Source organism: Cucurbita pepo, chromosome LG04, assembly GCF_002806865.2.
Source record: "Cucurbita pepo subsp. pepo cultivar mu-cu-16 chromosome LG04, ASM280686v2, whole genome shotgun sequence".
In the NCBI taxonomy this organism is placed as follows: Eukaryota; Viridiplantae; Streptophyta; class Magnoliopsida; order Cucurbitales; family Cucurbitaceae; genus Cucurbita; species Cucurbita pepo.
The window spans coordinates 3741151-3810224 of NC_036641.1; the positions used below are offsets into that span (position 1 = coordinate 3741151).

At 36.5% G+C, this 69074-nt stretch overlaps 8 protein-coding genes across 14 annotated transcripts in view; 5 read left to right on the forward strand and 3 right to left on the reverse strand.

The window, feature by feature from the left end:
• Positions 1-1353, forward strand: part of LOC111793487 (phosphatidylinositol 3,4,5-trisphosphate 3-phosphatase and protein-tyrosine-phosphatase PTEN2A) — a 5423-nt gene extending 4070 nt beyond the window's left edge. Inside the window, exons 11-13 of the mRNA XM_023675392.1 lie at positions 1-122; positions 223-292; positions 461-1353. The exon at positions 1-122 is cut by the window's left edge and continues 9 nt beyond it. Coding sequence (XP_023531160.1) covers positions 1-122; positions 223-292; positions 461-979 — 711 coding nt within the window. The 3' untranslated portion in view covers positions 980-1353. The remainder of the gene's footprint in view (positions 123-222; positions 293-460) is intronic.
• Positions 1354-5124: 3771 nt separating this feature from the next.
• On the forward strand, positions 5125-8276 carry LOC111793619 (elicitor-responsive protein 3-like). 2 transcript variants are annotated; one of them, XM_023675577.1, is made up of 8 exons: positions 5125-5297; positions 5493-5597; positions 5708-5812; positions 5913-6039; positions 6129-6200; positions 7529-7574; positions 7670-7968; positions 8058-8276. In XM_023675577.1, the coding sequence occupies exons 2-8, from the start codon at positions 5555-5557 to the stop codon at positions 8128-8130; spliced, it is 765 nt and encodes a 254-aa protein (XP_023531345.1). In that variant the 5' UTR covers positions 5125-5297; positions 5493-5554; the 3' UTR covers positions 8131-8276. The 2 variants fall into 2 exon arrangements, with proteins under 2 accessions (XP_023531345.1, XP_023531347.1); XM_023675579.1 differs by having other exon boundaries at positions 5487-5597; positions 7668-7968; positions 8058-8234.
• Positions 8277-16659: 8383 nt separating this feature from the next.
• LOC111793661 (cyclin-D3-1-like) lies at positions 16660-18933 on the forward strand. Its single transcript, XM_023675647.1, has 4 exons — positions 16660-17270; positions 17353-17557; positions 17652-17794; positions 18361-18933. The coding sequence occupies exons 1-4, from the start codon at positions 16782-16784 to the stop codon at positions 18664-18666; spliced, it is 1143 nt and encodes a 380-aa protein (XP_023531415.1). The 5' UTR covers positions 16660-16781; the 3' UTR covers positions 18667-18933.
• Positions 18934-27138: 8205 nt separating this feature from the next.
• LOC111792809 (kynurenine formamidase-like) lies at positions 27139-44083 on the reverse strand. The gene is made up of 5 exons (XM_023674397.1): positions 43538-44083; positions 43333-43377; positions 42964-43036; positions 42226-42323; positions 27139-27245 (listed from the first exon to the last, which is right to left on the reverse strand). Exons 1-5 carry the CDS (start codon positions 43956-43958, stop codon positions 27139-27141), a joined length of 744 nt encoding a protein of 247 aa, XP_023530165.1. The 5' UTR covers positions 43959-44083.
• On the reverse strand, positions 30576-39555 carry LOC111792725 (DNA-directed RNA polymerases II, IV and V subunit 3-like). 2 transcript variants are annotated; one of them, XM_023674289.1, is made up of 4 exons: positions 39104-39555; positions 38152-38389; positions 33362-33669; positions 30576-30921 (listed from the first exon to the last, which is right to left on the reverse strand). In XM_023674289.1, exons 1-3 carry the CDS (start codon positions 39553-39555, stop codon positions 33397-33399), a joined length of 963 nt encoding a protein of 320 aa, XP_023530057.1. In that variant the 3' UTR covers positions 30576-30921; positions 33362-33396. The 2 variants fall into 2 exon arrangements, with proteins under 2 accessions (XP_023530057.1, XP_023530056.1); XM_023674288.1 differs by lacking the exon at positions 30576-30921 and having other exon boundaries at positions 33134-33669.
• A 3381-nt stretch (positions 44084-47464) lies between the features above and the next one.
• LOC111792179 (probable LRR receptor-like serine/threonine-protein kinase IRK) lies at positions 47465-48840 on the forward strand. The gene has a single exon (XM_023673518.1). The coding sequence runs from the start codon at positions 47560-47562 to the stop codon at positions 48724-48726; it is 1167 nt and encodes a 388-aa protein (XP_023529286.1). The 5' UTR covers positions 47465-47559; the 3' UTR covers positions 48727-48840.
• A 6348-nt stretch (positions 48841-55188) lies between these two features.
• On the reverse strand, positions 55189-59994 carry LOC111792305 (stress enhanced protein 1, chloroplastic). 5 transcript variants are annotated; one of them, XR_002814776.1, is made up of 6 exons: positions 59863-59994; positions 59657-59761; positions 58947-59125; positions 57763-57898; positions 57573-57630; positions 55189-55435 (listed from the first exon to the last, which is right to left on the reverse strand). XR_002814776.1 is itself a non-coding variant. In XM_023673682.1 (5 exons), the coding sequence occupies exons 1-4, from the start codon at positions 59906-59908 to the stop codon at positions 57794-57796; spliced, it is 435 nt and encodes a 144-aa protein (XP_023529450.1). In that variant the 5' UTR covers positions 59909-59994; the 3' UTR covers positions 57415-57630; positions 57763-57793. The 5 variants fall into 5 exon arrangements, 3 of the variants coding, with proteins under 3 accessions (XP_023529450.1, XP_023529449.1, XP_023529447.1); XR_002814775.1 differs by having other exon boundaries at positions 57758-57898; XM_023673682.1 differs by lacking the exon at positions 55189-55435 and having other exon boundaries at positions 57415-57630.
• A 3636-nt stretch (positions 59995-63630) lies between these two features.
• On the forward strand, positions 63631-68233 carry LOC111792209 (protein TIC 21, chloroplastic-like). Its single transcript, XM_023673552.1, has 4 exons — positions 63631-64025; positions 66618-66875; positions 67088-67291; positions 67914-68233. The coding sequence occupies exons 1-4, from the start codon at positions 63699-63701 to the stop codon at positions 68025-68027; spliced, it is 903 nt and encodes a 300-aa protein (XP_023529320.1). The 5' UTR covers positions 63631-63698; the 3' UTR covers positions 68028-68233.
• The last annotated feature ends 841 nt before the right edge of the window (positions 68234-69074 follow it).

The following is a 69074-nucleotide window of genomic DNA, read 5'->3' on the forward strand; positions in this document are numbered from 1 at the left end:
TTTTGGTTTACTGCACCAAAGAAGGGGATAATGGTATTCGCCTTACCCGGGGAGCCTGGTCTAGCTGAGTTGTGCGGGGACTTCAAGGTTCATTTCCATGATCGCCAAGGAGATTTCTATTGGTATATGATCTGAAACCCAATCCAATGCTCTGCTTCTTTGGTTTCATTTAGTAGTGTGCAAGGAAATCAGTTGATTTTACCTGGTCTGTTTTATTTTCAGTTGGCTAAACACAACCATGACCGAAAATCGGAAAATGCTCTACACTAATGATCTTGATGGGTTCGACAAGGTGAGTTCCGAAGATTATGTTGTCTCATGTAATATGATGATCAAGTGGAACTCTGCATTTAGAACCTTCTGTTTTCTTCTCCATTTCTGAACCTTCTTCCAATGCTACACTTCTTAGGAGTCGTTACTTGTTTAACATTCTGAAAGATCTCTATTTGGCTTTCTGTAGAGAAAACTGCCTTCCCCTGGATTTCAGGTGGAGGTTGTTCTAGTAGATATGTTGCCGAATGTGGACAATACGACCAAGAAATCAGATGAAAGCTCAGGCTCGAAATCTTCTGCAGTTGATGGGAGTGAGGTTTCTGATAACCAAAACAGAAAATCAGTAACTAATGAGAAAGATGATGTATTTTCTGACAGTGAATCAGAAGGTGGTTCTGCAAAGAGCAAGGATGCAGCATCAGGTTCAGGGTCTGAAGCGTCAGCTGTCAAGACGACATCTAAATCTCAAACGAGTGCGACTTCATCCGACGATGTTGCGAGTTTATCACATGCGACAAAGCAAGTTTCCCTGGGAGATGGTGGAGCTAAACAGGCTGCTCCAGCAGCCAGTGACCGAAAAGGCGATGGAGTCAAAAGATCTGATTCCCTCTCAGAAATTCCAAATTCAGAAAGTGAATTCAAGGCAATGGCTGCTGATGCTTCTGTTTTCACATTTGGGGACGATGAAGACTACGAGAGTGAGTAAACGAGAAGGTGTTGTTGTTGGGTATTGTTCGCCCTGAGCCACGGCCATCCTCTGTACATAAAGACCGTGCTGCAGGTGAAGCTTTAAGATTCATTCATTTGGGTTGTAAATTCGAAGTCTCTCAGTATCTGGTTTATTATTGAATTGATATAGCATGAAACTGGAAAGCATGTGAAAAAAAACAAAAGTTATTTTCTTTTGAAGATGATACTGTTCTATGAAGTTCAATAAAGCTCAGTGCAGAAGACTGCTTGACCTTGTTTGTTTCACTCTTCTTGGCTTGTAATTTGCTAAATCAGCTCGTCTTATCTTGTAGTGTGCTTTTGGCCATGTGGATCTCAGACAAACAAAATAAAGATTAACTGTTTTAGCTATTTGTTCTTTGCTAGGCAATTTTTATGGGTGATGTTCCATAAGGTATGTATACCAACTCTGTGGCTATTTTGGAGATCTGAACTGAGCCTAGGAAGTTGACAAATTATATACGAACCATTTGGATTTTTAAGAAAGAAATACTTAGTAGCAATCGAGTCAGATACGGGTATATGAACTATAACATGTTTCAAGGATTAATTATGCATGAGGAATGGGTTAGCTAAGCCTGAATTATGATGGTTTAGCCCAACGCATGTTTTAGGACTTTCCCTAGGTAAAATTTGACTTTGATTTATTTGAATGCTTTGTTAGGACTATGACATGTTAGGATTGACCACACTTTGCTCGGTTTGTATGTATGATGTGTGGATATGTATGATTTATAATTTAATACCAATTTTGGTCCTAGAAGGATGTTAGGAGGTTGGAATACCTATGTATGCCCCGATTAATGTATGGACTAGATACTATGTGCCCTAGAGAATATGTATGACTTGTTAGTGAGCCTTAGCCTAATTGTGAACACACCATGACTAGTGAGAGTCTACATAGCATATAAGAATGCGATAGCACCCACTTTGGATTGAGACACAGGGTACGATTGAGGGAACTCCAGTTGTGCCTAGTGTGGAGTCACCCTTGCACTATTCTAGCCTGGAATGGTTGAGACACAGGGTACGATTGAGGGAACTCCAGTTGTGCCTAGTGTGGAGTCACCCTTGCACTATTCTAGCCTGGAATGGTGGAATGGTGCCTAGTGTGGAGTCACCCTTGCACTATTCTAGCCTGGAATGGTGGAATGGTGTAAAAATAAGGAGCATTATTAGATGACAGTAGGGGAGTAGTAGGCACGTATGGAGGTATAAGTAGATTGAGAGGATAACAACTCCTCCTTACCTGTTAGATAACCCTTGGGTCCCAAACATATGAGGGCATCCCAACGTATGCGCAGGAACCACGATCACTTGATAAACCTTGGAAAGTAGGAAACTAGAGGCTAAGTGCATCTTGAAACCTGGGGGACTTGTACCCTTCGGGTAGGAGAAAGTATGACATATGAACCTTAAGAGCTTGAAAGGGCTAGATATAAATCTTAAGAGCCACGGGGCTAGATATAAATCTTAAGAGCCACGGGGCTAGATAACTTAAGAAACATTGAATAAGAAAAAGCGAACGGAAGTTCGAGCTTTTGGGAGTCCCGTAGATCTATCATTATAGATGTCTACAAGCCACGAGACTTCATGGAAGGGATCAGAGGGTCCAACAGAAAGCCAGAGGAGGAAAACGACAAGAGAGAACGTCGGAAACAACCGCAGGAAGGAGAGAGAGAGGTCAAAAATCATGTTGCAAGTCGGGTGAAGAAGAAAGGATCCAACAGATTGGATCCGGGTCGGACTCAACCCGTAACCCACTCACCAGTCGTTGGTCTCGGCCCAGTGTCACTCTGCCAGCCCAACACACGCCTCGGTCCAGGTCTGCAACCTTAGTCATCGACGAACCCTGTACGACCTGCAGTAGTCCAATAACCCGAGGCCCAGACTGAACATTCGACCCAATCCATCTGTAGCAGCCCATGCCTGCAGCGACTTCACCCGCGTGCCCGCGATCTGACCCGAAACCGCACCACGACCCGCGCCTTAACCCGAGAGTTAAGTTGTGACGTGCCGCACCCTGCTATGCCATGTGTCAACCTGCAGCAAAAAGAAGCCCTCGGCTTCACAGCTTGGCTCAGCTCGGCTCTAATTCGGCTTATTCGGCTCGGGTTCTCAAATTTTAGCTCAATTTCCGACCCTCCCAAACTTGTTTTTGATCCTAATTAAGGTAACCGGTCGTTTTAATGATGTATTTCACAAATGTCAATTGGAATTGTTACTAAATTGTGAAAAATTAACGAAAGGTGACAGACGATCTAATAGGAAACGAACTCTGACAACATTTGGAGTAGCTTTCAAGGAACGAGAGTTAGCGTTTATTAAATTAGAGAGAACGCAGTCTAAGGCCAACCAAGTAACTGACCTTCCTATAGGATAGGTTAGTTACTTGTTTGTTGTATGATGACACGTGTCCAGTGGCACCGACTATGGTGGATGTGTTCAGTATGCTTTATAATTATGACTTATGATGTATGAGTTACGACGTATGAGCTATATGATGATGTATGATGATGCTTTATGATGCTTCTAATGTATTTGACGATGTATGATGACAATGCATGACGATGACGTGTTCTGGTGATTATGATGTATTTGACGATGTATGATGACAATGCATGACGATGACGCATTATGGTAATTATGATGTATTTGACGATGTATAATGATGATGTATGACAATGACGAAGCATGATGATAATCCCTTAGTATGACGTTGTTTCCATATTAAGTTAAGATGCATATTATGAATGTCATATTGCATGCTGTCGAGAAATCGGCCTAGGGCATAACCCTATAAAAGATTAATGATGATGTTAAGATGGATAGTTAACGCGCATGCATTGCTAATAGTAATACAAAATGAAACTAGGGTTGTGTCATAAAGACGTTTCAAGAAGAGAAATTAGAGGGACCTCATGCATTTATGTATATAATTAAGCATCGGGACACTTTCCCTTTTATGATGATGAATACAGACGGGACACTTTCCCTTTTATGATGATGAATACAGACGCGTACACTATGATGATGATAGTGATCATGTTGAGCATGACACTCAGGGGTTTGCTGACCTCTAGACATCGCTACGGATAGCTAGATCGACGATGATGGGCCCAAGTGGGGTGTGAACTACCTGAGAATTCACACTTGCACATGTGGATCGTGTGAAGGGAAGTGCTATACATCCCAGTTATTTTGGACTGGAGGCCACTCTTAGGATGTTTTAAATGATAGGCCCTTAGAGCATTATTGCATGTATTTGCATTTTTACAATCCCTATAGTAGTTCACTTAGTAAGTATTCTTTGAAATACTCAAGTCGTGTGCTATTTCATTTTTTATGTAAAGGTAAGACACCTATGTACGGTTGACGGTGACATCACAAAGTAGAGACCATGGCGTGCATAGGATAGAAACATATTTAAACTCCTAGACTTAAGTTAGAATATGTTGTTTTACCTTTTATATTTTTAAATTCTTTCGGTGTTTCAATGACGAAGTTTATTTTATTTCTCAAAATTTATTACTTAAATGATGACATTTTAAGAGTTAGATTCCACATATGAGCTTAGACTAAGATGACAGTAACAACTTTAGGTAGCTGAGCTCTATATTATAGATCTTGTAAACTAGCTACGATATAGGCTTGACATATTCTATGGTCCTAATGTCGATGCCCCGTCACCGTCAAGTATGCCTTGCATAAGATTAAAAAAAAAAAAAAAAACTTTTAAAATCGCATGCATTTTACTTTACGACATTACTGAACATGATGTGATGTTTTATATATTCAATTCAAAATACGACGTTGATTGTAGCATCGAAGTATTACTAGCAATATCATACATTTTATCCTTAAATTTTTCGAAATTTTAACTTTATCTATTAATTATCGTCAGCCCAATATGTCATTTTTTAATAATTAATTAAAAACATAGCAATTTCTTACCAAAATAATAATAATAATAATAATAATAATAATAATAATAACAACAACAACAACAACGTATTCGTCCCAATATTTTAGATAAATTATAATAAAATTTTAAGATGACATTTAAATATAATTTAAGAAAATAAATATAAGAATAAGAACTTTCTAATTGAGAAAGAGAGATGCAGAGTGGGAAAGGTCCCTCGAATGGCGGCTATGTCGACACGAGAGGAGACTCAGGCAGGGCCGCAACTTCCTTCTTCGACGCCCAACGATTTCTTGGGTCTCTCCATCTCTGTTTCCTCCAAGAAACCAGCACGCGCCTCGAACGCCGTCTTCTATTTCTTATATTCAATGTAAAATCCTCTGTTTTCCTTTAATCACCGTCTTCTATATATCTCGATTATTTGTTGGTTTTGTGAAAAGGGACCTTCTGGAATAGGATTTGATTGTTCATTGTTTCGTAGGTTTCAAGAATCCTGTGAATATTCTATTCTTTTCTGTGAATTTGATTCGTTTTTTTGGTTTTGTTTCGTGGGTCGAAGAAACAGAACAATTTAGGGCGAAGTCGACTTTAGAAAACCCCGCTCCATTATCTTTTGTTGATTCTTCTATGTCGATATATTCTATTCAGGGTCAAGCTCTTGAAGTCATCGGTATGTCTGTTTAGTTCTGTTTTTGAAAATTGTGTATGATTATTGATCAATCTTTCCCTCCAAAATGAAATATGGAGTTGATTTCGTTTGTTTATGTGATGTTGGGTCAGTTATTGGATGCACAAAGTTGAAAGATACGGAATGGATTTCAAGGCAGGATCCGTATGTGTGCCTTGAATATGGTAGCACCAATTTCCGCACGACCACTTGTACAGGTTATGTTTTGGATTTTCCTTGTTGATTGTGTTTAATTTGGTTAGATCTAAGGAGATGAACATGAACTGAATGTGAATTTGATTGGCATTGTATGTATAGATGGTGGCAGAAATCCTATATTCCAAGAGAAATTTGTGTTCTCTCTAATTGAAGGGATTAGAGAGATTAATGTTGCTGTTTGGAATAGCAATACAGTTACTTATGATGACTTCATTGGCAATGGGAAGTAAGATTTATGTTTTTTCTTCCTTTTTGTTTGAACTTGTGTTCATGTTTTTCATTTGGGTATTGAGTTTTGAATGTTCTGTTTTGTAGAATTCAATTGGCTAAGGTTCTAGCAGAAGGTTATGATGATAGCACATGGTCACTTCAAACAAAAACTGGCAGGTATTATATGGCTTTGAATTTGTTTGATATAATCTTCCCTGAAGCTTTTACTTGCTAGCGAATTACTGTTCTTTCAGGGATTTTCCATGTTTTCAAGGTTAGGATGTTAGTATAGCTATTGAGTTTGGTTTAGCCATCACCCCTTCTTGTGACCTGCCTTCCCTATCTTACAGAGAAATTTCTCCGATATTAGCTTACTCAATAAATGTGAGATCCCACATTGGTTAGAGAGGGGAACGAGTTCGAGCGAGGATGCTGGGCCTTGGAGGGGGTGGGTTGTGAGATCCCACTTCGGTTGGAGAGGGGAACAAAACATTCTTTATAAGGGTGTGAAAACCTCTCCCTAGCAGACGTGTTTTAAAAACTTTGAGAGGAAGCTTGAAAGAGGACAATATCTGCTATTGGTGAGCTTGGGTTGTTACAAATGATATCAGAGGCAGACACTGGGCGATGTGCTAGCGAGGAGGCTGAGCCCTGAAGGAGGGTGGACACAAGGCGGTGTGCCAACAAGGATGTTGGGCTCCAAAGGGGGTGGATTGGGGGGTCCTATATCGATTGGAGAAGGGAATGAGTACTAGCGCGAACGCTGACCCTGAAAGGGGTGGATTGTGAGATCCCACATTGGTTGGAGAGGGGAACAAAGAGGTTTTTTATAAGTGTGTGGAGACCTCTCCCTAATAGACACGTTTTAAAAACCTTGAGGGGAAGTTCGAAAGGAAAAGCCCAAAGAGGACAATATCTGCTAACGGTGGGGTTGTGTGCTGTTACAAATAGTATCAGAGCTAGACACCGGGTGATGTGTCAGTGAGGAGGCTGAGTCTTGAAGGGGAGTGGATTGGGGGTTCCCACGTCGATTGGAAAATGGAACGAGTGTCAGCGAAGACGTTGGGCCTCGAAGGGGGGTGGATTGGGTTGGAGAGGGGAACAAAGCATTCTTTATAAGGGTGTGAAAATCTCTCCTTAGTAGACGTGTTTTAAAAACCGTGAGGGGAAGCTCGAAAAACCTTCATTTGACTATGAATCCGTGACGGTTTTGATTTCTTTTCATTTTTGTTTGTTTCGAATGAAAATTGACTTTCTTTATCAACTTGAAGAGTTGGCCTACACAGCACAGTGCTGACTTCTTTTCGAGATTCACATTGCATTTCTTCTATGTGCTTTTCGAACACAATTTGAACTAAAAGCGTTCGTTGTTATTCACGATTTGTCTGGATCATTTGTTCGTTTTCGTTATTATTCTTTTGATATCTCACCGAGCAGAACGAAAAACGTCATTTCCCATGAGTCCATAATCAAAAGCTTTAACATTCACTTTCACCTTATTGTAGACATGCTGGGGAAGTACGATTGATTCTTCATTTTGCAACAGCCGATGTAAGTGATATTTGTATTATGCCTTTTAGTTACTGGTCAAAAACAATCCATTCCTGATAGTATAAGATTCCCACCTATCTGTTTTGGTTGTAGAGACTACCAGCAAATTTTGCACCGTCGGCACCGCCCTTTCACGCGCCTCCGCCATCCCAACTTGCCATGTACGCCACGATGCCATCGGCACACCCTACAGCCTACCCTCATCCTCATACACCCTATGCATTTTCATCTCCCTTTCCTTCTTACCCACCCAACAATGGAGCATATCAAACATCCATGTATGCCTCCCCGTTTCCATCGGGGTATCCTCCATCGTCATACCCGCCGCCTTCCTCGGCTTATCCTCACGCTCCATACCCACCGCATCCACAAGCCTCACCCTTCTATCCTCCAGGTACGTTTACGTCTAATTCAACGTTTTAAATGGAATCATAATGCAACTAAAACTTGCTTCTGTGTGTGTGTGTGTTGTTGTCGTCTCAGGCCCTTATCCTGGAGTTTATCCTCCACCACAGTATTGAAATCTCAAGGTTGGGTCTCAGTGATCTTTCCATAAGTTGTATAGAAACTTTTGCTAATATATTTATATATATTTGTAGATTTTTTTGGCACTTATTGGTGTAAACACAGTGATTTCACAGTAATATGTTGAGTTTTGTATTTATATGGTCAATGAAAAGGTAGGAGAGTGATTGTTTAACCTAATTAGCGACGTTCCCTTACATTCATATGATAAAAGTGCGAAAGTTCATATAAGACAACTTTAATAAGGACGACATGTTCATTATTATAAGTAGTTTGTAATACTAAGGATCGACCTAACTGAAAAATCAATTAACAACTAATGGGGAGAAATAGTTATTATTCGAAAGAATCTCAAACACTACTGTCCTACAAGCCCTCTCTAAAACTTCAGCCTTGCCCTTATCTGAAAATATTGGTAGTAGTCCGTCGTGGTGGCTTAAGTATTTTATAAAATACTTAGTAAGTCGCCTCACTGTTGGGGTTAGGCATACAATACACATTTAGGACACATGCAGATCACGTGCAGCACAAAAGAAAATATGAGGGGGTCCTGTCTTCCATTCCCTTTTTACATGGCCTTAGGCCCTGGCCTTATCTGGGCAAGGTGGATGCACGGTACTTCTCCACACACGACCCACGTACGTAAACGTGGGCCCACCAGGCGGGTTTGTATACAAACCCCCTAGGCTTGGCTTGGTCGGGTACACGTGACATACGTTACCGGACGCCTCAGAAAAGGAGGGGGCCTGCAGGATATCATAGCGAGTATAATATCGAATGTACGCGTCCGTACCATCATTACATAAGAGGGCGGTAACCCTATGCACATGACACACAACATGCATGATAATATGAACCAAGAGAAATCAATCATACAATATGCTTCAATGAAGATGTGAAAAAAATATTGTTGAAATTATCAAAAGATATTTCAATTCATGACACATCGAAAAAGAATGAAGTTTCATGTCATAAATTTTGGGTGGATTGCAATCTAGAGTAATTTAGAGTTATTGTATTTCAGTATTTTAAGACTTTTTATTTACTTTAGTTTACAATTACATAGTTAATTATGANATAAATTTTGGGTGGATTGCAATCTAGAGTAATTTAGAGTTATTGTATTTCAGTATTTTAAGACTTTTTATTTACTTTAGTTTACAATTACATAGTTAATTATGACCATTAAGTATGAATGTTAGAAATCTTAGGATGTCTTCCATAATTTCATTTTGAGGCTATATAAAACCATGTATGTTGTATTTGTAAGAACACTTGGAAAATGTAGTAAAAGAAGCATTTGAGCTTTTTTTTTTTAGCCAATAACTAAGTTTCTTTGCAATTTTATGTAGTTTAGGTTGCATGTATAATCATTCAAGCTCGACATGATCAATCTTACTTGTGGAGTGATTCAAATCTCAAACAAGTGTTCTTGCGTTGAGATATTTGATCAACAAGAATCATTCAAGCTAGACATGATCGATCTTGCTTGTGGAGTGATTCGAATCTCAAACAATGTTCTTGCCTTGAGATATTCGATCAACAAGGTAATCTGAATCTTACTCCCCTTGTAGTGATTTCCACATATCATATGAGGTCTCTAAAGCTTACCTCCATGGCATCACACATACATCGTTTCATTCCCTCACCACGTTACATAGCGTGACTTAGTTAAACATCATGTAAGCGTATTGTAGTAGGACAGTCAACACATCCATGACATGTAAAGCTACTAACACATTCATGACATGTCAATTAATTTCATGAGTACAAGATAAACAATTCATGGCAAAACAGCATCACATACATAAGCGTGGCATACATCGACATTTCACCACAAGAAAGTACATGGCATAGCATACATTGGCAGCACACATGGTACATGCAAAGGCCACAGGGCACGCACCATCATACATAGATAACTAACGCCAACAGTAAGGTTACGGCGCACGGTTTCTGGACATGTCTAGTGTTGCTGGTCTTCCTCACCCGAGAGTCCCGACGAACCCTAATCACAAAACCCGACTACCGTTGCAGATGAGATCGTCGTCGTCCGTTCGTCTTTGACGGTGCGTCTGTCCCCCTTGTTACGAAGTACCCTGGCGTTGGTTCGCTCCCACCTAAGGCTCGCAAAGGCCCGAAGTCTCGCGGCATTATCGATCCCCCACCTCAATCTTTCTGCTGTTCTCTCACAGGTACAACAACGACTCCTCAGAAGGACGGCTACTTAGATACCCTAGAGTTTAGTGTAGGGACTCGGGGAAATAGTACGTCCTCTTAGGAAACCTCGCGATTTCCCGAGATTTTCGACGTTTACAATGATATTGATGTACAGAGCCTATCCATGGAGTACTTTGATTCTACCGAAATTATTTTATTTTTATTGTTTTAGTACTTTTTCCTAGGAAATGAGAGTGTTAGATGAACACGACTCTCCACAATGGTATGATATTGTCCACTTTGAGCATAAGCTCTCATGGCTTTTCTTTGGGCTTTCCGAAAAAGCCTCATACCAATGAAGACAGTATTCCTTGATTATAAACCGATGATCATTCCTTAAATTAGCTGATTGGGACTTTCTTCCAACAGAGAGAATCGTGAGTATTTTGGATGATTTAGTTCTTGATGAAGTAGAGCACCGATCATTCTTGATATCACTAGGCAACAAGGCCGTGATTCTTGTTGTTTTTTAACAATTTATACTCATGCACACATACTTCTTTCTCTATTGTTTTTTTTTAACGATTCAACCATGAATCTTATTATAATTGATGTATTATAGACATCGTATTTGAATTTTAGTAAGTCATACGGAATAGTATAAAATAAACTAATTATGATCACTCATATGGACTGAAACGATAGTACCACATTTAACGAATATTCATGAACAATCAAAAGTGACATTAATACTTTTAACTTTTTAAATTCTTTTTATCGTTAATATGTAGACATAAATCATTTTTTCTACACCTCATAGATCATTTCTCTTTTCGATTTTGTTTCTCTCGTCTACTTCAATCGATAGCTCAACAATTCCTCGTTTTTTCATCTCTTTTTTTTTCTCATTCTTGAATATTCTCTTAATTATCTTCCATTCACTTCTCAATCCCTAAAACTTTTCTTTTTTTCTGTTTTTAAATATCAAAACTTTAAATAAAAGCGAAGAACAAATGATTTATGTTCATATACTAACGACAAATATTTTATTATTCCGTGAACAAGCATATATGGTCTTACTTCTCAACGTTATTAAACTAATTTTATTATTATTTAATCTATTTATACCCTAAACCCTAATTTTTTAAAGTCTCAAAATACCCTAAAAACAAAAAATATGAGACATTATTTAGAGTACAGACACCTTACCATTATTTTTTTCAAAAAAAAAAAAAAAAAAAAAAAAAANATCTCTGTGTCTGTAATTAATTACAACATTCCAACACAGAATTGACAACCTTATAATAATTGAAAATTAATTAAATCCACCAAGAATCTTTGTTCATATTCCTTTCCATTAGCTTCACTCCAATAACTTCAATTTAAATTACACTTTTTTGGGTCTCTCTTTATGCATATAAATAATATCATTCCTAATCTCATTTCTTAATTTGATATCAACCCAATCATTGACACCAAATTGCTTAGACACGTTTTAAAATTTTGAGGCGGACGATAATACGTAATGAGCTAAAACATGCAATATCTGTTAATGGTGCATAACCATGCTTAATTACTACTAGTTTTGACACTAATACGTCATGTTAAAGGGGAAAAAAGCTCGAGAATTGTAGTGTCGTACAAGCATTTATTCAGTATAATAATAGCGTTTCGACTAATTTCCATAAAAAATAAAAACGTGAGAATTTAAGATAAGAATTTCACTTTAAATAAAATCGTTGTTTTTTTAAGTTCAATGCAAAAGTGAGAATTCGAATATCTAATACTCAAAACGATACTTAACCACAAACACTAAAAAGAACACATTTAACCATGAATAAATACAGTAAAAAACATGTGAAATGTATATACAATAAAATTATGAGATGGTAAAAGAAATATTTGAATGAATAAAAGAAAGAGTCCTTGAATGTGAAAGCAAGCTCAGAGCAGAGAACTTATCGCATATCTACGTACACATAAAAAAGATCTTCATATCTATCACCTTTTTCTTTTACCCTTTTTTAACCCTCCAATTATAGGAGATGGAACTACTCCAATCATTAACCCAAAACCCCAACCCTAAACGTGAGCCACCTCGAACCTATTCGATCTCTAAAATCTTATACATATAGTCGTAATCATACATAACTTATATTTATATGGTGCATCCGTGTAGATCGTATCGTATACTGACAAGGAGATATCCTACCATATGTGTCACATACATGTAGGATATGGCTTTGGTAGATCATATCATATATACGGGGATTGACCCCACCATATATGTCATGAACATGTAGGACACGATCCTAATAGACCATATTTTATACATATAGGGAGTGTCCCCATAATGTGGGTCGTAATATGTAGGACACGACTCCATAGACCATATCGTATACATGCAAAATCACCCATGTATACATGTCATAAACGTGTAGAGCACGACCCCAATAGAACATATTGTTGAGGATTGCTGGGAGAGGAGTCTCACATCGGTTAATTAAGAGTTTGATCATGAATTTATAAGTAAAGAATACACCTCCACCGAGTATGAGGCATTTTGGGAAACCAAAAACAAAGTAACGAGAGTTTATGCTTAAAGTGGACAATATCATAACATTATAGTGACCCTGACATCTGTGTAGATAGTTCACTGTTAAAAATTGAGTGGCCCTTGAAATATTGCATATCTTGTTGAATCTGTTTTTTACCACATTGCATATAACGGGAATTGAACCCCTTCTGCAATTGGGGAACACGTGTGGAGAATGTTCGAGAAACTTTGATCTATCATCTTTTTAGGAGTTGGTTTTGGCTTGTCCCCTTTCTCTAATAATCAAGTATCTTTATGTCAAAAATCCTTCCTTCAACGGATGTGCAGGAGTGCACTTCTGTTTTCTCCAACCTATACAGTTCATTCATCATAAAAGTTAGGGTTCATTGACATGCTAGAACGTTTATAGTTATACTCATGTTAAGCTATAACATATCTTTCTTTGGAAGTTAGGACTCATAAACATTTCCATAAGCCTACTTCAAAAAAAAAAAAAAAAAAAAAAAAAAAAAAAAAAAAAAAAAAAAAAAAAAAAAAAAAAAAAANNAAAAAAAAAAAAAAAAAAAAAAAAAAAAAAAAAAAAAAAAAAAAAAAAAAAAAAAAAAACAAGAGAGCTGTGATTGGGGGAAAGAAAATTGAAAATGGTGCCACGTGTACGGCTTTCGCTGTTGGAAAAGTCAGCCCGTTTCTAGCTTCCTACTTTCCCCACTCGCTCTTGCTGCGCGTGCAAGTCACTCTCTTCCCTCCCCCTCCATTATTTCAAATAAAAATAGGAACCACCACATGTGTGGGGCCCTTTATGGAAAAATAAATCTAAAGTTTTAAAAATAATCCTAAATTTATGATTGGTTGGAAAAATGGAAAGTTTTCCACCCAAACTTTTCCCATCTTATTATTAATTATTTATTATTTAAGAATGTCTTAGGTATAAGAAATAAAAAAATATATATATTATTTAACTTAATTATATGTACCATAATACTAAAAATTTCTATAAAAAAAAAATTATTTTAAATCTATGTTTTTCTTCATATGGGTTCAAATTTAATAGGGTAATTTTTGGAAATGAAAAAAAAAAAAGAAAAAATCACCGAACGATTCAGTCAAAATTTTGATATGAAAAACATACGTGCAACGACATTAAAGTCTTTAATTATTTCTCGTCTGCTTCTCGAAAGGGGTCATAATTGAGAAAATTGATAGATAAAATAAGATTTCAAAATAGATTAAGGAGTAATTATTAATCTAAAAAAATATATTTTTCTGATTTGAATTTTTTTACTGTTAACTCTCCTCAAAAATGGTCCCGTTCTTATTTTCAGAACACGTTTCAACCAAGATAAAATTGACTATACACGACTTAGAAATAAATGATAGCATATCTACTCATATGATGACATTTATATGTATTATATAATACAAACTTAGATATATGTATATGTTTGAGCGTTCACATATAAATTTATATCATTGACTTATTGACCAAGATAAATATCTTTACTCGTTAGACGTATGCTTAGGCTCGTACATACCAAGTCATTTTCCTAACAAATTTGTCTCTTTAATTTGTTTAATATTTTATTTGATATTATATTATTTTTATTTAAACCAAGTTACTTCAAGATCTAGGCAGAATCAAAACTTTTTTTTCGAGGAATAAAATTAAATTTAAATTATATAACACGACTTGATTTATAATGTTACGAATTTGTCAACCATATTATAAAATCTAATTTCATCACTCGACATTGTCTTATGTCCAAGATCCAACTAAAATTTCATGTCGGTTAGGAGCGAAAAGAAGTGGGCTCATAGTGTTAGACTTTTTAGCTAAAGTTTAAAAAATTAATTCATTCTTATATTATAACTAAAGAAAATATAAAAGGTTAATTGTATTATAAGTATTAAATTTGTGATTTTAAAATAGCTAAATTAATAAAAAATATTAAAAGTAACATAATTTCATAAGACGAGGTTCACTCCTTTTCATGTACAGTAAGTAGATGAGTAGTTGCAAGTTTAAGTAACTATACGTCTCGAAGGAAAAGAACTTGTGTTAGAGTCACAATAAGAAAAAACTTGTGGAAGAACGTCTACGTTGATGGAATACATTAAGGACAGTTCTTACAAACGTGGAGTTTCTCTCATATTAAATGTTTTCTTTTAATTTTTAATAAAATGAAATTGGTTCCCAATGCTTTCACTGTAAGGACGAAGATTTCGTTCGTTTCATGTAGATACCACATTTTGGTTTTCCTTCAATTCATTTGGACCAATCCGATCCATTCGATTTGATTGATCTGATCTAGTTTAGTTCGATTGGTTTTTTTTTTTTTTTTCGTTTTTTGAGTGGATTTAAGCGTACTATTCTTTAATATGATTTTAGAGCTCAATGAGAAGATTTTGAACGTTGTAGAGGAAAAAACATTATTTTCATAGGATACTCGAGATTGATAGACTAAAAAAATTTATGTGAATTTATTAAATTGGTAGCATCATAAATTATTTAGTATATCAGTTTATGAGCATCATAAAGTAGAGACATATAAATGAACCGAGATCACATTAGAATAACAGCAATCTTGAAGATAGGATAACTAAGAAAGATTTGAATGAAAATTAAAGTTACTACTCATACTAATAAAGTGCACCTTCCTTTTCGGTGGCTCAATCATAGGAACTCAACAGTGAAACAACTTGTGTTGATTTGTGGGGGATAGTTTTCACTCTTAACAAGCAAAGAGTAGTGTAACAGCCCAGCCCACTGCTAATATATATTGTCCGCTTTGGCCCGTTATGTATCGCCGCCAACTTTACAATTTTAAAACGCGTTTACTAAGGAGAGGTTTCTACACTCTTATGAGGAATGTTTCATTTCCCTCTCCAACCGACGTGGAATCTCACAATCCACCTCCTTGGAGGCCCAACGTCCTCACTGGCACACTGCTCGGTGTCTGTCTCTTATACCATTTATAACAGCCTAAGCCCACCGTTAGTAGATATTGTCCGCTTCGACTCATTATGTATCGCCATCAGCCTCCCAATTTTAAAATGTATCTACTAGGAAGAGATTTTCACACTCTTATAAGGAATCATTCGTTCTCCTCTCCAACTGATGTGAGATCTTAGAAGTAGGTAGAGATTTCCACACTCTTATAAGAAATGATTCGTTCTCCTCTCCAATCAATGTCAGATCTTGAAAGTAGGTAACGTGATCATGTTATATGGGATGCAACAAAATGCTAAAGCAATCCCGTACCAAATCTAGGACATGGGACGTCACCATCTTTATATTTTCTAAACAAATATTTGAAATTTTAACCGAATTCAAAAAAACAAAAACAATTTTTTTCAAAGTAAAGGTGGAATATTATTTTTTTAGGTTTTTACAAAAGCATTATACCACAAATAAAGGTGGAACATTCCAATAAAAAGAAGTTATTCAAAGAATATACTCTAATATACAAATCAAAATCCCATGTATCTAAAGCAATCTCCCTCTCTTTCCCTCTCTTGAAAAAAGCCTCTTTTATTAGCTATCCATTGAAGCCATAAGCTTGAGCTTGTACCAACACAACACAACCATCCCTCTCTTTTAATTCAAAACAAACGATCCCACGTCAGTCACAATAGTGTGAAGACCTCTACCTAGTAGACACGTTTTAACAACGTTGAGGGAAAGCTCTAGCAATGGACTTGGACGGTTACAATATTAATATCTGTAATGGATTCTACCGACTATGGTCGGGTGTATATACAAAGTATTTTTATTTTAAAAAAATGTCTCTTACTCTTCTCTCATTTATAAAAAAGACAATCTTAGAATCCCACTTTGCTAGAAAAGACTCAACCCCATCTCTTCTCTCTCTCTCTCTCTCTTTCACTTCCATCTCCAACACTCGAAGAAGCAAGAACAAGAAAACGAAGAACATGTCTCCATAAAAAAACTCAATCGAAACAAGAACATGGCTCTACACCCACATGAACACACAACCCAACGCCACCACAACACTCTCTTCTTCCTCCACTGCACACACCAACAGCACCAACAACAACAACAACACCTGCAAACAGAGGACCCCATTTTCCACGACAATGGCGGCACCCACTTTCTGGAACAGACGACCCATTTCGTTGCTTGCGAAGATGAAGAGCTTGGTTATCTGTTAGCCAAAGAACGAGATCAGAATCTCGTTTTGGAGCGCTTAATTGAAAGAGACGCAGCTCTGTCTCTGGCTAGAACAGAGGCCATCGAGTGGTTGCTTAAAGTTAATACCTTTTATGGCTTCTCCTCTGTCACCGCTCTCTTAGCCATTAATTACCTCGATCGAATCCTCTCTGGTCCTCATTTTCAAAGAGACAAGCCATGGTTGCTTCAGCTTCTTGCAGTAACTTGCATCTCTTTAGCAGCCAAAGTCGAAGAAATTCGTGTTCCTCTTCTTCTTGATCTCCAGGTAAAAAAGGAAAAATCAAATTTTACTCAGAACCCATTAAAGTAAATCAGTTTCTAAAGATACCCATTTCGTAATTTTGCAGGTGGAAGATTCAAAGTTCATATTTGAGCCAAAAACGATACAAAGAATGGAGCTTTTGGTGCTGAGTGGTCTGAAATGGAAGATGCATCCAGTGACCCCTGTTTCGTTTCTTGGCATTGTAACGAAGCGGCTTGGGTTGAAGAATCAGTGCATTGAGAGGGAGTTTTTCCGGCGCTGTGAGCGTATTCTTCTCTCTCTCGTCTCTGGTAAAGTTAAAACCGCCATTGTTGATCCATAAAGAAAGCTTCTTTTTTTTACCATTTCATATGTTTTTTTTTTTTTACTTTTTCCTTTTTACAGATTCGAGATCAGTGGGGTTTCTTCCTTCTGTGATGGCTGTATCGGCAATGGTGAGCGTTGTTGAAGAGATGGGTGACTGTAACTGTTACTGTAACCCATTGGACTTTCAGGATCGCCTTCTTAATGCCCTCAAAATAACCAAGGTTTTTGTTTTTTACCCTCTCACTTTTTTACCCTCTTTTACCCAAAATCTCCTTCTTTTATCTCATCTTCATAAAAAAGATAAAAAATAAATAAATTTAAATTAAAAAATATATTGCACCCACCATTTTATTTGGGCTTAAAAAAATTATTAATATGAAAATAAATAGTCAAATAAAAATTGCATATGATTGGTGAAATATTTCACTTTTGATATAAATAAATAAATAAATGAAGAAATAAAATATTTATTATTATTGTTGTTGTGAAGACTTTTTATTAAAATTTTAAATTGAAAAACTTTAGAAAAAAAAAAAAAAAAAAAAAGCAATTATTTTAGTTTTGAAAATTTCAAAATGTATTTTTGTCCACAAGCTTCTTAAAAGCATCTGAATTTTCTTATTATTTTTATCATATAATTTAATATTTATTTACTCCAAATATCCAAAAAGTCAAAGTTATATAAAGTTAAAACCTAAAATGATTATTTTTCAATAACTTCCACTAAACTCAAAAGCTTAAGTCGATAATCGGATAATCTAAGAACGACCCGTCTTGACAAATGCAGGAAAGATCGAGGAAATGCTGCAACGTGATAAGGGAGATAACGAAACGGGAAACGAAAGCGAACCGATCAGGAAAGAAGAGGAAGCAGAACGAGGAGGACGAGGGAGAGGAAGAAGAAGACGACGACGAAGAGAGATCAAGAACATCATTAGAAACCGAAACAGAATCAGAATCAGAAGGAGGAGGAAGCCCAAATGGAGTAATGGAAGGCAATTTCAGCTGTGAAAGCTCCGATGATTCGTGGGGCATAGAAGAAGTCACAAGGTGTTGTTGTTCCAAAAGAACTAAAAGCAGTGAAGAATCATGAATTATGCATATTTTGAATGGGAAAGACAAAGGAATTAGCCATGTTTTTGGTTGATATGTATGTAGAGAGATTAATGAATGAATGAATGAATGAAGTTGGTGAGTGATATTAATTAGAGTGGAAAGGGGAAGGCCACACATTGTCCCACCACAGATTTGGGAGTGTATTTGTGTTTTTCGTCTGCATGTGGGAACAGGGCCACTCTGTCGGCCATATTCATTATGTTCCAACATTAATATCATCTTCACCAACCCTTTCTTCTTCCTCTTCCTCCCTCTTAATTTAACTCGATTCGTAACAGTTTGCTCATTGATGTTGCGCGTAACCAAGTGTTCTCGTGTAATGATTTATGACATGATTACGTTACTTACTCCTTTGTTTCAAGAGCCAAGAGTATCCTCATAATCCAAAACATGTCGTTTCAACATGTTTTGTCTTCATTCACTGATTTCTAGAAAAATTTCTCAGATGTCACCTAAACATGCAAAAACATGTTTAATTTTTTAGTTTCTATGTCTGAGCCACCGAAAAATGGAGGTGTATTTTGTTGGTATGGATAGTAACTTTCAATTCTTTTAAGACCTATGATGTTCTCATAATCGCTCTCATTCGGATGTGATCTTTGTTCATTTATGTACGTCTCTACCACTCAACTGTCATATTTCAACACGGAACGAGGGAGACTTCATTTTTCTATATAAAAGAAAAAAGAAAACATACGTTGATTCTAATCGATAAAGGAATATTGATTTAATGAAGAAAATACTTTATTAATTTACGAAATTTAATACTTTATAATATTGACTCTACAAATTTTATTTTAAAAAATTGGTCCTTTTTCTCTCTCCTGAAGGGGTTTCTCTCTCTAGAATTGACCTTAAAGAAAGAGCTTAAATTGAGTGGCAGAAGAGTGGTTGTGGAGGGAGAAGACCTTACCTCCTTATAACCTAATCTCTCTCACTTTTTTCTAAACTAACCCCATCTTTTTTTTTTTTTTTTTTTTTTGGGAGTATTTAGCGTTTATTTAATCGAACGATCTAACATATACTATAATACCATATAAAGGAAGAGTATATGAATGAATCGAGACTACATCCAGTCGTGATCATGAGAATAGGATGGTTAAGATATATGTAAAAGAATGGAAATCATTACGTGTACCAACAAGGTGCACCTTTCTTTTTAGTGGCTTAGTTCTAGGAATTTCATGGTTAAGCGTGCTTTACTTGGAGAAATTCTACGGTGGGTCACACCCTAGTAATTTTTCTAAAATACATGTGAGTGAGGACAAAGCATGCTGAAAGAACTCGTGTTGGTTTATGGGGATAGTCATCACTCTTATAAGCAAGAAGTAGGTAACGTGATCATGTCACAGGAGATGCTAAGGTCTCCCTAGCAAACGCGTTTTAAAAACCTTGAGAGAAACCCGAAAGAAAAAGCCTACACAGGACAATAATATCTACTTCCGGTGAGCTTGAGCTGTTACAAATAGAATTACATTAGTTAAATTTACAGTTTAACCCATTCTTCTTACTTTAGGTTTGGTACACTCTCCATACCCTTCATAAATTCGATATTTATATTTCCCTCCACTTCTGACTTTCATTTCTTGTCATGTTCTTGTCTTTCAACTACAATCAATTTTTTACATGTCTTACCGTTTAAAATCTTACCTTTTGCCTCTTTAAAAAAATATTATCCAAAGTCTTTCCTAATTAGGTCTAAATATAACGATAATATAATATTGGTTCTCGAGTAAAAAAAAATTAAAGATTTAAATCTCTTGCACCCGTACGTAAAAATGTAAAATTATGGATAATAGGTTGGATATGTAATAATTAAATGCAATATTGATTAAAAAAACCCACTTTTGCTTTTGGATCCCTCACTTTTTATTATTTTTCTCAATGCCCTTTGCCTTTCGTTATTCACGTGTCTCAACAAATTATAAGGATAGAGAAAGAGTAATAAATGAAAAGATACTCTAGTAAGAAGCCAAATATCTATATATATATATATATATATATATATATATATATGATAAGCTATAATTTAGTATTAAATATCTCGAACAAAGTCTTATTTTATGTTTTTTTTTTTTTTTCCAAAAGTTAATATTTTAGGTCTTCGATATGGTTTGAAAACTTGAGTTCCTTTACGGGTAAGAGTGCCTCCTTTCTTGGAATCAAATTTAAATTTGGTATGAATCTTTTATTTTTTGGGAGATGCAATTTTTAATTATTAAAAAAGCGTTGAAATTTAATTAAAAAAAGATGAAGGGTACAAAAATTGAGGTTTTGAAAATTTGGGATCAATTAATAAATACTTTTATAATATGGAAAAAAAATAAAAATCTTATTTTTTTCAAAATGTTTAAAATTTTTGAACACATTTCAAAAATAGGTAATACCCAAAATAGAAAATTTGATAGCAATAAATATGCATGAAATTGGGTAATAAATGTTTGTTTGTTTATAAGATTAGAGGTAGTTAGGTAAATTATTAAGCTCATTAATACCTACATAATAAAATAGGGGTTAATCTTAAAAAAAATGTCACAAAAAAGAACAAAATATATTATAAAAGGCGTTTTGGAATTATATCCATGTTGTCCATTCATGATGTAAATTTGTAGTGGGTTCTCAATGGATGATTCCCTTTTGGTTTTGTTCTATTTGCTTTTTGGGTTTCATTTCTTTTAGCAAGAGGAAAGAAAAAAAAGGACAAAAATCCCTTCTTTGTCTTTGTCTTTCTTCCCACCTTCTAACCCGATCAATTCGAATCATAAAAGTTGTGTTGTGTTGGGTTAGCTTCTTTTTTCGTTAGGGTTAGGTTGAAGTTTTAAAAAATTAAAAAATTCAGGTCGGTTTGAGGACTACTGACGGAACAACTAAACCAACCTGAAAATAGAGTTACAATCCAACTCAATCCTACTCTACCTTTAAGATCATTAGAAGGATTAAGAATATTTGACGTTTATAACTGAGGTTAGTAATGCATCTTGACGGGTAAATGTTTGATATTTGAGTATGATGAGATTTAGTTAAAAATTAAAAAAACCCAACAACCCAACTCGAAAATGGAGGGTTGAGTTAGGTTGGGTTTGATTGTGGATTCTATTAGGGTTTCGTGAGTCACTAACTCAAGCAACTCAAAATTTCGAGTCGGTCTAAAAGATTTCTCCAATCCAACCCAACTAGTATACGTCCCAAACGATAAAATCTTGACCTTTATATTGGATTTGAGAGAGAAAGGGGGAGTGGGTTTTGGTTAAAATGGAGGAATTTGGGAATATGAACAAAGTTGAAAAGGCAAAAGGTGGGAAATTTTGAATTTGGGAGACAAAATGTTTGGTAGTGTGGGGAAGATCAAATTTTGGTCACTTTTTTTCTTCTTCTTTTACTTTAGGGATGGTTGGTTATGCATACAAATGCATGCTATTCCCATCATCATTCATTAGAGGGTAAAAGGAACACAGCTTGCTCCCAACAAGAACCAAAGATTATGAGGCTCACATTGTGTCCCCTTCTCCAATAATTGTAGAATAATATTATTGAGAGCTTTCAAACACTTTTCTTTCTTCCCTTTTCCATAAATCAAATACTCACAAATTCATATCAAAACGGTACGTATCAACCACTAACAGATATTGTTCGCTTTAGCCTGTTACGTATCGTCGGAACGTGTCTATTAGAGAGAGGTTTCTACACCCTTATAAAGAATGATTCGTTCTCCTCTTCAACCGATGTGGGATCTCACAATCTGCCCTCTTTGTGGGCCCAATGTCTTCGTTGGCACACTGCCCGACGTCTGGCTCTAATAGCCTTTGTAACAACCCAAACCCACCACTAATAGATATTATCTACTTTACCCTGTTACATATCACCGTCAGCCTCACGGTTTTATAACGCGTCTACTAGAGAGAGGTTTCCACACCCTTATAAAGAATGATTCGATCTCCTTTTCAACCAATGTGGGATCTCACAATTCGCTCTCCTTGTGGGCTTAGCATCCTCGCTAGCACACTGTCCCGTGTCTGTCTCTGATACCATTTGTAACAGCTCAAACCTACTGCTAATAGATATTATCTACTTTAGCCTGTTACGTAGCACCGTCAACCTCACGGTTTTAAAACGCGTCTATTAGAGAGAAGTTTCCACACTCTTATAAAGAATGCTTCGTTCTCCTCTTCAACCAATTGGGATCTCACTATCTGCCCTCCCTGTGGGCCCAGTGGGCCTAGTGTCTTCATTGGCACACCATCCAGTGTCTAGCTCTTATAGCATTTGTAAGAGATTTGTCTACTTTAGCCCGTTACGTATCGCCGTCAGCCTCAAGGTTTCAAAATGCATCTACTGGAAAGAGGTTTCCACACCCTTATAAGAAATTATTCGTTCTCCTCCCCAACCGACATGGAATCTCACAAAAACTTAAAGAACGTAGAGGTACAGAAACCAACCCATACGAATTACTTTACAAAATCAACGTCGTGGATCGAGGGAACAAATATGTATACAATGTTAGGGTTTAGGTTATAATATTTAGAAGGAAGGTTGAAGATAAACTTGGATGAATGTCAACAGAAATGAGAGGTGAGGAAGGAAAGTATTGTTCTTTATGAAAAGAAAAAAGAAAAAAACACATCTTTCCATTGACTAAGCTTTGGTCTTTCTCATTTGTTAATCAAATGATTTTAACTTCAAATCCCACATCGTAAATGTTTCCCTCTCACGATCTTTGTCTCTCTTGGTGTTTTTTTTTTTTTTTTTTTTTTTTTTATTTGTTNCACAGCCTGTAAAGCTCAAAGGACAGCAGAAGATCCATCCATGGTGGCCCTCTTTCTCTCTCTAAAATTCAGCTAATTTTCAACCAAAGGAGAGAGAAATTTGATCCATGGGTTAATATATTTATATGAGCAACACCACAAACATATACCAACACTTCACACTTTCCTAGCCTGTCCCATTCTTTGGCTCTACCTACCACAGACCACTGCCCCACTCTACACAAACCCTAGATTATATATGTCTTTTCGGGTTCGTGTTTAATAGATTCTTAAGCCTTAAAAAAGTATCGAGTAAATTTCTAAACTTTCAATTTTAAAATCTTGAGGAGAAGTTCGAAAGGAAAAGTTGAAAGAGGACAATATCTACTAGCGGTGGGCTTGGACTGTTACAAATGGTATCAGAGCCAAGCACCGAGCGGTGTGCCAGCGAGAACGCTGAAAAGGAGGTGGATTGTGAGATCCCATATGATGTTGGGCCCTGAAAAGGAGTGGATTGTGAGATCCTAAATCGGTTGGAGAGGAGAACGAAACATTTTTTATAAGGGTGTGGAAACCTCTTCGTAGAAGTCTGGAAGGGAAAGTCCAAAAAAAAATAACGGGTAACCGTGGGCTTGAGTTGTTACACTTATTGACTCATACAATAGGTATCTGGATGTTGAAAATGACAAATAAGTCCCTAGCTCAATGCATCTTCAATATAATCGTAACTTAATTTTCGTGTCTAATAAATTATTATTTAATACGAAATTTGGAAGAAGAGTGGGAAATGAGTATCACAAGTTTGAGTGAAAGCTGCTGTTCTCATGTCCTTCGGTATTGACATCATAAAAATAAGAAAAGAAAAGGTGTGTATTAGATACTCATAAGTTCTGATATATGGGTCCCTTTCTAGAAGAAAAATCAATTTCACAACAAATTTTTAGCTTCTTTACTCCTTTTACCACTTAGACTGGCTTACATCTGCCTTTTAAACATTTGCGGGCTCCATACGAGCGTGCTGCGAGAGTCACGTGTAGAGAGAGTTATGGGTAGAGAAGTATTACAATCCAATTCCGTTCATACTAGAATTAAAACTAAGATCATGATGATGAAAGGATAAATTCCAAACATCATTGCATGTGTAATGACACTAAGTTTTTAAAGGAAATTAAAACTGTCTACCGTATGTGTGATATAATCTTTTTATGCATAAATATTTAAATAAAATAATTCATAAAAACGATTGTCCGACTTATACGGTTAAATAAAAGTGTTTTAGAGTAAAACAAAAGAAATATTCAAAGTAGGTTAAAATAAAACAAAAGGAAAATATTAAAAGAGTAATGATCTATACTAACTTAAAGTCTACGACAAATAAATGCAACTACTCTACGTAGGTTCTATGGTCTTTGATGCGATGTTGCTGTCAATTGTACAAGAATGTCTTGCCTTTACCTGAAATATAAAAGTAACACGTGACTTGAGTATTTTAAGAAATACTAAGTAAGTGACTCGACTGTTGGAGTTAGAGAAATGCAAACACATGTAACAATGAGACGTATCATTTAAAATTATATTTCTCTTAGGTGGCTTTCGAGCCTGGGTTATTGGATATGTATTTATTCCTCTACACACCATCTATACATGCAAATATGGACACACCAGACGGTTCACACATCCCTTGGGCCTCATGTTGGTCGGGCTAGCGTTTGTGGCACTGTTGTCGGACACTCAAAAGAAATAGCGACCGTCGTAGCATCATGTTAAACATGATGATCATTTTCATTTTCATAATGCATGCATCCATACTCATCATAAAGGAAAAATATCCCGATGCATGTGAATATACATTACGCAAGAGGTCACAACATTTTTCATAGTAAATAACTCAGGTAAGACAACACCTCCACCTTCTTCATTTCATTTATAACATAGCCTTCAAAACATGTATCGGGGGTTGTATGTCATAGGTCTTCTTGTCTCAAAACATTTCATTGCATGTCATACATATTACAACATAGCATGACGCTTCATAATTTATCAAGGCATAATATGACTTCTATTTGTATTTAATGTTATTGAACATATGTGGGCATATCATATAACAAACCATATCATATCATTACAACATATCGTACCGTTCAACATATCATATCATAAACACAATACATATATCAAACATATGACACGTGCGGGTTACTGGACATGTGTCATCATGCATAACACAAATCTTCTAACCATACCGATAGTAAGACCACTTACTTAGTTGACCTTAGCCAAAGTTCTATCTAGTTCCAAATTTGTTTGCTTTCATCCTAAAAATTCGTTCTTATGTCGAGGTTTCACCTATTTTAAATATTCACTTAACTCTTGCCGTAAAAGTCAAATAACATGTTTTCATTTCTTCTCGATTGTGTCTGATAGTAAAATTTAAATTAAAAAATATATGTCAATATTATTTTATAGTGCTTGGATTATTATTTATTATAATATTATTTTCATACAAACCATTTAAAAAGACAGTTTTTTATTTAGCTAAATAAAAGAAATTTAACTCACCTATTGTGACAAACTCTTCAAATCTTCGAGCCACATCCCTTAAATGTGCATAAAGACCATTTTTGTGTTTCGGTTTGGTTTTGCGAAAAGGAATTAAATGTATTCTACTGAAGAAATTGTGAGCGGTTAATGGAGAGGTGAGAAATCTGTTAATGGTTGTTACCATTAGGTTAGATCACGTCATTGTTATTACTTTGAATTTCGTGGTTTCGCTTCCACTTTTTTTCCATTGACATTTACCTTTCCAAACGTTTAGGTTTATGATATTGTGTATGAAATATTTTTAATGTTTTTTTCTTTTTGTTTTTTTTTTTAATATAACTATGAGATTCCACGTCTGTTTGAAGGAGTAACGAAACATTTTTTTTTATAACGGTGTGGAAACCTCTCCCTAGTAAATTNACATTAAGCATGTCATGCATATAAGTGACGATCTCTATTTTATTAGAAAATAGAGTCGTTACAAACGAATATCTCAAACCTTATCATCGATCCAAAATCAAAAGAAAATTGAGGGAAATTGCACGAATTCAGTCCGTGTCCTTATCCTTGCACTATCGCCAACCGTACTTCCATAGCGTCGATGACTACTTTTTTTTTTATTTAATATTATACAAAGACTTACAAATTTTTTTTTCGTAGCGTCAACTTAAAAAAAATGAATAAATGTTAATTATTTGTTTGATCTATTTTTCTATTAAGAGAAAGGTTGTCACTACATGCATGATATGTCTAATATGCGTGAAAAGTTAATTTAAAATATTTCATAAATGATGTCATGGACTTAAACATTTATAGAGTTCTTTTCAAATAAATTAAACGTCAATGAAAAGAGCGAAAACGAAATAACAATAAGGTCAAAGTAATGAAAAACACTCTAAATAACTCCACTATTGGGGTCGGAAAATATAAACACAAGCAATTATGGTGGGACCTATCTTTTCGTAAAAATATTTTATGGCCTTCAACTCTACTTTCTAATATGAGCAAAAATTGGATGTGTAGTGTACTCCTCTACACACGGCGAGTGTGGCTCACACACTCGCGCATGGACTCACTAGGTGGGCGTATACGTATCCTAGGCTTGCCCTTCAACTAATGCAATCTCACACTATCGAAGCCACTGAGTGAAAGAAGCTTGCATAATATCATGGAGAAATATAAATATTGTAATGTACGTGTCCATACTCCATAACTGAAAAATATCTTGATGCATGTGACATATAAAATGCACGAGTTTCTATAGTATCAATTCCTGACATAGGGAAGTTCATGTATATTACAACATCGATAACATAACATAATCTCATAACATAGCATAACATAAATATAACATCAGCAAGATTGGTTCATACAACAATCAAATCATCCAATCAAGCTGACAATAAAATCACTTGTCTAGTTGGCCTAAGTCGAAATCAATACAATCCCTTGATGCCCTTTAATGCTAGCTTAAACCTACTCTTTCAAATCTAATTATACCGAAGAAGTCTCACAATCATAATTTAAAATTCTAATATGAAAATTGACTCAGAATAAAAAAAATAATATAAAAGGATCCAAGCATATCAGATATCAGACCCAAGCCAGATCAGCTAAAAAACTGAGCTGGAATTGTTAGAAAATGTACTATATGACTGGCTCTCAACCGTCTAAGTGGAATGAAGCGGAGCAATTATTGTTGACTTAATAAACCAAGAGACCTCCTTTATATATTGAAGTCGAACTCTCCACTTTTTCAACCCGACCGATGCGAGACAACTGAGGGTAAGAAGGTCAAAAACTAAAATTTTGGCAGCTCTTATTATATGAAGGCCGACAACGATTCTTTATTTATTTTATTTTATTTTAATAGCAAAAACAATAATTCTCTCTAGAAAAAAATTCTTTTATTTTATAATATAATTTCAATAAATAAATAAATAAATGAAGCTTTTCCATTTCAAAGGTATTTGACTGAGGCAATGCTTAAATTCAAACCTTCATATTACATTTTCCACACTTCGTTACCTGCCTTTGACCTTTTTACCTCACCATAGTCAAATCATTTCTATATATTAATTCTCAAACAAATAAAATAAATATTAAATTTTTAAAAAATGTAATTGTGATATTTCACGTTGGTTAGAGAGGAGAACGAAACACCTCGTATAACCCCACGCATTTTAAAGCTTTAAGAGAAAGTTCGAAAGGGAAAAAAGAGGAAGAGAACAATATCGGCTAGCAGTAGGCTAGGGCTATTACAGTAATTTATGTTGGTTCATATCAAAATAATATATGAAATGAATTTAATTCTAGAATCACCCTCTCGTTATCTTACTAAATAATTATTAATTTATGGACGATGAATGAGGCTTTCTTAAGCCTAAAGTGGAGAATAAAGACTTCTTGGAAACACTAGTCAACAAATATGGGAACTTTTTGGTAGCTTATTTGTTATATTTATTAGTGTGTTTATATTTATTTTGGCGAGCGGTCATATAGCTTTATGGAGAGTCTATCGAGTGTTCGATTGATACCAAATTTAACAAATTCTCGTCTTTCATATATATGAGCTTAATTCTAGAGCCCTACAGGCCGAAACTTATCGACTTGAGACCCTACTCGACCCAAAACTTATCGACTTGAGACCCTACTCGACCCTGAATTATGAATCATAAACATAAAAGAGGAGCCCTTACCATTTTGACAACATTGTTGGTCGCATTGTGGTTGACAACGTTAATGAAAACTGGGTAGATTTGGAACAAAAACATAAGTTGAGAGATTTTGTTGGAGAAAAGGGTAATATTGGAAACTTTTCCAAAGACAAAGAACAATAATGTTGAAGGACTTGTGTTAAGAATAATGTGATGGATGGGATGTTATGAAATGAGAATATCATAATGAATTCATGTGATTCAAAAATAATAATAATAACATTTATGTAAGAGAATGAACAAGATGGGGCAGTTCCAAGAGATCACATCAAATTCACATAAGTTTGATGTGTTGATTGATTAGTGTATAAAAAAAAAAATGTTGTTCATTTCTTCATATTTTTATAATTTTGTAAAAAAAACATGGAAATTCTTAATTCTACAACCATGACCTCGAGTTAGGTTTGTTGGATGATGAAAGTCCCACGTTAGCTAATTTAGGGAATGATCATGAGTTTATAATCAAGAAATACTATCTTCATTGATGTGAGGCCTCTTGGGGAAGCACAAAGCAAAGCCATAAGAGCTTCCATTCAAAGTGGACAATATCATACCATTGTGGAGAGTCGTGTTCGTCTAACGAGGTTCTATGTAAATAAAAAATCATGTAATGAAAAAGGAGTCGAAACTATGCTACTGGAGGTTAAGCGAAAATTCAAAAAATAATGTATACTACTCCCTATCTTTAGATATACGGACTTCCATGGTCTTTTCAGCATTCATCGTCATTTGTGCATGAAAGTTTTACTTTTACCTAAAAATTATTCTTATGTTAACTAATCAGAGTGGTGCAGCGGAAGTGTGGTGGGCCATAACCCACAGGTCCCAAGATCAAAACTTGGCTTTGATATAATAGTATATGCACGTGGTGACATCATTGATTAAAGGTGGGTGTATACTTCTTGAGATTGCAAGTTCCTTTAGAGATTCTTTAGTTATTCCAATCCAGCTATGTTCTACCTGTTGGGTCTTTACGTGAAGCTTCTTTGAAGAAACCAAAAGAGTAAACAATCTCATATTCTTGTAGAGAGATATATGAAAAGCTAGATCTCGTTGTCCTTAACGAGATGGAGTATTAGAGTTATAATTTGAACCTAGTTTTATGTCCGTGGAATCTTATGAGTCCAAGCTGAATAAAACCTTATTTGGATTAATCCGAGTATCCATATAAACTGTTGAGGATGGATGGATTGATGGGAAAAGACAAGTAAGTTGAGGATCATCTAGCCATGCATTATTTGTGGTTATCATCTTTGATCCGTTGAAGGTTAGATGAGAGTTAGATGAGTGAGAGAGAAGTAAATATTGTACTCTGAGAAAGGACTTGAAAACAAAGGTATTAATGGCCACTCAGTTTGTACCAAAATCTCTCTTCTTCTTTCGCCCCTTAACATTTGATGATTCAAAAAACATAAATATATGGAATCCAATGCTTTTAATTAAACCTTATTCTATTCGAAAGGGCTCCAAAAGGGACGTGAGATCTCACGTCGATTGGAGAGAAGAACGAAACATTTTTACAAGGGTGTAAACATCTCTCTAGTAGACACGTTTTAAAAACTTTGAAGTGAACTTTAAAAGGAAAAGCCCAAGAAAGACAATATACGCTCGCGGTGGGGCTTAAGTTGTTACATTATTGATGTGAGATCCCACATCGATTGGAAAGGGGAACGAAGCATTCCTCACAAGAGTGTGGAAACCTCTCTCTAACTTATGCATTTTAAAACCTGATACATAATGAACAAAACATACAATATCTTCTAGCAACGGTTAGAAATAAAAATGTCTTTGGCTTACATAACCTAAAATAAACATTCATTTTACCAAATCTAAATGTGATTCCACCAACTCTAGAGCATACAAATTGTTACCAAAAGCCAGAAACCTTGAAAAGATTTGTCCTCCAAGTCCAAAGAACAAATACTCTTTTAAGAACAACTCAAAACAAAAACAGGTTAATAAAATTTGGCTTGTAACACCATTCCCAAACAGGTTAATAAGAAGAAATGAAGAGAAACATGAGTAAAGTCCATTTTAAAGTGGTTGAGATAATAAGAGTAGTTGAATTCCAAAATAACTCAGAGAAGGTTCTGGTTGTTGTTTTCTTCCTTAGGGGCCCCGAAAGAATCCAGCCTTTGAAGAGTCAACTGTTCTCAGAGGAAGCAGCAAAGGTGTGTGCAGGCAGCCATGTCTGACTTTCTCAGACAAAATTTTGAGCATCTTTTTGACAGCCTACAATAATGAGACCCAAAACAATTAATTTCCCAGACAAAGCATAGGCCATTTTTGTGCTAAGAAAGATTAAAAATCCATTGATTGCCTAAGAAACTGATGGTAAAGAAAGAGAAGTAAAAGGCAATTGCACGAGTACAAGAGGTAATAAAGATTTTGTGCAGAGAAATAATGGGAACTGCTTGGACAGTAAAAGTACAAAGTCGGAATCAGGACCTGCAATGGCATAATAAAGAAGAGCTTCAATGGTTAAACATAAGGGAAGGTACAAACTTACTGCTCATAAATTAAAAGACTGTGGATGCAACTAAGATGCCAACATTCATTTATTTCGGGGCCTGGATGATTACAACATCATGAGGGCAACTCATTGCTCATTTAAGTAACTTTCTGCTTTCAACTTTGATATTGTTATCCAGGGTTGTTGTCATTTGTCAGGTTGATCCAAAATGTTAGAGGTTTATTATATACACCTCAAGCCCACTTCTAGTAGATCTAAAATGCATTTACTAAGGAGAGATTTTCACACCCTTGTAAAGAATGTTTCGTTCCTTTCTCCAACCGATCCACCCCCTTCCTTTGGGCCCAGCGTGTTTGCTGGCACACCGCCTCGGGTCCACCCCCTTTGGGACTCAGCCCTTTCGCTGGCACATCGTCTGATGTTTGACTCTTATACCATTTGTAATGGCCCAAGCCCACCGCTAACAAATATTGTCCTCTTTCGCCTTTCCCTTTCGGGCTTCCCATCAAGGTTTTTTAAATGTGTCTGCTAGAAAGAAGTTTTCACACGGACCCCCCAATCCACCCCCACCCCCACCCCCACCCCCTTTGGGGCCCAACGTCCTTGCTGGCACACTGCCTTGTGTCCACCCCCTTCGAGGCTCAGCCTTTTCACTGGCACATCACCCGACGTTTAGCTCTGAAACCATTTGTAAGGGTCCAAGCCCACCACTAACTGATATTGTCTTCTTTGGACTTTCCCTTTCGGGCTTCCCTTCAAAGTTTTAAAATGTATTTGCCAGATGTTTCCACACCCTTATAAAGAATGGTTTCGTTCCCCTCTCCAACCGATGTGGAATCTCACAGGATGTGGAATCTCACATGCAATGCCTGAGTCGAATATTCCCAACCCTACAACACTCAAGAGTGAAACCAAGAAGTGTCAACCTACTATCTCTTGTATTTCTTTTGTTGTTTTTATGAGAAATAAAGAAAGATATATAGGAAAAGAACATAAAGAAGACTTATTACAAAAGAATTCTGTGATTATTAGCCTTTCTTCTAAAGCTCCAACCTGTAAGAGCTTCCACCAACCAACAAATAATCCTCACATCTAATCAACATATAGATAAACCAGTCTGATTTCATACGAAGCGAATGAACAATGAAAGAGCAGATGTTCGAAGGCTAAATAGTCCAAGAAGTAAAAATAAACAAAATCTAAGGGACATTGTAATTTAGAAAGAGTATCTAAAAAAAGCACTTCGAATCGCAAAAGCTCCTAAACAATTATTCTTAAAACCTGAAAACAGAAACTCAAACTTCTGGGCAGTCAACCAAAATAAGAAAGTAATATATCACTGATGAGTTAGAAACAAAGGCAGCTTGGGTCTCAAAATTGGCCCAAGTCTGGAAACATCTAATAGGCCTATAAAAGTCCATCACAAAAATTTGATCCTATATTTCTAGGAAAGAAGAATGTTCATGTCATTTAAGGAAATAGGATGCCCATTATAATCTAAGATCGGGAGCCACAGAGAGGACAAACCCTGGCCAACAAGATCCCGATACTTTTGGTGAAAAGCATCTGGGGTCATTTGAACCAAGGCTTTACTGACCAGTGTTCTTTGAGGACCTTGGAGGACATGCCAACATATGATGGAAAAAGGAAAAAGGGAAAAGGGAAAGGGTCTCTCTCTCTCTCTATTACTTCCCAAGTCTCTAGACATCTAGGATCACTAACTTTAATTCTAAATCTTCAAGGTTGGTCAAGTTCTTATTAGCCTTGGCCAATCCAAATTGGGTTGTTCATGCAAATGACCGCCCCGTTAAGTAGATCACTGAACCTAGAAGCAATTCAAAATTTCATTATATTACACATAGAACCAGGTCACCATGTCATTTGGCTAAGGAGGGGCTGTTTTTATTACACCCCCTTGGGGCAAGTCACCACCCTAAGGAAGCAGCTTCTGGAAAATTAATAATCAAGGCATTGCCTGGGAAAAAAACCCCCAAGGAAGAAGCTGAATTAACGATCATCCATAATACATTGAACCAGGTCAAACATGAGGATGAGCCAACCAATGCCAAAGATACTACATTATAATTATCTCCGGAAGCTACATGTGCATCCAATATGTGAAAAAGAATGCACTAAACCAGGCTCATCAGTACAGAAAAACTAGATTGTTCAGGAAAACAAAATTACAGTTGACCTAACCTCCTAGAAACATATGGGAAGGCCTGGTATCTGGATCATCCACCTCGCATATGTGCACCTAACTCACCAAACTGATCATCTGCTTCTACAGTATCGTCTGAAAGGCGGACTGCATCCAGTTTCTGTTTCAGAATATCTATGGCATTGAGTATCAACTGGGAAGCTTTTATTGCACCGGTAGATTCAACTGTGAAGATAAAACTATCTTCTTTTGCAGTGATATCCACTAGTCCAGCTTTACCCATTGCTTCTGCTTTCTTAATCACTTCATCATCATAAGTGTATGCCTCTGGATCAACCACCAGAACCTTTACAAACAGAATAAGCAGCAGCAAAGTTAAACAAGTCAAATGAAAAATAAAGAATAAAAAATTTATTGGCTAAGTTTGGATCACTCATTTTTCATACTTTCTTTAGCCATAAGTAAGCGAAGTATCTCAGAATTTGGGTATTACTACAATTAAATAAAAAAGATGAATCCCCATCTTAAATTTTACGTCATACATGAGCGGCAGCGAGAATGAAAATTTTCTCCTAATACACCAATTACACCTGAATCAGTACCTCCTTTAAGCTGATTCTTTTCTCGAAGTGAAGATACCGCAAGATACAATGGCTTCCAGTGCTTATAAAAAAGTGACAAATCCAAATAATCATGACATCGTTAAAGAAGACCTTGCGACAGAATTCCCCAACTTTAAAGAATGGCATTATAAATGTTAGCCTTAATGAAATTTATATAGGTCCAATTCCAAAATAGCTGAAGCAAATACAGCAATCAATTACTGCCCTATCAGCCTTGTCCCATGCATCTATAAGATCATAGCTAGAGTGCTCCCTGAAAGATTGAAAAGCGTCCTCCCACATAGTATAATGCAATTCCAATTTGCTTAGTCATTGGAATATTAACTCTCACACAACAGTTTACAAAAGCAGTGCCCTTGAAATGATACCAAAGTGCTCTGATACCAAAAAAATGGTTCTTACTTCAATTTCCAAGGGAGTTCACACTATTTAGTATCTGAGCTCTATTTGCCTCAGAGATTTGAACTCTTTTGGTATCGAGTTACTTGGTCCCAAGGGAATTCATATCAACCCTCTATGGGTTTATCAATGAGTGGTGTATTATGTGCATGAAAAGCTCAACTCAAAACCATGTTTTCTACTCATGCTCCAACATATACAAGTTTTATTTTTATTTATTTATTATTATTTTGGTTTGGATAAGCAAACGAGGGAAAAGAAATTTCAAGCAATGGAGTTACAAAAGACTTTTCCAATTGGTCACAAGAGAGACAAAAGAGTAAGGATTAAATTAGAGGTATCACTTTACACCAAGATAGAGTAAGATAAATGATACTATACAAAAGGTGTTCAACAGGCCTCTCCTTGTTTTGAAAGATTCATTCGTTGCGCTCAGTCCAAGTAACCCAAAAGAAAGCTTTGATGAGATTTTCCCAAAGGTACTTCCCTTTTTTGTGTGGATACCCAGATAACATGGATGCAAGAAGATGCGATTGCCAGGGTATGGAATCAACCAATTAAAAGCAGAAATAAGGTATGTCCAGAGGGAGGCAAGAAAAAAAATTAATGAGAAGGTGGTCTTGAGATCCAGCATCCCTTTTACACATAGAGCACCATTGGGGCGAGAGAATCATGTGGGGAATGCATTGCTGGAGTTTCTCATGCATGTTGATGGCAAGGCGAGCAACTTCCCATATGAAGAATTTATTTGTAAAGCCATCAGGCAAGATTTTCCCATATGCATTGCTGGAGTTTCTCATGCATGTTGATGGCATTTTTTCCAGGCAGGTGGCTTCCCAAATATATTTGTAAAGCCATCAGGCAAGATTTTCCTGTTGGTGACAAAGTCCATTAGGAGAGACTTTGTAGAAAAAATGCCATCATTTTCCAATTTCCAAACTCATGAAACGCAAGTAGGAGAGAGTTGGATAGGAAGGAGATTTGTGGATAAATCAGCCCATTCTGAAATTTCCTCCTCCTTGGGATTCCTTATTAAAGATAAATCCCCAAATCTCCTTTCAACACTCCAGATATCATGAATGGAAGCTGCCTTAATGTTTGAGATGGAGAATAATAGAGGGAACCAGTGGGCAAGTGGACCACAGGGCAACATGTCATCATGCCAAAAAGTAGTTTCTCCATTCCCAACTCTATGATGAATATGGACGAAGATGGGTCAAAGATCGGTCGAAGATGAGGTCTTGCATACAGAGGATGACCTTCCAGGAACCATTTTATTTGCGGACCATTAAGGATCTCAGTTTAAGATTGAAATGGGTTGACCCATATTTAGCAATATTCATGTCTCCAACGGGCTGATTTTTCAAACCAAAACCGCCAAGCCCATTTGGCAAGGAGAGAATGGTTCTTCTGGTAGACATTTGGATGCCAAGACCACAACTGACTGTGGGAAGAATAATTTTCTCCCATCGGACCTTTATTTTTAATGTAAGCTTCATGCGCTTTCTATTATGGCAGCAACCTTTTTTGATAATGAGAACAGTGATAGTAGTAAGTGGGAAGATTTGAAAGGACACTTCTAATAATGTCAGACAACCTCACTTTGAGATATGGACAGACTCCCATGCTAGCAACCTCCTCTCTATTTTTGTGGCGTAGACATTCGGCCAGCTTCCCTTTTCCGACCGAACAAAGAGGCCAAATTTTCCAGCTCCTCCTCTTCTAAGTTGATGCCCAAAATCTTGAACTTTTCGGCATTAATGTTTAGGCTTGAAGCCATCTCAAAGGATTTCACTAATGGAGAAAGTGTTGTGGATAGGACTGTCATCAAGGATGGAGAAGAGAACACTATCATCCAAAATTTGTAAACGATGGATACTACGCTCTTCTCAAACCACTAAGAGACCCTTTAAGGACCCATTTTCTGCAGCATGGTTCATAAGGCAAGCCTAAGACCCCTCGATACCAAAATCTTAGCACACGGGCACCCTTTAAAGATGATAGAGTAATTTGGTGAAAAATGCAGGCACTGATCTATGCTCTCCGTTGGGAGATAAATCCTTCAACTTGTAGGAGGAGATCAAGAATGTCCCAATCCACTTTATCAAACGCTTATTTGATGTCCAGCTTAATCATAGCCCCTTTCCACTTCAATCTATTCCAATAAGGCACAAATCAAGGATCTGTCTCCTTCCACACTTCATTTAGACAAGTTTTTCTTCATCTACATGGGTTGTTTTTCTGGGTTCTTTTATTTTATTTATTTTATTTATTGGTTAGAAAGGAATAAGCAGCCTTTCTAACAAAAAAAAAAAGTCTCTTTTAAATACTTCTATAATTTAATTCTTGTTCTTGCTTTACTTGGTGTAAATGCACCTTTTTTCTAACTACAGTTTAGAGGATCTATTGGCTAACCTGAAGGTTTTTCTTAATCAATGAGTTTTTCAGCACTGCTACTTATTGTATATTTCATCGCATTGAAATGTCGTTTCCTATTAAAAGAAACAGAAGGGGAAAAACACTTGAATTGTGTTATGAAAAGAAGGTATACATCATAAAGGACCAGACTTGCCATCTCAAGACTTGCATAGAACACAAACAAAAAGCTTTCGAACATGTAGAAGATCTAGGCATTTCTTTTTGAAGTCACAGAATTACAGAATGTAAACTATCTAATAGGAAAAAAATCTCTCCCTACTCCCTCCCTCGTTCTCCTTTCAAACTAGGATTTCCCACCGGGCCAAGGGGTTAAGTGTATGTCTATAGAGACGCCAACTAACCCCTAATAGAGAATCTGTCTTGGTTGATAGTGTCTGTAACGGAATGATGAGATTATGAGTTAGAACCATAATGAGGTCATGCCTCAAGTGTGCATGATATGCAAGTAGATTATGAATGAAGGAACTAGTAAAGATTTGGGTTATCCTAGAACCTTATGATGCGATGAATTGATTGAGCTTCGAGGAACCAAACTACAAGAACCAATGAATCAATAAGAGCTCTAATAGTACTGAATGATGAGAAGCCACGAAATTACCAAACAAGAACTCTAAGTTGAGCTTGGGTGAGCTAGCATAACCTAGATGAGCCTATGACTTAGAAATGTGACGTCTAGGTATGTAATAAGACACATGAACTTAAAGAAAGTGTATGACATAAGACTTAGAATAAGCTAAGAGCCTACAAGCAAGCTACTTCCCGAGTATTTTTATGCTCACGCATTCTACTTTTTTTTGTCAAATGGAAACTAAGTTGTGGGATCGAGGTGAGGGCGTGTCCAGTTGAATAGAGTCTTGATTTCAAACTCTTGAAGATTTTCATGTACATGTTTTGATGTTGTATTTTGTAAACTGTCCCTGATGTCTTTTTTATGGACTTGTACTGTTTTATCTTGATTTAAAGTTAATGCATGCATGTTTTCAAATTGAATCAAATTATTATGTTGTTTTCAATTTCTGCGCCAGTTAGTGGCAATTCATGCCTCGAGTCCCTCGAAAAGTAGGTCGTTACACAAATCCACCACAAAGCTAATACCTTTATTGCTTCTTATATTAGCTCTCCCACTTACAAGAAGCGATAGAAACAGCACAGTACTATAGTTTATTCTAAAAAGTTTCAAATATGCCAACCCCGCATGACAAACCATAAACAACAGAAAGTGATATTAGAGGAAATATACAGTTCAGATCAGCTCTTCTACACAACCCTCTGGGAAATTGCATATATTATAGAGAGCAGCTTGAAAATTACAGAAAGCCATTGCAACAAATAAAAAGAAAGAGAAGTGGAGGTTATGCGAGAAGAACCTGGTGGGTAACAGGATCCAATTCAAAGACTTTGGTTGGGCTACTTTCAACCCAGGAAGTCTTTTCCTCGAGTGTTAATGTTTCCATTAGGTCTTCATTGATGTGAATGCTTGGTTCATACATGAATGTCACAGTTGCTGCAGGCGACCATTTTGCATGATCTTTACCAATGCCCTTCCTGGCTATGGCTCTCAACCTCAATTCTTGACCCCGACGTAGCTTCACAATGATTATTCCTCTACAATTATCACAAAACCCGCTCAAATTGAGGAGCAATTATTTCACTAACCACAATGATACTAGATTAAAATGATATTTTCCGCATTACAATTTTTTTTTTTTCTTTTTATGTAAATTTCAGACAGGCAATTTAGTAGAATGCAAGAAAATTCATCATTAAGGTAGTGAGGTGCGTTGGCATTCAGTCAAACAGATTATTGGTGTCCCAAAATTTATGTTTGCTCACCATAGAACATGAAGCATAAAAACCAAAAAACAAAAAAATACAAGGGAAATCCAGAACCATGAAGATGAACTCATAAACCTGTTCTAACACAAGCATTTTATCACAACTGTCCACCTAACATGAAATTGCTGCCATGTGAGTGAACCAACAAGCAGAGGAAAATGACCGCAATAGAAAATGAAAAGAATGTTATCTTACAATAATGCAGGAATGTTGCATAGCAAGAAAAGAACGCATTATAACTTTGGCGGTCAAGCTCCAAAGTAGAAGTGATAGACTATCTCTAAGATGTATTTTCACCCAAAAATTTACCCTCCATTTGTAAACCGAATAACAGATGGCGTTGCATACTTAACAGTACAGACCACGAATACGCCTACCCAACTACATGCAATAATCAGCTAAAAGCTCAAATGAATCTCGCTGGGAAAATATAATCAACAAACATGTCTACGAGTCGAGACACATGAGAGTAAGAGGAAATACTTGGTATCAAGCGCTTCACCAGCAGCTGCTGCAGAATCAGAGAAATCAACAGGGACAACAGTGTGATCAGAACTATAGAGATCCTTGCTGGAGACGTCTAGGGTTTGGTCAGAGTGGCACTTGGCACGAAGGTGAAACTCGACAGAGCAAAACTCGCACTGGCCATCACCATCACAAGCATCACAGTCGCGAGAGAAGCGCATAGACATGGCACGCTCGCTAGTGAGGGGAATGAGACCAAGGCGATGGGCGATGAACTCATCGTTAAGAACTGAGGAGTTCACTTCAATTTCTACCAGGTCGATGGCGATGGTGGGGACCTCAGCGATCATGACGCGACGGAGGGCGTTGGCCATGCTAACATCAGTGTCATGGAGCTCGAATTTGGCATAGTCATCTCTGAGCTCTCGGATCTTCACCTTGGGAAAGCGCTGGTACGATGCCCCTTCCATGGCTCCCTACTCTCTCTTCCGACTTCCGAGGGTTTCTGAGATGTGGAGACCTTCTAAAAGGCTGTTGGTGAAAAACCGACCCGGTCCGGTCTGCCAGTGAATAGACTCGACCCAAAAATATCTTTGATATTTTAAAAAAAACGTTTAAAAATTTTCAAAAAATACTCTCTACCCTTTTAAAAATATTAAAAAATCTTCTATTACGGATATTAATAAGAAGTATTATTAATATTTGAAATGTCGTAGTAATAATTTTGGGACTAACCCGAAGGACATATTGAAATTCTTTTCGTTATAATTGGTGTTTCGTTATAATTGGTGTTTTAGTAGGGATCTCCACGAGTAATTTTCCATGGAAAATTTGCAGAGATCATGTCGAAATTTTATATATATATATTTTAAATATTCTTTTCAAAGATTTTTTTGTATGATTTTTATTAAAAATTTATAAAACATCTGAGTAAATACAAAAAATATTTCATAAAAATTATGATTTTTTTTATTTTTTTTATTTTTTATTTTTTTGCTAATCTTACCTATTTAAAAATAAGATCATAATGGTTTTTTTTGGTCCTTAAAAAAAGAATTAAACTCATTACAAATAATTTAGTAAACAAATAGAAATTGAATTGAAAGCACACAGCACTTTCAACAATTATTTAAAATGTATAAATAATAAACAAAAAGAAAATATGCAAAATTTGATAACATATTTATTTTATTCATCATAATTAATCATAACAATTTTATATTTATTTACCTATCATTGAAATTGACTTTTTTTTTTTAGGTTTAATTCTAAAATTTACCACACCAATTTACCATTTTAAGAATGAAATTAAACTACCGATACCCTAATGAAATTAATTATTAAATTTGAAAAAAACCAACATCAATCTCATTTGGACTATTCAACCGATATCATTTTCAAATGCTCGGATATGATAAATTTATCTTACAGCAACGTCGAAACAAAATTGTACTCGAACGAGATGGACAAGGTAACATGGTGGTTCAAATCCGACGACAATTCAACTCATAAAATCCTGCCCATGTGCTGAGTTTATAAGCTTTTCCCCTAAATCTATACAATATTTAAAGTAAAAGGGTTATTAATATCCAACTATGGCACAAGCTTGCATCATTTTATCAATACCTTTAACAATGGTTCAGAAATAATGTCATCTTCATCTCTGGAACTACCAACATAATATAACAGTCTCCGCACTTAACTTGATTATTATCTGAGAATGATGATATTTCCACTTTATTTGAATGTAAATCTATCAACTTAGAAAGCCTATCAAATAGCACAATATTGTAATCCTACTCCCCCCCTTAACCAGAACTCCAACAGAATGGAACTCACTTACTACTTGATTAGAATGCATCTGATTGGCGACCCCTCGGCACCAAGCAACCTGAGAGGTAAGCAATGAATCGAATATAATCCCGGCTGGACGCCATCAAGCTTTAAGCCTTCGACAAGAATGGTTTCCTGAAGCAAAAGATGGTGTTAGTGTTTGTGTTAATCTTGTCTTGTTCACTACTCGGTATCTCTAAAGGAAGCCATGGATGTGCAGGAAAGCCATGATCTTTATGAGCAATTGTCAATAATAATATGCTGTACACCTGGTGACAAAGATATAGAAAGACTGCAGGATGGCTACAATAAAAGATGTGAGATCCCACGTCGATTGGAGAGAGAAACAAGTGTCAGCGAGGACGCTAGGCCCTGAAGGGGGTGGATTGTGAGATCCCACATTGGTTGGAGAGGGTGTAAAAACCTCTCCCTAGCAAAGCAGCACCAAGTGGTGTGCGAGGACGCTAGGCCCCCAAGAGGGTGGATTGTGAGATCCCACGTCGGTTGGAGAGGGTGTAGAACCCCTCCCTAGTAGAGGTGTTTTAAAAACCCTAAGAAGAAGTCCGAAAGAGAAAACCCAAAGAGGAAAATATATGCTAGTGGTGGGTTTGGGCTGTTACAAATAGTATCTGTTAGTCCAAAGAAGACAATATCTGCTAACGGTGGACTTGGACTATTATAAAAGATGTCTTAGAAGAACATGGATATTGTATAGAAGCTTCCCAAACGAGTTCGTGATAGGGGCAGGGTGGGAGTGACCATTCATCCTGTCTATCTTTGACTTTAACTTCAAAGGGAAAGAGATACATACTATATTTGACTAGACAATAGGATTTTTTTCGTTCTCGAGTTTATAAACCAATGCAGTTCCACAATTATAGCAAGTATTAGATAAAAGATGACTCATAAGATGAAAAAGCAATTGCTATCAGCAATCACTAGAGCATAACTTTGATTAAAACTCTAGGTAATTACTTTGTATGTACACATTCATTACAATGTAAGTATACTTCAATTTTTACATAGAAAAACTACCTAAAAAATATTTGCATTCCAATTCTGAATCAAGCAGTCAGAAAGAAGAAATCGAAGACTCTTTGAAATTGGTTTGCAAAAGAAAGATCCCCGAGAACAAGAGCAACTAGAATATATTCTCTAGTACAGAAAAAAAAAAAAAAAAAAAAACAATCAATCACACTGAAAAACATAAATTCATTAATTTTAAAAANAGCCGGTAGTTGAATCATTGAGGTTTCAGAAAAATATGAATTTGACTTCAAAATGAACAGGAGTAACCGTTCTCTCACCAACTAGTTTGATATCAGTGTTGTCTACAAGCCATTTTGCTCCATCCTTCATAAATCCAACATAGCTCGTGTCAAACTCCTTTTTCCACATGAGACCTCTGCATTGGCATGGATCAAAGTGAGAAGTTTTCTTTTGTTTATTCTTGGTTTCCTTTGATACTTGTTCTTNAGATTTTATTCATTACATGATCTGGACTGTACAGTTTATGATACATATTGGTAGATCCCACCCCTCCCCCCACCCTTCCTGTATGAACTAAACGAAATTGCATGTAGTGACAAAATACTGCAACAGTCTATATGAGAAAAACTGGTAAATAGGCAAACCCGTGAAAGTAAGGATTAAGAATCTGTTGCCTTAACGGATCTGTTATACTTTTCAGACATTATAAATCAGAAAGACATGACATGAACATGGTTTTATGGGTTCAAAATTGATTCATAATGAAACAAATAAAAACAAATATCAGGACTAACAAAGCAGAAGATTAGATAACTAGACAATAACATTGGAAGTTCAGAAATACATATTTGGATGCTAGAAATACGAACAAAAGAACAACGTCCACATAACAAGCCCATGAAATGAAAACCTCGAAGAACAAATACCTTCAAATAAAAGTATCAATTACTTTACCAAACAAGATATATCATAATTCATCAACAGCTTAAGGCTTCCATTTTTATTATTTTTGTTATTAAGTGACGAACTGAAAGTACTGTTCACAAATTTTTTACCTGTCAGTATTTAATGTTCTGAAGAGTACACGGCGTACTCCTTTGGGAATGTTCAAAGACTTCATGACTTCAGCTGCAACAACAAATAACCAAAAATTGTTTAAACGCCCATTTAAGAATTGTTCGTTTCTTACAAAATAAATATCAAGACTCATCCATTTCTTGTTTTTGGATTATGTATTACTTGGTAGATAAAACGTAATTTATAAAAAAAATTGCAAAATATATCCACAGGGTCTACGAGATGGGTTAGAGTTAGGGAACATACATATCTGCAGACATTGGAGATACCGTGTAAAGCTAAATTAGTGAGAAACATACAAAAAAAACAAGCAAGAAAAGCAATGAAGAATGCTTGCAATGGCGTACCAGTAATGTTCTTATCCCTTGGAACGTCAACCAACAGTCCAGGACCTGAAGAAACAAGCACATGAGACAATCAGCAAACCCCATGAGTATGAACTTAAATAACAGGCTTCAGTTTAAAATAGATCCATGGAATCAACGCCACAAATTCAAAAAAATTCAACAAAACCACACCGAAGAAAACCAAAGATTAGTAGAGAATCAATACCATTGAGGACTCCCAAGTCGAGTGTGTCAACATCAAATCCCGCATCAAAGTAATGATCAAAAACATGACCAGGCGCATCGACGTGCGTGCCAGTGTGAGCCGGAAGCTTCATTTCAGAGTTATTAGCAAGCGAACCATTCTTCATACTCTTAGGAAGCCACAGAAACTGCCCAAGCCCTTCGTCAGATTCCCAAGACGGCATATCCACAGTGAACCGATGACTGATATCAATGATTCGTCCATTATCGTAAACTTCTCGACGGATAGGAATGAGGCTGCCATCGCCGCCGTCGGAAACTGAGCAATCACCGACTCCAGTATCGACGACGGAGGGGTAGGCAACGTTGGACGCAGCGGCGAGGAGGATGCCGGAAACAGCCTGCAAGAAAAGGAAGAGGAGAAAAGGAAATCGGAGATCCATGATCGACAGAGGTATGGAGGAATTTGGTGGGGAAGGATTCTGATTTTTCAATTGTTCAACAATAATTTGAAGTTGAAGAGGATAAAGTGGCGGAGAAAAGGGTTATATTCTTCTAATGAGAGCATATAATCATTTACAAGTAATTCTATTTTAGCCACTTTTATATAATTCATATATTAACTTATCACCTATGGTAATATATTGTTTCAATAAATAAAAAATGTAAATAATAGCCATATATTCATGAATTTTTAAAGTTTTAGACCTAAGTTAAAAACGAGCGTTTAAAAACATTTAGACAATGTTAAATTGTAACGAGCGTTGAAAGAGTAATCGAGGGTATTATAGTCTTAACCTTAAAAATCCCGTTATAAAATAGTTTTATCATTAGGGCCAGCTAAAGAATAATCGAACCAATAATACCTTTGACTTTTGGTAGACCCGAAAATATATATATATATATATACTCGTGCATCTATTCTCTGATGTAACGACCCAACTTTTAGCTAAGACTACTTATATACGTTTCTACGTGCATGCATAAAAGACAGTTAGAAGTAAGGACAATAGAACAGCAGAGCTACCAAAATTTCAAAAGATTGGTTAGAACTTTTTCAAAATAAGAGATTCTTGGTCAGTAAGAAGGCTCTTGTCGCTTACTTCCTATGTTTAAGTCGTCGAGAAAAGAAAATATGAAGCTTGAGCGAGTAATAAAATAATCCGAAAGGAGCCCTTCTAGGGTTGGAACTACAATTAATATATCCCAACGGTACAAACTATGGTGCCTATGTAATACCCGAGTAAATGAGGAGTATATGAATGAACTGAGATTATATTCAAACGAAAAACAATTCTGAGGATAGGATGACTAAGAAAGACTTCAAGGAAATGAAAGTTATTATGNGAAAGGAGCCCTTCTAGGGTTGGAACTACAATTAGTATATCCCAACAGTACAAACTATGGTGCCTGTGTAATACCCGAGTAAATGATGAGTATATAAATGAACTGAGATTACATTTGAACGAAAAACAAACATGAGGATAGAATGACTAAGAAAGACTTGAAGGAAATGAAAGTTATTATTTATACCAATAAGGTGCACCTTCATTTTCGGTGGCTCAATCATAAAAACTTCATGGTTAAGTGTGCTTTGCCTAAAGTAATTTTATGTTAAGTGACCTCCTGGAATGATTCGTGTTGGTCTGTGAGGGTAGCCTTCACTCTTAGAAGCGAAGGAGTAGGTAACGTGATCATGTCTCATGTGAATGAGGGTATCCTATGCAATGAGCTTGTATAAGATTAGACCACAAAAGATTTAATTTTTCCTTATAAATGTGGTAATTAAGAAGACTAATATTTTATAAAATGATCATGTGTGACTTGATCTTAATCACGAGTGAGTTATAAACTCTAGTCAGTAAAGGTTTATCCTTTGATTTATACCGGTGAGAATGATTTTTGTAAGCGCCTCGACCCACTTCACGTCCTACATGAGTGTAAGAACCCCTCGGTGACACGTGCACTAATACATATGCCGACTCCTTTGACTCCAGTGGCTCAGCTTCACGAAGTCCCTTGGCTAAAGAAACGGCTTATTCGGCTCAGGTTGGCAATTTTGCACTGATCCTTGAGTCTTTTAGCCTTTCACAACTGATTTTATCCCTAATTAAGGTTGTCATATTTCTCAAATTCAAGTTAAATTAGATTAGAAATGTGAAATACTAACAAAACGAATGACATTCCTAATAGGAAATGACTCCCGACGATACTTAGAACAACTTCAAGGAATGGAAGATAAGCGTACTCGTATTTAGGAAAATGCAGGCTAAGGTCAACTAAGTAAGTGGCCTTACTATCGGATTGGTTGGAAAACTTGTTTGATGTATGACGACACGTGCCTAGTGACCCCTGTATGTATCATTTATGCTTTATATTTATGTTACTGTGACTATATTATATGATAATGATGTAGAATGTATGATGTATGACGTATGATGACGTGGTTGAATTATATGATGATGTCATATGATATAATATGATGTTGATGATATAAGAGGTAAGATTATGAGATTCCTTAATATGACGTTATTCCATATTAAGAAGAAATGCATGTTTTAAATGTCATGACGCATTAGGACGATGATTTTCGTAGGAAACCACTCTAGTTAATGTTAATGATGATGAACCTATGAAGACCAATGCATACTTATTACACTAAAACCTAGGAGCCGGAAGAGATTTCTCCTTGTTAACTAAACGGGTCCTCATCCCTGCTCCTATCTCCACCCCAACCTCACTAAAATCTCGTCCCACCTCGCTTAATCACTTTTTACATATATATCAAAATTAAGGCATATATATCGATGAAAATAGATTTAAAAAAATCGTATTTAAAACAATAAAAATTGGACAAAAACCGTGAATAAACGCTCGTGTAGCTGGCTCTAGTGGTCTAGTTTCATCCTCAACTCACGTGTTCTATGCTTTGGTTGAAGTTGGTTCCTTCACGAAACGTCAAGATCTAATCTACTGTTCAATGGAACAAGTTTCAACAATTTTCAGGAAAAATTGAAGCTAGAACTCATGAATTTAACTAAATTATCCAGATTCTCCCAATTGGTAGTTTTTCTTTGTTCATTCGGTTCTATTTGGTTTCTTCTCGAAAGTTAGAGCTATTTATTCTACAAATACATAAACCTTTTTCGATCGAGTTTATATCATTACATATTTTATTTTTCCTCCATAAATATTCTTAAATTAAATAATTATGTGTATTATATAATAAACCATATATTTAAATATATTTAAAAATAGTATAAAATGTGTGAATATTCATTTAAAAATAATATAAAATGTATTAATGATTATATGTTAATGTATTTTAATGCGTTTTATAATAATATGAAATATTAAAGTATTTTTAAAATATATATATATAAAAGAAATTAAGGACAGAAATTAAAAATAATGAAATAATAAAATAATAAAATAATATAAAAGAAATTAAATAAAATAATGAGAAGAAACTTGTATATATATAAAAGAAACTGAACAAATAAATTAGAAAAAAAAATTAAAAATAATAAAATAAACAAAACATGTATTTAATGGTGGTCAAACTAAGACGTGAGTCTTTTTAGATCGACTAAAGTAGTGACAAATCCATTCATACTTTAGAATTCTTAATATATTTTATATAGTTTTATTTGGGTCGGTGGATTAGAAGGTTTTGTCTCACGAATTCAAAATTGAACAGATTTAGTTCGGGTTTAGAAAAAATAAACAAAATCCTACTCGAAAGGTTAATTCAACCCAACCCAAGCCTTATAGTTCGGGTTAAGTTGGTCCGGGTTATCAAGTTGTTAGGTTGAATGTACACTCGTAACGTTTAAATTTGGATGTAAATAAATAAAAATAAATAAAAATAAGAGGGTGTGAGTGGGACCCAAATTGAATAGAAGTAATGGAATAAAATATCTGTTAGCGCAGGTTGCAAGATGGCCTCAACTTCCACTCCCAATGTCCACTTCAAATGAATGCCTTCCCCTTCCCCTTCCTCTTCACCATTCAAAACCCATTTCATAACCCCACCGCTCCGCCATGACAATCTTTTCTCTCCTCCTCCTCCTCCTCCTCCTCTCTCTCTCCTCCCTCGCTCATTCTCTCACCTCCCTCTCCGATCTCTCCGCCCTCAAAGCCTTCAAATCCGCCGTCAAACCCTCTTCCATCCCCCCTTGGTCCTGTCTCGCCTCCTGGAATTTCTCCGTCGATCCCTGCGCCCTCCCCCGTCGCACCTCCTTCTCCTGCGGCCTCCTCTGCAATCCCGCCGCCACTCGCATAACCCAACTCACCCTCGATCCCGCCGGCTATTCCGGCACTCTCTCCCCACTTCTCTCTCGCCTCACTCAATTAACGGTTCTCGACCTCGCCGACAACTCCTTCTCCGGTCTCATCCCCTCTGCCATTTCCTCTCTCCCCAATCTCCAAATCCTCATTCTCCGTTCCAATTCCTTCACCGGAGTGATCCCACCTTCAATTTCCAACCTTAAATCCCTCGAATCCTTGGATCTCTCTCACAATTCCCTCGCCGGAAATCTCCCCAAATCTCTGGTTTTCCTCTCTGCTTTACGACGCCTCGATCTCAGCTTCAATCGACTCACCGGCTCCATTCCAAAACTCCCGCCGAACTTACTCGAACTCGCTTTAAAACGAAATTCCCTTTCTGGGTATTTGGAGAAATCGTCTTTTGTCGAGTCGACTCAATTGGAGGTCATCGAACTCAGTGAAAACTCGCTCGCCGGAACCTTGCCGCCTTGGTTCTTCCTCCTCCCATCCGTCCAGCAGATTAATTTGGCTAATAACAGCCTGACGCGTGTCGAGATCTCCCCTGCTGCCGCTACGGGTAGTGACCTCGTCGCCGTCGATTTGGGGTTCAATAGAATCGAGGGGAACGTACCGGTGAATTTCGCGAGCTATCCGGCGCTGTCGGCGCTGTCGCTCCGGTACAATCGGTTACGTGGGACGATCCCATTGGAGTTCAGCCAGATGAAGACGATGAAGAGGTTGTACTTGGATGGGAACTTTCTGACGGGGAAGCCGCCGGCAGAGTTCTTCTTCGGCGGCGATCCGGTCTCCGGTAGCTTGGGGGATAATTGTCTGCAGGGATGTCCACAGTCGTCTCAGCTGTGCGCTCCGTCGCAGAAGCCGAACGCTGTTTGCAAGGAAGCGTACGGAAGCGGGAGGGGAAAAGGAAAACCGATGACCTGAAATCCGACATGTCGTCCATTAAATTAATTATATAGTTTTTATTTGTTTATTATTTTTTGCATTTTACGATGAATCTCGGCGACATATAATAAAATGTGCTTTGGGCTTTGTATAGTTTTTTTTTATTTTTTATTTTATTTTTATAATGTACTCTACAAAATAATAATAATAATAAATTTAGTGTTTTGACCAATAATGTATTTATTTATTATTTAAACTTTTAAACTTTTTAATTATTTTATTGAATTTCTACTATAAATTATAAATTATAAGTTGGTTTCAAAATTAAAAAATATTTTAAATGTGATACATCTTCATTTGTTTAGGTTTCGATTAAACATGAAAGTAAGTTTTTTTACGTGGGTTAGCGGCGTCGTAATCTTGACACACTCACAGTCAGCCTTGAAGGGAACCCGAACCCTATAGTCATTTTTCGCTCTGATTTATAGTTTTGTTGGACCTTAAGTGAGGTTTGTCTTCGCCAACTGAACATTGAGGAATTCAAGCTTGTTCGACCACACACACCGCCCATGTGCATGTTCAATCATCTGCGGCACAACCGATTTGCCTCTACACTAGGCCAAGTCATTCGACTCGACCTTATTTTTACTCGGAGACAAGGTCTTTCATGTGCAATGTCACATCCAACATCATCTTACTGGAAATCTGCCTGACATTTCACTGGCAAGATTGAATATATGTATCGGTCGAAGTTCCATTTTAGTGTCCCCTCACATAAAGGCAAGCTTTTTGTATGTCGTGAGCTCTTGATTAGTGTGATGCTTGCCTAGGTTTGTAGCTTCATGATTTCGTATCGACTATGTGACCTAAATTGGTCTAGTTAGAGAAGTGTCGCAAATTTAAGATTTATGACTAAGTATCAAGTGTGGAAATGGACATCTGTTTCCATATAGAGCTCATGCTCGGTAGATTTGCCTTGAGATGAATGAGAGATCACATGGGTAATTGGAACCTAGATTGACTATATATTGTGTGTGGGAACGAACGTGGGCTTCCATGTAGTACTCACGCTCTGTAAACCCATCTAGAGAGGGGTGACGATCACATGGAGGACACTTTGGTACAAGTAACTTAAGAACTCGACCCACACGATCAAGAGAATAAATTTTCGTGAACATTGCAAGTATGAATGATAATGATATTAAGTCAAGGGATGTAGTACCTTAGTTAACAGGCTACTTATCGAGTATTTTTATATTCACCCTAGTTCTTCATTCTTTTTGTAGCAATGACTAGCTGTTGTTCGAGGATAAAATCTAGATCAAGTTGGCCACAGAGACAGTCTAGATTCGAGTCTCCACCGGTCTTGAGTTTCATTTTGTTTTTGTAACAACTTCAAAAGTTCGAATCTTTCCCTTTCTATTCATAAACCGACCATGTTGTAATTGTGATGGACACTACCACCAAGAAGAAAGTGGAGTGGTGACTTTGGATCCCTCATCAATGTCGGTGTGGGTCGCACTGTTAGTCCTCACTAGACTTTTACACACATATGATATCAATCTTCTCTTCCCATTTGACCATTTTATAATCTCTCTTATTAATTCCTATGTAAATTAGACGTTCAAATCTAAATGGTTCACTCACTCTTTCAGAAGCTGCCATCGCTAGTTGACTCCTCTTTGTCAACAACGAGCCAATAGTTGTCAGACAAAACTTCCTTCCCTTCGGTCTAACTATCTTGTCATATCCCGCTCTTTCAGACTACCTTTCTTCATTTTAGTGCTTGCTTTTCTGATTCGGCTTTCGGCCTTCAGACAGTATGCTTTGCCGACAACTCTTAGTTGAATGTTATACTTCGCCCTATAGCTAGTGAAGACACTAACTAATAAGATTGACGAGATAATTTAGAAATTTAATTAATTAATAGATTTATAAATTTGAGAGATTATAAAACAATTAATAATATTAATTTAATTCTAATTTTTCCCACATTTTTTCTGTATTTCTACTTTTGGCCCACCTATGTGAAAGGGGCTTGTATTAGTCAAACTTATTCAACACCCCTTTACTTTTTTTTTTTTTTTTATTCTTTATTTTATTTAAAATAATTTTAAAAAATAAGTTAAAAAAAAACTTTTTAAAAGATGGAATAATCCAGCTGGAGCTTTGAATTTATTGCTTTTTCAAATAGTATTTGAAAGTACTGCGGAACAAATCTTTTGGACCAAATCCGAAATTTTGAGTCAGTTAAGTTGGTGAGTCGAGCAACATAGATAGAACTCACAACCGAACCCAACCTTCTATTTTTGAGTTGGGTTTAATAAGTGTGATGTCCCACATTAGTTGGGGAGGAGAACAAACCACAATTTATAAGGGTGCGGAAACCTTCCTGTAGCAGACACGTTTTAAAGCCTTGAGGGGAAGCCCAAAAGGGAAAGCCCAAAGAGGACAATATCTGCTAGCGGTAGATCTGGGGCGTTACAAATGGTATCAAAGCCAGACATCGAACAATGTGTCAGCCTTATCGCTGTTCCCCGAAGGGGGTAGACATGAGGCGGGCGTTACAAATGGTATTAGAGCCAGACATCGAACAATGTGCCAGCCTTCTCGCTGTTCCCCGAAGGGGGTAGACATGAGGCGGGCATTACAAATGGTATCAGAGCCAGACATCGAACAATGTGTCAGCCTTCTCGCTGTTCCCCGAAGGGGGTAGACATGAGGCGGTGTGCCAGTAAGGACGCTGCTCCCAAAGGGGGGTGGATTTGGGGGCGGTCCCACATCGATTGGAGGAATGATAGAGTGACAGCGAGGACGCTGGGCCCCAAAGGGGGTGGATTGTGCTGTCCCACATTGGTTGGGGAGGAGAACAAACCACCATTTACAAGGGTGTGTAAACTTTCCCCTAGCACAGGACGTTACATTAAGATTGGGTATTAAGGTTGTTTTTTAAAATTATTTTTAAAGGTTGACCCGACCAAAAAATTGTCAACTCGTAAATCAATTTGAACTATTGTCCTTCTGAAAATTCGACCAAACCCAAATCGAAAAAAAAAAAAAAAAAAAANCCAGCCCGACGATCTTTATAGTTTAGGTTGGATAGTTTGAGTTGGTCGAGTTATCAGATGATACGAACACTCTACTTCTAAACCTGTTTTTTTTTTAAAAAAAAACGAACCAAAATATATATTTAATTATTTTATATTTTAGAAGCTATAATTATTTAAATAGTTAGCTATTTTGCAAATAAAAACAATAATATTAAATCACCATACATTGGGAAACAGTTGTCCTAGCTAGCTAGCTCTTGATTATTATTATTAATATTAAATATTCAAATATGCATTGCACAAACACTATTTTTATTACAAAGTTTTTATTTATTTTTAATAATACTTACATGCATTATTGATATAAATACCTAATCTTCAATACTAATTAATTTATTATTTTAGTATTTAAAACATTTTCTAAGTGTTCTTGGTAAAGGGACCAAGATTAGGTTGATTTTATAATAGTTTAGAAATATTGGATAAATTAAACCCTAATTCAACTTTAATAGGTCAATAAATCATTATTTATGATGAACACTTAAATGAAATTTAATTACATTTTCAACCTTAAATTAGGTTGATGTGTAAACTTGATTTATTGGCATAAATGTCTAACTTCATTATCTAATCTCGCTGGTAGCTTCCTTTTGTTTGACAGTATTTAGGTTATTTAGGTGGGAGATTCGAACCTCTAACCTCTGACCGAGTGTAGATGCTTAGATAATACTCACCTTGACATTAATTAGGGATGTTCATATGACTCGAGAGCCCATTAACTCATACTACCTAACCCAAATCATAAAGGTTGAAATTTTTTTAATTTGGGTTGGTTGAATTTTTGGAAAATTGAAAATTCGAGTTGTTTTATTGATTGATATTATTTTTATCGAGTCAACTTGAGCAACCTGGAAAATAGAGTTAAAACCAAACTCTACCGTATTTCGAAAATTAAGAATGTTTGATGTCTGTAATTAGTGTTACTAATGACTTGTCACTTATGAATATTTTATATTTGAGCTTTTTGAGATTTTAGTTCACTCAAAATTTAGGTTGATTCAAAGATTTCAATTCCACTTGTCCCTAGGGACTTACTATCGTCCAATTCTTTTGTTACAAGCGGAATAGGTACAACCCATGTGAGATCTTTGAGAGGGGAAGTGAAAACATCTCTCTAACATGAGCGTTTTAAAATCGTGAGGCTGATAGCGATACGTAAGGGCCAAAGCAGATAGATAAATATCAGTTAGTAGTGGGTTTGAATTGTTACAAATGGTATCAAAGCCAGACACGGGGCGGTATGCCAGCGAAAACATTAGGTTCTCAAGAGAGGGTTGAGGAGATTGTGAGACTCACCTCAGTTGGCGAGGAGAACAAAATATTCCTTATAAGGGCATGAAAACCTCTTCCTAACCGTGAGACAGACGACAATACGTGACGGACCAAAACAAACAAGAACCGAAATTAACAAGTGTTAGTTGGAACTAACTACGATATTGCCACCTCACATATTTAGTTTATAATCACTAAGAATTATTAATTACTCAACGCACGAATAAGAATATTGGAATAATTTAATTAGTTAGGGAAATAAAAATGGACATTAAATTGAATTGGTTGGTGAGACCAAACAAATTATTCTATGTTTTTTTTATAGACAAAAGTGGGAGAGAGATTTGTTCAGATTACGACGCACATGCTTCTGTCCACCACCATTGCTCCTAAATAAATGTCTCATAATAAAATATTTCCTTATTTATTTATTTTTTTTTGTTAATGGATAACGCGCGACGTTAAATTAATAAAAATACCTCTAAACTTTGTATTAATAAAAATATCTAACTTTAAAAATATATATGCGGTGCACGATAAGAATTTGGTGGAGAATGTTACAAACGTTTGCCATCGATGTTGCATTCGTCGAGAAACATAACATTCTTTCTCCATCGTCTATGTTTGAAAGGGAGTAATAATCCGATGATAGGTTATATTGGTAGTTGCGCATTGTTGGTAAGAGTTTTGTCTGGTTTGGACTGATTTAATCACGAGGGTATGTTATGTTTAGTTTGGTTTCAAGGTAGAGAAGCATTCATCGCACGGTGGGTTGCAATCAAATTTGACGAGTTCGATTTGGTTTTACCAAAGAAAATCGTTTGATGTGAGGTAGGTTTATACTCAAGCTTGACTGATTCGCTTCAGTTTCATCGTGGGAAAGCGTTTGTCATAATTGCATTGTCCTCTAAACTTCCTCATGATTTATGAGCCTTGCGTGTCGATACGTTTAAACTAATAGAATTCCTCTAATTTTAAGTATGTTTTGAATAGTACTAACTTTTAGTATGTTGTTAGAGCGTTTGATTAGAATTTCCACACGTTAAAAGGAAAGGAACATACTATTTTCCCGTTTTGCAAGTTTCTTTCTGTGGTTGGCCCACTTATTTATTTTAATTCAAGAACAGTGTTGCTCCCTTTTGTTTATGATGTTACTGTGATGAGACTTTAGAAGATCACCAACTACCTCAAATATTAATGGAGTCATTTATGACTGACCCACGTATGTAGCACTAGGTAAGACTAAAATTATGACTTTCATATTTTAGGGTAGGTATGAATGGACGACTGTAGTTGTGAGATCTCATATCGATTGGAGAGAGGAATGATTGTTGAGCCCCGAAGGGGAATAGATTGTGAGATCCCACATCGGTTGGAGAGGGAAACGAAACATTCTTTATAAGGGTGTGGAAACCTCTCCCTAGCATACGCGTTTTAAAAGCCTTGGGGGAAAATTCGAAAGAAAAATCCCAAAGAGGACAATATTTGCTAGTGGTGGACTTGGACTATTACAAATGGTATTAGAGCCAGACACCGAGCAGTGTGCCAGTGAAGACGCTGAGCCCCGAAAGGGAGGTGGACACAGGGCGGTGTGTTAGCGAGAATGCTGAGCCCTAAAGGGGGTGGATTGTGAGATCCCACATCAATTGGAGAGAGGAACGAGTGTCAGTGAGGATGCTGGGTCTTGAAGGAGGGTGGATTGTGAGATCTCACATCGATTGAAGAGGAGAACGAAACATTCTTTATAATGGTGTGGAAACTTCTCCCTATTAGACGAGTTTTAAAAACCTTGAGTTGTTCGTAACCTCTATGCAAGAAAATTCTTTAAGAGTTGTTCGTAATTACAGCAAATTCATTAATCCTCTCTCATGAACAATTTATTTATAATCTAACTATTTAGGTTTCATTGTTTATATCTCAAAATCAGAAGGAAGATATTTAAAGGAATTTGCTACAAGTGCTGAAAGAAGGGCCACAAGTATAAAGATTGTCGATCCAATAAAAAAAATCTGTCGAAAGTATCGTGGCAACCTTAAAAAAGGAGATAGAAAATGAATGGGAGGCAGAGGTACTATGTACCTTAGAAGACGACGAGCTAGCAGCCATGAGAACGATGAGATGAGAAAGCATACCAATTATGAGGATAATTGGATCATTGATTCAGGATGCTTAAACCACATGATTGACGACCAGAAGAAATTTTTACAAGACTTAAACAACATTGAAAAAAATTCTACAATAGAAGACGGGGGTACAAACTACACATATTTGGTCAAGTGTTGACGCTCTTGAAAATCCAAATTACATTGATACTCGTGAGCAAGAAGTGATTCAACCAAGCAAACCCGATGAAAAGGAAGTGATACCTGAACAACTTAGATGGTTAGAAAGAATCCAAAAGCCAATCCAAATGCCAAATTCAAAGTGTGCCAGTGTAACTATTATAGAAGATAAGGTTCAAGAGCTAGAGACGTATAAAGAAGCGTCACAGAACTCAGCTTGCCAAAAGGTGACGAAGGAAGAAATTATAATCTTAGACCAAAATCAAACATGGAATAGATAGTGTCATGACTATGAGATGTCAAACTCATCTATTGTAAGTGGGTTTACAAAATAAAGCGTCATCCAAATGGATCAATTGAGAGATACAAGATTCAAATTGTAACTCGAGGGTCAGATGAATGTGAGAAATGCTTTCTTGCACGTAGAGTTGGACTGGGAGATCCACATGAACTAACCAAAGGGCCTTTAAGAATGCAATTGGTGTCATCAGTCGATACACGAAGATCAACTATTAGGTATATGTTAAAGCTCGGTTCGGGAACAATTTTTTAGTGTAGCAACAGACAACTAACAGTATTACTGTAAACTAGAAAAGTGGAGTACAAAGCAGCAGTTGAAGCAACTTAAGAAAGTACGTGGCTGAAACTCTTAATAAAGGATTTGCACTAGAAAGTTGACCATCTAATACCATTTCATTGCGACAACCAATCTACAGTTCGCCTAACAAAAAATCCGACATTTCATGCTAGAACAAAGCATGTAGAGGTGTACTACCATTTCATAAGAATGCTAGAACAAAACAAGTTTCAAGCTTGTTGAGTAATCAACTTCTTGCCCAGGACAATAGTGGGATTTTTGTTTGGATATGTTTTATTTCTTGTAGGGTTGATGCATTATTGATTATGAATATAAATGTAATTATTGGTCCATGTATGTATGTTATGATCGATAAATGCGATGATAGTGATAAGAGTTACACGTTGTATTTTTCGAATAACCAACTATTGATGATCATGGAGAGAGATGGAGTTGTTATTGTAGTAAGAGTTACTCGCTCTGTAACGAGCCACTATTAGTCACTTTAAGGAGTTGTTGCTGAAAATGGTTTTGGCGGATAGATTGCTCTCTCTATGTTTTGGGTAATTAACCACTAGAGTTTCTCGATTTTGTTCGATTAGTCGTATAAGGTTTGCATGTTTAGCCTCAATAAGGGAGTGTCTTACTAGACATTTTTAATACTCAACTTGTTTTTAAAATGATTTTTAGATAAGAGAAAGGTCGTGACTTGGGAATGACGACCAGAATGATGAAGTTGATCATGAGATATCTTCTAAATTTTTATGTTCTCGTTATCAAATATGTTTATACTTTTAGTTATTTAAATGATTCAAATTGTGCTAGAGAACTCTTAGTTTATAGAACCTAGAGCGTTTGTGCCTTTTGATTTAATTTTATGTCGTTGAACTATTAATTAAATAGCATTTTTTTAAAAGTTTCTTTTGAAAATACCTCTGCATGGTTTTATTGAGGTGTCTTTTAGCATATTTTCATTGTTTTATAATTCGAACCTTTGGTTTGAAGTAACGTCTCCAATTAGTATGAGTGTCAAAAGTTGAGTTGTTACAATTAGATTCTCACACTAACTTTGACAAAAATCCCAGCCCTTAATGGCCTATAAAAGGTAACTCCTACATCAAAAGAAGGAATCGATGCTCGAGAGAGATAATTAACCACCAACTACTCAAGCTACGACATTGATCATTAAAAAAATCCTAGATTTGGTATAGAGGACGAAAAGTTTCAACTCTTATACATGAAACTCTGAAGAATACCTAATTGAAAGAATAGTAAGAACTTATTCTCCTATTGATTATAAATAGATAACTTTTATCATCAATCATTTAGTATCGATCATTTAGTTGCCAGAGTTTTAGCAAATATTCTCAATAATCACTCCTCTTAAATGATACATAAAATATATATATATATATATATATATATATATATATATATATATATATATATTATATTTTTCCTTTTAGAATTCATTGTACAAACAATATTTTACATAATCCATCATTCATTGTATTGTTATGGATAGTGATTAAACATTTATCTTATGATTATCATCACACAACTAAACTTAAACTCATTGAAAGCATTTCAGTGCTACACAGAACTCAAAAATAAAGAAAGAAAAAGAAAAGTTGAGTGCTCTACCTCACTGAGAATTGGATGTAGCTAATTGCAGGCTTCACAGACTCTCCCTCTATCACCGCTGTCCACAACAAAAACACAAGTGTTTTGAGTCGAACACTCCAATTTAGTTGATCATTGTTCACAATCTAGAGTATTAGAACGAATGAAAATGAATTATCAAGCAAATATCTTTTAGGATTACAAACTTTACAGCCAATGTGCAGTGAAAATCTTAGACATGTTCAGTTTTTGGAAGCTGATTGAAAGATGAAAACTGCTGTCAATATGCCAACCAATGCGGTGACTCCCAATGCTGCACTAGGCAGGGGAGACGTTACTCCAAAATTCTGCATCATGAAAACAATGATTCTGGTAAGGTTTCTGTTAATTGCTTGATGTGTCTCGTATGAAACTTGCATTACAAGACGCTAGAAAGAAAACGAGGGTTAAGTCTAAGATAATGGAATTCCTCTAACTGAACAAAGTAAACTACTGGAAAGAGCAGCCCGGCCTACAAAAATTAGACGGCCACTTTTATATCAGGCCAAGGCCAAAATGAATAATGAATCAAGCGTCCAAGCCTGCCACTAGCAGATATTGTCCGCTTTGACCCGTTACGTATCACCGTCAGTCTTACGGTTTTAAAATGCGTCTACTAGAGAGATGTTTCTCCACACCCTTGAGGCCCAGCGTCCTCGCTGACACACTGCCTAGTGTCTGGCTCTGATACCATTTGTAACAGCCCAAACCCACCCCTAGCAGATATTGTCTTCTTTGGGCTTTCCCTTTCGGGGTTCCCGTCAAGGTTTTAAAACGCGTCTGCTAGAGAGATTTCTACACCCCTATAAGGAATGGTTCGTTCTCCTCTCCCATCGATGTGAGATCTCACACATATACTGCATATCCAACGATCAGCTTAGAATAATTCAGCGGTCACTTCTTTTGCAAGCCAAAATCAGTGAGATAAGTGTCTGGGAATATAAATGGCAGAGTTACAAGAAAAAACTTTGCCCATTCCGTGGCACTCGCACGAGAAGAATGATTGGTACATAGCGGACCAATCAGATCCGCCTCGCCTCTCTAATTCACTTGAAAAAGGACAGACCAAGCAGACAGTTGAGTTTGCAGCTACCCAGTGGAATACATTCCAAATACATTTTAAGAGCCATCTTTAGTGCAACTCAACACTTTAAATGGAATACTCCCAGTGGTACAAGATACTTCTGTCCAAATAATTAGGGAGTGGAGCTATTATCTTATTAACAATAAGGTGTTTTGAATTAGATATGCCAAATTCCAGAATCCAAAAGGTCCCGAAATCCATACAACAAATTTCTTTCAGCTATCAGCAATCTAAGTAACAAGACTCGAATTCTGTAATTAGAAAGGCCATACCTCCAAAAGACCTTTGCCTGTTGCTATTTCAACACTTATTGCAATTGCAAATCCTACCATTGCTAGCCGCCCAAGCCAAACATCCAGATTATTACTCTCTTGGCTACTTTGCTCACATCTTATAGAAACAGAATTTGGTTTCATTGCACGCTTCGTTTGACCACTTGGCTTGCTTATCACTGGGAACAAGAAAAACCATTAGCCGATACTTCATAAAGTCTAGCCACAATATTGAGGAAGACAAACAAAGTCCTACATAGGCAAGGGACGATCAATCACGGATACATAAACGAGGGACAATATCTCTATTGATACGATGCCTTTTAAGTGAAATAAAAGATAAAGCCACGAGAACATATACCAAAGTGGATAATTTATATCTGTGTCAGTTTTCCCTAACATTTCCGAGAAAAAATTTCAATTCTAGCTAAGAATAATCATACCTCTTCATGTTAGAATGGAATTCAATTTCACCGTCACAGCTTAAAATCAGCAAGAAACAGGATAACCACAATATTATAGAACAATCAGACTTCATTCTGATATTATATTAGGGTAGTTCAATATTCATGCTCCATTGTATGCTTGAAATTGGAACTTGAAATGAAGATTGAAATGAAAAAACGTACTAATCGATAAAAATCATGAACACATCAAGCAGAAACATTCGAATTAGACTGAGAATAGAAAGAATAAGACTCTGTAAGTACCAAGTGGAGAGCCAGTAGCAAACGTGGTTCCGAATCGGTATAAATTCGGGAGGTGACCTCTGCGAAGTGGAAAGGGCTTTGGGGCTGATCTTGCGAAGGAAGCATCTGCAACATTGTGGTCGTGTGTTTTATGAATCGATGGATATTCAACAATCACAGAACGGAAGAACGAAATGGAGAAAGTGTGAGAGAGATGAAGAGAGTACCGCGTATGGCGAGAGAGAGGGAGGCGGAAGCATGAAGAACGGCCATTTTAGGAGCTCGATTGTCGCCGGAAAACTCCTTATCTGTTCTTCTCCAATGGCCAAATAGACAGATACCAGCAGTTGAGATGAGTGAAGGCTGTTTCCTTCCACTTTTGCAATTGTGGAAAGCAAGATCGCCACGTGTCCTCCATAAAAAAATAAACATTTAATTTCTTAATAAAAAATTCTCTTAAATTTTGCTTTTTTTTTTTTTTTTTTTTTCNAAACTTTCACAAAAAAATTAAAATATTAAAATATCTATTTTTTTTTTTAATTTCAAAAAACTTAGGGAATAATCATGAGTGTATAATAAAAAAATATTATTTCCATTAGAATGCGACCTTTTGAGAAAGCCCAAAATAAAGCAATGAGCACGTATACTCAAAGTGGACAATATCATACCATTGTAGATAGTCGTATTCATCTAACATGGTATGAGAGTCATGTCCTTAAACTTAGTCATACCAATAGAATCCTCAAATGTTGAACAAAAGACTTCAAAAGAAAAGGAGTCAAGCCTGGATGAAGGGGATGTGCATTGAAATTTTTGAAAGTTGTATTAAAACTACACCATTATTTCTTCTCTTCTCTTGAATTTTTTTCCGGGAAGGTATTGTACACCTAACCATTTTTTACTGTCACTTGACTTCGTAATACTGATAACATATAGGTTTATAATGAACGGTTGTCTCGACATGTTTTATTTTGCTAGCATGATTGATCTTGATTATTGTTGATTTATGACATTGGTACCTATATGATGTTTTGGAGCTAGAATAAAGTCGTAGGATACATGCTAGACTTAAGTAGGACCGGATGGATATGTAGGAACTACTAGAAAGCCTAAATAGATTAAGCTAAGTATCACGTAGCATAAGAGAACCCTAGACTATACTATACCTAGATTAGTACTATGATCAAAGCTAAGACCACTCCTGAGAATGTTTGCTTAATCCACTACACCTACATGGTACGTGAAAGTTCTCTATTTATAATCAAATAAATTACAAGAACGTGGAAATAGTAATAAATGTGAAAAACAATATATGGAAAGATATCTATGGTAATAGGCCAAATATCTAGATATTTGAGTTTAATAAAATATCAAATATGATATATATATATGGTAAACTATAATTTAGTATTAAATATCCTTAACACCCCCATAAGCTGAGCGCCGGATTTGAACGAACATGAAGCTTGAATCTGAAAAATTTAAAGAGAGGCCAAGAAACACTTTTCATGAAGATGTCAACAACCTGGTTCGGAGGAGACATAGAGAAACACTTTCTTGCCTATCGAAAACTGTAGAGGGATCGTCGCTTTACAACGATGTTACCTTGACTTCGGCGATAATATGTCTTAACCCATTAAGAGGGATCGTCGCTCAACAACGATGCTGCCTTGACTCTGGTGATAATATTTCTAAACCAAGAAGTAGAAGGGGAAAACCTAGATCAAGGGACAAAGACAATGTTGAAGCCGGAAGAGTCGCCATAGTGGGTGAAAAAGCCAATTTTGGCGAGAAGGGAGACGACGACTTGGTTGGCAAAGAGGCCAGTGCGACACTCAAATTTTGAAGGTAAATCTCTATAGAAGGTCGATAGCCTTCGTGAGATTCTGTATATTTTCGATGAGAATGCTGATGAGGATCATGAGGTTAGGGCTTTTGTGAACGTTGAAGGATAGATTAGGAAGAAAATGAAAGAGACTATATTAGTTAAGGAAAAACCGATTGAGTTGGAAAAGGTGAGGTTCTATGTATAGAATATGACGAAAGGTGATTTAGAGGTCAATAGGGTGGAGCAATCGGCTCTGCCTGCAACAGCCATGGTGACTGCCCCTGTGGCATCAAAGTCGTCAGTGATGGTGGAAAAGAATAGTAGAGGGTTCAGAAGCCATTACAAAGAAAGGACCGGGGTTGCTAAACTGAGAGGGCTCTCATACCATGAGAATGTGTGCTTAATCCACCACACCGTGTGTGAAAGTTCTCCATTTATAATCAAATAAATTACAAGGATATGGAAATAGTAATAAATAGAAATAACAATATATAGAAAGATACCTATGGTAAAAATATACCTTTAATAAAATATCGAATCTGATATATATATATATATATGGTAAACTATAATTTAATATTAAATATCCTTAACAAACTCCCTTGTCTTTGTCAGTACCTCATAGGGATTATTAGGGTAGCTAGCTAGTTTTAGTACTGAACTGTCTTAATTGGTGGGGCCTACTTGTGCACCAAGGTGTAAGCCTAGATTGATCCTCATATGGTAGTGTTTTGGGAACAGAACTTGATGAGCCTAGAACGTGATGAGATTAGAGCTTGATAAGATATGCGTTTATCAATGTTACATGTGGAATTGAACTAGGGCCATATCAGTACTAACTAGTTGGCAGACACGAGTGTCATCCCGTAGAACTTGGCATGACATTACGAACCCACTTAGAGTTTGGCACTTAGGCCTTCATAAATTAATGGTAATGAATGATTATAGATTTATAATGTCCCTTTAGGTCATTAGTATTGGAATCAAAACGATGTCGCACCTCACAAATACGTGATACACAAGATTCACATTGTAAACATAGAGAAAGACCTAGATAAAGGGTAGATACACTTTGAGGTAGATTAAGGCTCTAATCGATCTAACCATGAACATGTATGGTGTCAGCCTAGGTAAACCAATCATAAGGCTCTAATCGATCTAACCGAAATTGATTTTCATCTCTTTAATGGAGAATATCATAAAGTCAAATAAAGATATGTTAAGAAATGGACAACTATAATAAAAAAGATTATTCCAAGATTGAGCTCAATTCAGTTAGTCTATAAAATATCGAAACGAAACCATGAATCCCAATAAAGAAGTGAGGGCTAATATTATTGATGAACCATTAGAATAAAACATACTAAAGACAAAATAAGATCTGTTGTCACAATCGCACTTTGATGCCAGCGGACTTGCGATTGTGTGGCACTCACTTTTCAGCAATAAGTGAGTTAAACTTATTCGTTCTTGCGTCGCTTACGAGCCTCTAACCCCAATTCAAGAAGAAAGTTTTAGAAAACGGAGACACAGAGAGTTTTAAAAGCAAGATTTGAGAAATTGAAATTGGTGTTATATGGGAATGTAAGCAAAAGACAACAACAACACAGCTTACTGCATATAACTATCGGGTAGGGAGAAGTTGACAACGAAGGAAGCCCCACCATCAAACAAGAAAGAAAATGGAAACTTGAATCGAATCAAAAGTTTCTTGGTTAACCTCATATGGGGGCATGCACCCAATGCAGTGATCCGACCCAATCCAGTTCTCTTTTGACCTAATCTAAAAAAAGGTCAACAAAAACTCGAAGAGAGTTATATCGTTACTTTCTTCAACTTGAAGAAGGTAAACTCTGCCGAATTTCGAACAGTTACACTGATTTTCTCCTAAATTGACTTAAACTTCGGACAGTGCAATTTTATATTCTTAGCCACATTCTTCCATCTCAAACAAATTTTATCGTTCGTGTCATGTGAAGGACAAATGAATTAATCGACCGGAATACGCTTACGACAAGCAAAGAACCAAAAAAAGACAGGAACTTGTGAATCACTATTGTCGAGAAAACAAAACTTTGAATAACTTACCGGAAAAGGAAACGAAAAATAAATAAAAAAAACATTAAAAATAAAAAATAAAATAAAAAAAGGGTTAAATATTTAGAACCCAACCCCAAAACTCAGGCGAAACGCTAACTACTCTAACATCTACTATAGCCTCTCTGCCTGTAAGTCATGCAGTCGCTGCTCTTGCCGGTAGCTCGCACCGGTGCCTTCCCGGCCGCCGCAGTCTATTCATCGGATTTTCACCTCAGCCGCTTCCATTGCCGGCCTTTCTCTGTACGAGGCCGTCAAGCGTCCGATCTCAATTCTCCTTCCAATTCACTTCCTTCGTTAAGCGCCATTCGATCTTCTTCTTCTTCTTCGTTGTTGCTTTCAAAGACTTTTGGTACTCTGGAGCATAGGAGAGGAAAATTTTGTTTGGAAACACGAGCTTCTTCTAGTTCCATTTCGCCGACGGTTCCCCCAATTGATGAGGCTGAAAAGTTGAAACTGGCTCAGGTTCTCGTTCTTTTGATTCTTTCGGTTGTTCTTTTACTTAAGATGAGGAATGTAGCCTTGAAAATTACGTTTGAAATCATGAAGAATTTTATGTTGGTTTTATCATTGATGAATCAATTACATTAGTTATAGAAAATTCTTGTCTCTAATTTTAACGACTGGATGTTTCTATTATATTATTAATGAACGTTTACGCTTTGTAACTCTTTAGCTCTTTCCTGAGAAAGCAGAATAAGGGAACAGCTAAATCACATTTGTAGTTGACAGGCCTGGAAGAGTAGAATATAGGTAGATTGGCTACCAAGCATAAGAAGTTACACATAGAAAATAAGCAACTAGAGGTATAGACAGTATATTAAGTACACTCTGAACAAGTGTACACCATGAGAAAGGACGCAGGCAGTACATTCTAGGCACGATGAACTCGGTACAACTGTTTATGGAACTTTGTTTCTTTGACAGACATTTTATTATACAGTGTGATATTAGAGGAACATACTCAGCATTTGTTAAGTGTCATGGAGGTATTGAGATAGCAATGTCTGTAGATCAGTAAAAGAAACTACAATATTGAGCAAGTGAAGTCTGAAATCTATGTCATTCTTTCGAGGAAGAGGTTTTGTGCTGATCCCATCAAAATTCAAGCCATGCACTCTTGGTCTAGTAGTGAACAGAACGATGCTAAGTGGATTTTTAGGCCTTATGTGGCAAGCTCAAAAAATACTGGATGGATATAATAACACTACATGCTCCCAACTGAACAATTGAAAAGAGATAAATTTGTTTGGAGCCCATAAGTTTAGGCACCTCTTAGTCGATGTAAAGCTCCTATGAGTGCAATATCCTTCCGTTGGCTCTCCCTGATTTTGTAAAGAGCTAACTTTGATAGTCAACACATTTGGTTATGGGGTGGGTGTGCTACAAAATGAATAGCCAAATATCCTAGCAAACTACTGCCAAGTCCTTTCAAACTAAGCGAGATAGAAACCTATCTACAAAAAGAAATTAATGGTAATATTTTTAGTATAGATGGAGGTTTATTGCCCACATCAATCAAATTAGACTGAAATAATTGATAGGCGAGGCTAGTGAGTGTGAATCTCAAAGGTGGTTGGTCAAGTTGCTGGGGTTATGATTTCTAGATTCAATACTATCACGAACAAGAGAATAGAGCAGTAGGTGCCTCTTAATGTTTACCTTTAGTGTTAATTTTAACAATCTTTTCCATTGTGATGAGGATCATGTTAAAGCTATCAAGGAACATGTAAAATCAAACTTCTGTCTAGCCAAACCCCAACTCAAGCTGCTGATTATGGCAGATGGGGCCCGCTCCATCACATTTTATTCTAAAGTTGGCTCAGTTATACTTTAAAGGGCATTTCATTTTTGTAGTTGCAGTTTCAAAGGATCCCCTCTGATTTCTTTCCTCCGAAACAACCATTGTTGTATGATTGGGGGGACATTCAGTCTAGCTGATGAAAAATTACAAACATGTAGTTTCTAATTCATACTGGAAGGGGATAAGAAAGATGGTTCCTGAGCATGCATCAAATTGTACAATTTGTCTACATAACATGCATGTAGCCATATCCCCAACTACCCTATTGCAGCCACAACCTGACAGTTGTCATGGGATTATCTTCACTATGGACTTTATTGAGAATTTCCCAAGTATGAGAGAACGCAATTAGTATTAATGGTAGTGGATTGATTGATGAAATATGCTCATTTCATTGCTCAAATCATCATTACATTGTAATGAAGCTTCTATAGCGTCTTTATTTTTCAAGAAAATCATCAAGCTCTGTGGTTGACCTAGTAGCTCCATGAGCAACTTTTTGAATGAAATATTCAAACTAGAGGCCACAGGGTATTGTTTTGAAGCACAACATAGCATGCAATCTTCAAATGGATTAATAATCAGAGGTTGATATCAGGGGTTGGAGACTAGGCGCTTAGTGAAGTCCATGACATTTAACATATTTTGGGAATAATAAGCATTCTAAGTAGGGAAAGTGGAGTGATTTTGTACAAGAGAAGAGAAACTACTCGAGCAGAGAGCAGGTGAGAAAGTGCCTGTGAATGTAAGCTCGCAGTTTATAATGGACAGAAAAAGCAGAAGCTTAGGTGGCTTATGTGCCGAGCATAAGTAAGAAAAATCATGCTTATGTGCTGAGCATAGGTGTTTAAATTGTTTCTTCATTATAATCAAATTAGACTGGAATAGATTAAATGGGAAAAAACAATAAAATTTGTTTTAATACTACGTTCTTATGACTCTCACAAAGTGAAAAAAAAAAAAAAAAAAAAAAAAACGATTATGTCATCTAGGATAATATTGTGTTCTGACCATTATCCTGCTGTTGTTGTTATTAATTGCTTGTTTAGTGGCTTAATTAGTTTGTGGTTTGTTAAGTGGTTTACTACGTTATTGTCAGTTAACTGGCAGCATATAGTCAAGTGCTATGCCTTTGTAGTCATTACTTTTGAGTTGAACAATGATTTCTTGTGAGTGTTCTTCAACAGGTTCCTAGATTGCTTCATTATCAGTATTGCTAACATATGACGAACCAAGTTGTTTTGATGGTTTAGGTGGCAAAGAGATTAGAGAAGACATCGAGGTACTTCAAGAGGTTGGGTAATCTTGGATTTTGGGGACAGTTGGTGCTCACTGTTGTGGCTGCCGTTATTCTTTCATTTTCTGTTGTCATCACCGGGAAAATTACATCACCTGCCACTTTTTATGCTACTGCTGGTGGTATTGTGGCAGCTTTCATTTCTGTATTTTGGTCCTTTGGTTACATTCGGCTTTCTGATAAACTTCGACGGACTGCAAACCAGCCCTCCAAGGTTATATTTCCAGCTTTCAGCATGCTTCCTTTCCTTGGTTCCTCTCATTTATTTTTGCCATATCGCACAAATAGGCTTGATTCTGTGATTTGGTATGTGAATGTATAGCTTCTTTTTACGTTATTTTAGCTGCAAAACATGAGCATGTGGAAGATGAAGTAGAAAATTGACAAACTCATGTTACGGCGTTTTATTTGTTATCCTGATTTCAGGCTCCTCCTCGGGCCGATGTCGTGAATAGTCTAAAAAATGGAATTGTGATGAACCTTCTGGGCATGGGTGCTGCCATTCTGGGGATGCAAGCGACGGTGGGATTGTTAGTTGCTAAGGCTCTTACTTCCTCTGCAACTCCATATTTCCAGGCAGCCTCGCCTGGGAATAGCCCTGTTCTTGCTTTGGATGTATTCTTGGTACAGGTACGTTTTTTCTCAATGGTTATTTTGCTGAAAAAAAAAAAAAAAAGATCTTCTGAGTTTGGACTTGGAAAAATGTTGCATGTACATGTCATTGAAAATAAGGTTGAAAATTGATGGAACTGGTATTCTAAAAAGGCATGTGATTGAATTCCATTGCTTCAATGCTGGATATGATGTGAGATTCCACCTACTGAGAGGGGAACGAAGCATTCTTTATAAGGGTGTGGAAACCTCTCCCTAGCAGATACGTTTTAAAACCTTGAGAGAAAGCCCGGAAGGAAAAGCCCAAAGAGAACAATATCTACTAACGGTGGGCTTGAGCTATTACAAATGGTATTAGAGACCGACATCGGGCAGTGTTCCAGCGACGACGCTAGGCCCCCAAGGGAGGTGAATTGTGAGATCTCACATCGTTTGGAGATGAGAACAAAGCATTCTTCATAAGAGTGTGGAAACCTCTCCCTAGCAAATGCATTTTAAAACCTTGAGGGGAAGTGCAGAAGGAAAAACTCAAAGAACACAATATTTGCTAGCGGTGTGCTTGAGCGGTTAGATATGATTACTCACTCAAGCATATGAACCAACTTCCATTTAATAACTTCCTTAACTTCCCCTTCTGCAGGCTTCTGCAAACACTATCCTCTCGCATTTCCTCGGGCTCGTTTTCTCGTTGGAGCTACTGCGGTCGGTGACATTACCTGCTGCTGAGAGCATTCGTATCCCCCAAATAGCATAGCCTCCACCGTCGTCCTTCTAGTTGGTTAATGCAGCAGCGGATTCAACATCGGAGGTGACGTTGTACGAATTGATCGATTATTTTAGCGTAATTAAAGCCATTTGTATTTCTGTTGTGACTGTTGAGATCCATCTGATTAGGATACTCTCGTTTCTGGTGTGAGTGGAAATCAAAAGCCTTTCTTGGTCATGAAGTTTAGCTTCAAATATGGTACTGTTTATGAGTTTTAAATTTTTAATCTGTTTTCGGTTTTAATATTAACATTGTTCCTTTTTTTTTTCTTTTTTTTTTTTAATGAACAATATTTACACGGTTGATTTGGAAGCTTTGGTATTGCTTATTTTATATTTTGTTTGATCAATTTATGAATTTTGAATTTTAATGAACAATCTGTTTTTGGTTTTTGTCATAGAAGACGAATATCAATTTTGAAATATTTTTTTGGTATGGTTCGGTTCACGGATGGATGATCTCAATCAATGCTTAAGTCACTTTTAAACATAATCGAGATATTACCCAGATACTATAAATTCAAAGGATTATCTTAAATTATGTTTAACTAATGTTAATGATATTTCATTACTCTGAGAATTTGGTTAATACGAGACTGGAGTGTTAATAGTTCATGTTCTATGTATGATGTGTTGATATCGTTGATTCTTTAGTTTGTGGAGTAGTGATATAACTTCTAGGAGCCTCGACCATAAACATATCCAACAATCTTACTTAAACATAAAATTTAATTTGATAGGGCATGACTCTGATACCATATTAGATGAACACAGATCTCCACAATGAGATGATATTGTTTATTTTGAGACTAAACACTCATGGTTTTGCACTTTGGGCTCCCCAAAAGTTCCTGGTACTAATGGAGATAAGATTATTTGATTATAAACCCATGATCATTTCCTAAATTAGCCGACGAGGGACTTTTATCCCACGCCTCCTTCGAACAAAATATGCCTCCTCTTAATCGAGGCTCGACTCTTTTTTTTTTCCTTTGAGAGTCTTGGAACAAAGTACAAAAAAAAAAAAAAAAAATAA

What these genes read in the sequence shown, in the direction of transcription:
- LOC111792809 (XM_023674397.1), bottom strand. Translation starts at nt 43,958, where the DNA reads ATGGATCTCCGATTTCCTTTTCTCCTCTTCCTTTTCTTGCAGGCTGTT. An exon ending in CGACTTGGGAGTCCTCAATG is followed by an intron (nt 43,378 to 43,537) that starts GTATTGATTCTC and finishes TTGTTTCTTCAG; the next exon opens with GTCCTGGACTGTTGGTTGAC. An exon ending in AAGGGATAAGAACATTACTG is followed by an intron (nt 43,037 to 43,332) that starts GTACGCCATTGC and finishes TTGTTGTTGCAG; the next exon opens with CTGAAGTCATGAAGTCTTTG.
- LOC111793619 (XM_023675577.1), top strand. Translation starts at nt 5,555, where the DNA reads ATGTCGATATATTCTATTCAGGGTCAAGCTCTTGAAGTCATCG. An exon ending in GACTTCATTGGCAATGGGAA is followed by an intron (nt 6,040 to 6,128) that starts GTAAGATTTATG and finishes TCTGTTTTGTAG; the next exon opens with AATTCAATTGGCTAAGGTTC. An exon ending in TTCATTTTGCAACAGCCGAT is followed by an intron (nt 7,575 to 7,669) that starts GTAAGTGATATT and finishes TTGGTTGTAGAG; the next exon opens with ACTACCAGCAAATTTTGCAC.
- LOC111792305 (XM_023673682.1), bottom strand. Translation starts at nt 59,908, where the DNA reads ATGGCCGTTCTTCATGCTTCCGCCTCCCTCTCTCTCGCCATACGCG. An exon ending in CCTCTCTCTCGCCATACGCG is followed by an intron (nt 59,762 to 59,862) that starts GTACTCTCTTCA and finishes ACAATGTTGCAG; the next exon opens with ATGCTTCCTTCGCAAGATCA. An exon ending in TGCTACTGGCTCTCCACTTG is followed by an intron (nt 59,126 to 59,656) that starts GTACTTACAGAG and finishes TCTTGTTCCCAG; the next exon opens with TGATAAGCAAGCCAAGTGGT.
- LOC111793661 (XM_023675647.1), top strand. Translation starts at nt 16,782, where the DNA reads ATGGCTCTACACCCACATGAACACACAACCCAACGCCACCACAACACT. An exon ending in CTCTTCTTCTTGATCTCCAG is followed by an intron (nt 17,271 to 17,352) that starts GTAAAAAAGGAA and finishes GTAATTTTGCAG; the next exon opens with GTGGAAGATTCAAAGTTCAT. An exon ending in ATGCCCTCAAAATAACCAAG is followed by an intron (nt 17,795 to 18,360) that starts GTTTTTGTTTTT and finishes TGACAAATGCAG; the next exon opens with GAAAGATCGAGGAAATGCTG.
- LOC111792725 (XM_023674289.1), bottom strand. Translation starts at nt 39,555, where the DNA reads ATGGAAGGGGCATCGTACCAGCGCTTTCCCAAGGTGAAGATCCGAGAG. An exon ending in GGTGAAGCGCTTGATACCAA is followed by an intron (nt 38,390 to 39,103) that starts GTATTTCCTCTT and finishes TGATAATTGTAG; the next exon opens with AGGAATAATCATTGTGAAGC. An exon ending in TGGATCCTGTTACCCACCAG is followed by an intron (nt 33,670 to 38,151) that starts GTTCTTCTCGCA and finishes CTGTTTGTAAAG; the next exon opens with GTTCTGGTGGTTGATCCAGA.
- LOC111792179 (XM_023673518.1), top strand. Translation starts at nt 47,560, where the DNA reads ATGACAATCTTTTCTCTCCTCCTCCTCCTCCTCCTCCTCTCTCTCTCC.
- LOC111792209 (XM_023673552.1), top strand. Translation starts at nt 63,699, where the DNA reads ATGCAGTCGCTGCTCTTGCCGGTAGCTCGCACCGGTGCCTTCCCGGCC. An exon ending in AAAAGTTGAAACTGGCTCAG is followed by an intron (nt 64,026 to 66,617) that starts GTTCTCGTTCTT and finishes TTGATGGTTTAG; the next exon opens with GTGGCAAAGAGATTAGAGAA. An exon ending in TGGATGTATTCTTGGTACAG is followed by an intron (nt 67,292 to 67,913) that starts GTACGTTTTTTC and finishes CCCCTTCTGCAG; the next exon opens with GCTTCTGCAAACACTATCCT.